Source organism: Centroberyx gerrardi, chromosome 3 (genome assembly GCF_048128805.1).
Source record: "Centroberyx gerrardi isolate f3 chromosome 3, fCenGer3.hap1.cur.20231027, whole genome shotgun sequence".
Classification (NCBI taxonomy): domain Eukaryota; kingdom Metazoa; phylum Chordata; class Actinopteri; order Beryciformes; family Berycidae; genus Centroberyx; species Centroberyx gerrardi.
Window position 1 is genome coordinate 30836780 of NC_135999.1, and position 72089 is coordinate 30908868.

The 72089-nt window shown below is 39.5% G+C and overlaps 3 protein-coding genes and 1 long non-coding RNA gene across 6 annotated transcripts in view; 1 reads left to right on the forward strand and 3 right to left on the reverse strand.

Moving 5' to 3' along the window:
- Positions 1–13781, reverse strand: part of LOC139915409 (nidogen-1-like) — a 43278-nt gene extending 29497 nt beyond the window's left edge. Inside the window, exon 1 of the mRNA XM_078282544.1 lies at positions 13554–13781. Coding sequence (XP_078138670.1) covers positions 13554–13781 — 228 coding nt within the window. The remainder of the gene's footprint in view (positions 1–13553) is intronic.
- Positions 13782–33777: 19996 nt separating this feature from the next.
- Positions 33778–46813, forward strand: LOC139916102 (organic cation/carnitine transporter 2-like). The gene is made up of 11 exons (XM_071904894.2): positions 33778–34049; positions 36686–36791; positions 38109–38212; positions 38672–38826; positions 39224–39395; positions 39664–39805; positions 41119–41216; positions 41419–41633; positions 42753–42935; positions 44715–44850; positions 46699–46813. Exons 1-11 carry the CDS (start codon positions 33778–33780, stop codon positions 46811–46813), a joined length of 1698 nt encoding a protein of 565 aa, XP_071760995.2.
- Positions 46814–55627: 8814 nt separating this feature from the next.
- On the reverse strand, positions 55628–56072 carry LOC144538521 (uncharacterized). The gene is made up of 2 exons (XR_013504312.1): positions 55841–56072; positions 55628–55795 (listed from the first exon to the last, which is right to left on the reverse strand). It is a non-coding gene; the product is annotated as an uncharacterized LOC144538521 (long non-coding RNA).
- A 1405-nt stretch (positions 56073–57477) lies between these two features.
- Positions 57478–72089, reverse strand: part of LOC139916059 (uncharacterized) — a 14736-nt gene continuing 124 nt past the window's right edge. The window contains exons 1-6 of one of the 3 annotated variants that reach the window (XR_013507553.1): positions 71791–72089; positions 64623–64922; positions 63555–63833; positions 63308–63456; positions 59293–59348; positions 57478–58449 (exon numbers count right to left, since the gene is read on the reverse strand). The exon at positions 71791–72089 is cut by the window's right edge and continues 124 nt beyond it. Coding sequence is in view for 1 of the 3 variants with exons in the window: in XM_071904850.2 (XP_071760951.2) it covers positions 58339–58449; positions 59293–59348; positions 63555–63833; positions 64623–64922; positions 71791–71830 (786 nt within the window). In the remaining 2 variants the exon portion in view is untranslated. The remainder of the gene's footprint in view (positions 58450–59292; positions 59349–63307; positions 63457–63554; positions 63834–64622; positions 64923–71790) is intronic. The other 2 variants (XR_013507552.1, XM_071904850.2) reach the window with 2 other exon arrangements.

Here is a 72089-nt window from a genome sequence, read left to right on the forward strand (position 1 = left end):
TGGAGCACTTTCCTGCATAAATTTGCATATTAATGATTGTCTTGAAACTTCTGTACATAGTATTCCCATGATGTCACATGCATTTCCTACCAATATGGCGCTTTACAATACACACAGCTCATTGGCTGTGTTTGTCATTTATTTGTTAATTAATGCATTAATTAGGTTGATTAATGACATCATTAGCATAACATGTTATGTTAAATATATCATGGTGAATATGCCACAACATTAGGCAGCTCAAGTGCCTCTTGTTTTATTTTTATAGAAAGCACTTTGCGCTGCTGGCTGGATAATTTTTTATAAAGTTTATTATTTTTATTATTTAAGCTATTTGGTCATTTTGAGGGGAGAGTGAGAAACTCTTCTTCTTCTTCTTCTTCTTCTTCTTCTTCTTCTTCTTCTTCTTCTTCTTCTTCTTCTTCTTCTTCTTCTTCTTCTTCTTCTTCTTCTTCTTCTTCTTCTTCTTCTTCTTCTTCTTCTTCTTCTTCTTCTTCTTCTTCTTAGAAGAATACGATGACAGAATTACGATGACGATGAAGAAGGAGAATTATAGTAGTCAGGAGGTTCTTCATGTTTTTATCCTGTGGACTGAAACTCAGCAGCCTGTCAGTGTTCGGCTGTTCTCCTCCCACAGCGCCGCTCGCTCCGTCAGCCTACAGGAATCCTATAGAATAACTTTCCATACAAATAACTCCAGTACAGAAGAATAGGATCTGTTTTAACCTCATGAACTCAAATCCGCCTCACACTGAATCTGCATGAACACCGCAGTTCATTCTGAGAACAACATGAACTGTGACCATCTGAGGCAGCGGAGCTATGTAGTCTGAAGGGCTCACAGTGTTCTTGTTTATCAGTCAGCTAGAAGAATCATCATGACTGTGAGAAGGATGGAACAGGTTCATTTCCAATATCTGTTTTGCGAAAAAAAGTCATTACCTGAAATTCATTGATCATCTCTAAAATACTGTCGCTGTCCATTGAAAACCTTGTAACTCCAGAAATGTCAACTTTTCAGAAACTAAGAAAAACAGGTGAAGTTTTCAGCTTGACCACCATGTTGTTTTGACTTTATCCAGTGGGGTTTGAAATGGTTTAAAAAAAACCAAGGAGTTTTCTCTCAACCCATAGAGGAACCATGTAATCCTTCAGCTGAAGTCAAAACATGAACATCATCACTTTGGAAAAGTCCTATTATTGTAAATGATCTACTATGCTTTTTTTTTTTTTTTACTATGCTTATTTATTGAACCAGGTAAGTGCCATTGAGATGAAAAATCTCTTTGTCAAGGGAGACTTGACGAAGGCGGCAGAAGCACAGAAATGACAGAAGAGCGCATAACCAAAATAAAGACACAATATAATAAATAGAACAAAATATAAAATACAATACAGCAAAAAGTGGTGAACAGAAAAGAGAGAGAGGAGGAAAGACAGAGAGGGAGAGAGAGTACCAAAAAGCCAAAAACTAGTACTAGTAATTGTAATTTGTTCTAAATTTGTGCTATTGATCATTTTGTAAGAGAAGGGTTTTGTTTTTGTTAGTTTTTTTCCCATGGTGGAATGAATGGAATCAAAGCCTGTTAACCTGCTGGCTGTCAGGTTCATCAGGTTCATCAGCCTCCACCCTCTGGCCTCAGCAAATGAATGCTAACAACAAGCTAATGTGATCTGATCTCATGAATCTGAATAGCTGAATGTGATGCAGACAGAGCGGCGTGTTGAGGCTCCGCCCACCTCACTGTCCCGTCTGTCTCTCTAAACCACAAACAAACAAACAAACAAACAAACAAACAAACAAACAAACAAACACACTCGGAGACTTCTGGCCCAGAGGTGCAGACAGACAGATGAGGCTCGAGAAGAATGAGAGCGTCCTGCAGCTGACTGGTCACAGGTTCAAGTACCACAGACAGACACCCATGGCCTTTTGGTGATTCTGGTACTATTTTATTCCTATTTTTTTTATTTTTTTTATTTTGCCTATAGCTTTAATTCATCGGTTGTTGTTGCCTTTGCTTCTCTTTGATTTTTACTATTGTAATCTATTGTATGTTCGTTTTACTATTGTATTCTGTTTTTTGATGAATACCTGGTTGCTCAGCTGAAATAGTCCCAAATATAAACCTGGCTACATCATATATTGACTTAATAATGTTTCAACATTGAAGAATCTACAGGCCAAATAATAACTTAGAACATAAACGCATTTGTATGTCGTCCCGATGAAGACACACAGATGTTAAAAATGACACTCCCTTTTAGTGTAGTGGATGCTAAAGTGTTAGCATGAAGCACCAGAGCTAATTTCCTACCGACGCCATGTTTTTACTGTCTGTGTTGTCGTCACCTAACAGCTGAGTTGACCAACGGGACAATCTACCAGAAACATGGCGTTTTCCTTCAAAGTGCCTCTTCAACAGTCTGGGTGCTGGTACTCATGTGTTGAAAACAAGGCAACAAAGATGACACTTAGGAAACCACAGGCTCTTCTTTGTTTAGTGACCCAGTGTTTGTGAAAATGACACCATTATCAACGTGGTAACAGCATTCAGGTGGCAGCAGGCTTTTTACCGTGTCCTGTGAGGGTCAAAAAAACTTAAAAAGAAAATATCTGATTCATGTTCATTCATGTACTTTTACATTTTAGCAATTCAGCTGATACTGATTTTACTGAACAAGTAGACTAACTAATTACTGCCTCCAGGGAGGAAGAAGTTAAGTAATGATGCCCAACATCACCAGCAAACCAGTAATAAGACGTACGCAAACTCAAGATGCTTTCTCTCACAAATGTTTAAGTAATAATTCGCATATAAATAAATGTCTGATTTGCTACTCATAACACAACAGTGATCCAGTTCATGAAGCTTCTCCACTGTCTGTTCTAAACAGCCGGTGTCTGGTAGCTCTTTCCTGGGAAAAATCCTCTGCCGCACAGGAAGTGATGCATTTTACGTTTCCGGTTTGTTTGGAATCAACAGAAGAAGAAGAACTGGGTAGTTAGCATGAGCAGCGATAGCCACCATGGCTGAACAGACAGAGAGAAGAGAAACTCAAACTGCATCAACAGGAAATCCAAGCCCCGCCCACACTGTTTGATTGACAGGTGATCTGTGGGAAGAACAGAGCAGAAACACCACAGACATGAGCGCTTAGCAGAGACTAAAAAAAGAAAAGAAAACGCGGATCTCAAGAATTAGCGCTTTAAAAATGCCAACATAAAAGATCTAACACCGTGAGGTTTCTGTCTTTGTTCTGAGTCGCTCTTCCATCACTCGGTCTGTGGAACAGAGTCATGACCTCCATCAGCCGTGTTGACCCACAGATCAGTCAGTGTGTTTCTTCACACTCGGGTCTTTGCATCGTTACTCAACAGCAGACGAGGCTCCAGGTGTCTTTGCTGAAGGATTAAGGGACTGAGTTTCCCAATACACATCCAGAACGCCTCGCATATTTAAATATTTAATGATCAACTGAGGATCCTGAGGCTGCTCAGTTTAGACTCAGAGAAACAAACTGACCTTCTGACTGTCCTGCTTACACACAAAGGGGCAGGTGCTACAAGTTTTTCTTCCTCCTGCTCCTTTTCTGTCATGGTACATACACACTCACTGGCCAAAATAACTGGAACACCAGTTTTCCATAAACCATAAAAGAGCCGTCACATGTTTGTTAAGCAAAACCTGCAGCCTGCTCTTAATCTGATTATCTACACTGTTTTGTGACTTTCAATTTATGTGCAACTTTTGGATTATGGCTCAGTTTTTTTTTAATGAGCATGGCAATTAATCATAATTGACTGGGAATCATATTACTATCAAATAATAATTTACAGTGAACTGTTCTGGACAAATGGGAAAATGTTTTTGAACAAAAGAATCAAGAGTGTGATCCCTCGTCTTCATCTCTTCGCCTCGTCGCCTGGTGTGAAGCTTCCTGACGGGACTCCAGACTTTAAATACTCTGAACTGTCCTTATTGAGTGAGATTTGAACAGTCTGGTAGTCTGAACGTGGTTTAAATTAGTCTAATCTGGCAGGTAACTATCATTTAGAGTCGTATTATATTCTAAACATTGAGTTGGCTGATAAAATAGTGAATTGGCTGGTGAATTTTGCCATGTACCACAGACAAAAAGTTAATTCCTGTCCTGCTTGGTATCAGGTTTGAGTTGGTACTGAAGTTTGGCTCAGGCCATGAAAGCTCTGGCAGCCTGATGCATGAACTGAATATCTTACAGGCCTGACTCCTCTACCATGTCACCATGTGTTCTCTCCTGTCAGTCCAACAGAGAGGAAAAACATCTGCTAAGGGGTAATACCCATTTTTTCTCCTTTTGTAAAGCAGTGTGTCTTCATACTGGAGCTTTATGCTGCAAAAATGTCCATCTGAACCAGTTACTTCATCTTCTAGTGAGTCTTAAAGTCTTATTTGACTAAAACTAGTGAAAACGTGTCAGTGGGGTGAGAGATGTTCCTGTATTTCCAATGCAAATCAAATTGTTTAAAAAAGATGCCTTGAATCAAGCGCAATGAACTCCCTCTTTTTAACATACTGTAACTTGTTTCAAGGAAAGTCTCAAAAACAGCAGATTGTTCTCTTGTTTTAAGAACAATAAAACAAAGACTGAATATAAGATTAAATGACTTGCAGTGTACAAGGACCGAGATAAACCTCAAGAACTACCTGGAAAAACTGAAAAATTCTGCGCGTAAGAAGAAAAAATCTCATTCCTTTCCCCCATTTTACATTGAAATTTTGGTCATTTTTATCCAACTACCTTAATCCACAGTGATTTAAATTGAGTGGAACAGCAGAATAAGCTTTGATTGTTAGATTGCCCACATTACAAGCAAAGAGTTCAAAGGTCAGAGCCTTGGCGCCTTGAAAACAGATGTAACGGATATTCCTGTGACCCTCGGACGATAACATACGACAGAGAAGAGCTCGGTAAAGAAATAGGAGCCGCGGAGGGAAGGCAGCTCACTGCTTGAATGCCTTTGTAAAGCCTGAAGGGTTTACAGGGAGACGGGCCTTCTGGGGGCTTTTGAGCACAGAGAATCCGGGGTTCGTCTGGTCCGACCCCCGGCTCCCTCCCTCTCTCCCCCCGCAGGACTTCCTCCGGAGAAATGCATGAATGACAATAGCATGTGGGTGAATGGCCGGGTCTCCCAGCAGGTATTTGACTTTAGAGAAATGCCTGCAGAGCTGAAGCCACTCCAGTCCCATCGGGGAGGACAGGGGGGCTTTTGTGCGACCGGGCGATGCTAATAGCTAACTACATTCCCAAACCTTTAAGGGTCTTTAAGTTAAAAGGTTAAATAGGAGCTGAAAGGGAGGGGCGGGTCCAGGCTCAGGTAGGAGCTTTGTTCCAGCAGTCTGTCGGCTGACAGGGATTATTAGCTGGGAAGTGTTCAGGTTTTTATCAGGGACAAACTGCATCTTAAACTTTTGAGGCGGCACAAATACATGCAAACATGTCTGCAATGCACATCAATAGAGAACATTGTTATGACAGTAATAATCCACAACATTTTCATATAAGTAAATGTCTGTTTTGCTTCTCACTATCACCATTTTTTTTAACACAACAGTGATCCAACCTCTATCCAGTTCATGAAAGCTTTTCCATTTGATTGTCAGCCATGAAAAGGCAACGACAAATTATTTACACCAAATACATTTCACATCAATTATTAGAACACAGAAAAACTAACCACAGAAAATGTGGATTTATCATTTTGCTCATAGAAACTGAATAGGGTTTCACACTTGTACCGCACTTTGTAGGCGTGGCCTTTCTGCAGCGTCATCGCCATTCTTATCATTGCATGCAATCCTGCAACCATGACAAAGACTACTGCATCCGAAACGAGTTGGTTTTTAATACTGAAGCTTTGTCAGTTGGCAGCTGAGCAGAACTAAAGTCTGTTGATGCTTTACTGTATCTTTAAATATTTGTCTGCATAAAAAAACTTCAAGTCAAGTTAAGAGATGAACTGGTAGTAATGCATTCAGGAGAGTTTACATACTATAAGTGAACGCAGTGATGTTACTGTGAGGCTCTTTGGATAGTGTTCTGCGTTCTGCTCCTGGTTACATCACACATGTCCGATGCTTGAGATCATCATTATCAGTGTGAGAATAGTAGAGGGAGGAAACGGAGAGAGAGACGCCATCTGGTTCTGGCAGACAGATGTCTCATGTCAGCGCTCACTAATGTCTATACTTTCCAGATGTACCAACTCTAATGGCATTCTGCAGGGACTCCGGCTCCCGCTGAGGATCCACTGGACTAGCTGGAGCCGAGCCAGCGGCTTTACAGTCCGCTCCAGTGTTTTCCAACTTGATGCCATTCTGCTGTGAATGTGCTGGGCGACGCCTCCAAGGATTACACAAGCGGAAGGAGGTTCAGACCGTCGCTGCCATTTGTAGCGCTGGACTTTTTCATGAGATAAGATGAAACTTCATTGATCCCCGGGGGGAAAGCAGTTGCTGCAGCAGCAGAAGTAATGATGAATGTAAAGGAAATAGAATAAAAGCACCAAAATAATGAAAAATAAACAAAAGCAATAAAATGGAACTTTAACAATTGTGGGGTTAGGTAAACCTTTTAACTCCAATTTTCAGGATTTTCATATTTTAACTTGAAGGATCACATGCTCCTCTATGGGTTGAGAAAATTCTACAGCCTTTCAGGCTTTCTTTTAAGGAAAAAACATACTGTTTCTCTGAAAATATGGTTCATTTGATGCCAACAAGGTTTCAATTCTGGTTCTTTTGGACTTGAGCGCAGCATTTGACAACATCGCTCACAATATTCTCATAGATCGTCTGGAGAACTGGGTCGGTCTCTCTGAATGTGTCTCAACTTGGAGATCAAGCATCAGAGAAACATGATCTAACTTCTGGTGTTACACAGGGAAGCTGTCTTGGTCCCCTGCTTTTCTCACTATACATGCTTCCATTAGGTGAAATCATCAGAGAACATGATGTCAGTTTCCATAGCTATGCTGATGATACACAACTATACATCTCTGTAGAGCCAAATCATGCAGATACCTTAAGCTCCCTCACTACTTGTCTGTTTGCCATCAATGATTGGACGAATACAAATTTCTTAAAACTAAATGAAGAAAAGATAGAAATTCTTTTGGTCAGCCCCAAAGACAAAAGGGAGGAACTCTTCACAAGACTTGAGAGCCTGAATCCCTGGATCAAACCAGATGTAACAAGCTTCTCACTAAAAGGGATATAACATATGAACAGATTCATATAACACCATGAAACTTTGTGGCCAATCAGCAGCCAGAAGAAGAGGCACACCATCCATTATTGGCCCAATCAAACAACATGGAGGCACTGGAGTGCTCATTTCCTGTTTAGACATATCCGCCCTGCCAATTTTTCCCAAACTTGGTCCAGTGGTAGAAGAGCAGCACTAATGGAAACTGACAGAGGTGTGACCAAGTCAACTTTGCTGGAGTCCCAAGTCAGTCTCAAGTCTTGAGGCACAAGTCACAAGTCAAGTCTCAAGTCTAAATGTAGAACAGCAAGTCAAGTCAGAACAAATCAAGAGTCCAGTATCAATTTAATATCTTAAAGAAAACTAAATATCTAGGACTTTTCAATGCAATATGGTTTTAATAGGATAAAAACTTGGTAAGAGCATCATGAGTTTGATTTCTATAATCAGTTTCAACTTCAATAAACTCAATCATTCCATACAAAACAAACAGAAAACAGAATTTAAATTCAGTCGTCTGCTGGAACAAATCTCATCACTTTCAATCTAAGTCATTTACACAAACACAAGATCTCAAGTCAAGACTTTAGAAACCTTTTCAAGTCATCAAAGTACAAGTCAGAGTCAAGTCCCAAGTCACCAGAACCCAAGTCAAGTCAAGTCAAGTCTCAAGTTAAAATTGAGAGTCATGTCTGACTCGAGTCCCAACCTCTGGAAACTGAACAGATATCGAGCTGATTTGCACAGGCAGATCTCATGTTCAGGTCCAGTCAGGAACATGTGAAACAAGTTGGTAATGTGGCATGGGATGAATTATTAACTTTTGGTGAAAATCTGACATGTGGAACTATCTGGCATATATTGAAATCTGCATAGCTTTGGTGGAGGAATGAGTTCTACTGAGGGACAGAGAGGTATACTACTGCATCACTGGACGAGACTAAACACAAGAGAAGCAAGAAGGGAGAGGCTGTATATACAGTGGGGTGATGGGAGGGGGGGGGGGGGGGGGGCTTTTTGCATCTGACGAAGAGCCAAAGAGCTACAGGTTGCAGAGCGTGGGGGGAATCCCATATATACAAAAGGCTTGTGGGAGTTTCTGGTTAGAAACGCACTGTGTAACCTCAGCTGCACTGAAACAAGGATGCGGATGTCAGTGTGATATATGTTTAACAAGACAAGACCACATCTGTAGGATCCACAACACGTCACATCTCTCCCCACGACACACGAGGAGACACTGCCGCCTTTGAGGAGGTTTGAAATATGGATCTAATCAGCCTTTTACTGTGGGAAAATGCAGAAACATGAAGCTCTGAACAGTTTTCTCGTCTTTTACAAGCTTACAGCCTGACAGAGAGACGGCGACCAAATCACAATTTCACCTTATTCAAAAAAACGGCTGCCAAGGCGCTCTGGAGCCAGGCACTGAACAGTTGTTATTCAGTCGCCATCTTTGTCCCTCAGCCTCACTGTGGTGTTTCTGCTCTGTTCTTCCCACAGATCACCTGTCAATCAAACAGTGTGGGCGGAGCTTGGATTTCCTGTTGATGCAGTTTGAGTTTCTCTTTTCTTTGTCTGTTCAGCCATGGTGGCTATCGCTGCTCATGCTAACTACCCAGTTCTTCTTCTTCTTCTGTTGATTCTGAACAAACTGGAAACGTAAAACGCATCACTTCCACAATATTCCCAGGAAAGAGCGACCAGACACCGGCTGTTTAGAACAGACAGTGGAGAAGATTTATGAACTGGATATAGGTTGGATCACTGCTGAGTTAGAGCAAACACTGATAAAGAGGAGCAAAATGGACATTTATTTATATGAAAATGTTGCGGATTATTACTTTAATATCTATAATAATGATATAAGATAACACACGCACATGCCCTGAACCAGTGAATGGGATAAGATCAGAGTTAAGAAGTTGTCCAAACATTCCTGGCTGGTAAATCATCTACCAGTCTGGTTATCTTTCTATCTGCAGAGTTCCCAGCAGCACTGGGAATACCAGAGAAGGGCTTTCCACATAATAATTGTTGGGGCGACCACAGCCCAACAGGATGTCACTGATTAGGGGGGGGGTTAGAGACACTTGAAAGAGGGGGCGGGGCTTTTATGGACTCCAGGCACACAGCGATCAATTAGAGCTTTACACCGCGGGAAAAACACAGAAACACTGTAGTGTTCACAGAGTGGGAATGTCTTCTTCTACTCTAGCTGACGAATTTTCAAATCCATCAGTGGACAAAAAAGTTAAAGATGCCCTGTGTATCATTTTAACATCAATAAATCATCACCACATTAATTTTGAGACATTAGTATAATTACAGTAAACAAACCAGCCCATCAGTGGTCAGCCTGTCAGCCTCTACCAGCCTCTACTCTGCATCCTCCATAGTTTCTCCACCTGGTGGATCTGGAGGGAAATCTGCTGGATCGCTTTACGGCACAAAACAGGAAGAGGTTCTGTTCTTCCAGAGCAAACGGAGCTAAAGCTGAAAGAGTTTCTGGCAGCAGATGGTGGAAGGAGGGAAAGGAAGATGGAGAAATCACTTCCAACATGTTGATCCTCTTCAGGGAGGGGGAGGGGGGGCAGGAAGCAACGGGGCTGATGGGAAATGTAGTCTTAATGTGGAGAAACACTAGAACTGACAATACTACTGGAGTGAGATAGAGGAGAAGAATCGTGATATATTGATATTTAAAATGCTACACAAAGCATCTTTAAGTTCCCTGTCCTGTATGTGAACACAACATGAAGCGAACAGTGTTTAACGGGTTTATCCTCGAAAAAACAAACTTGATTAAAATGTCTGCTCATAATTAAACAGGCTTTGTTGAAGTTTGGCCTGGAGCGCCTGAACTAATGTTAAACAGAGGCAGACTGCAGCTTCAGCTCCATGTTGTAAACTCAACTCTGTCAACATGAAGCAGTGAGCTGTGCGGTTGTTGGAAAACAAGAGAAGAAGAGACTGAAACAGAGGAAACACTCCAGCCTGAACCTGAAACATTTACTTGCATTATGGAAACGTTAAAATCTAAATAACTGAAGCCGGTCTGTCTGAGTGATTCATTGTCCTGCAAACTGAGAGTTTTTATGGACTGCAGCCAAGACTGAGAGGGAAACTCCTGTGAGAAACTGATGTGGTGAGTTAAAGATGACTGACTGTCGTCATTAAAGTTTACATACAACATGTCAGTGGAGTAACTGGAGAGTTCATTTCCAAAACGCTACATATCCATTTTGGGAGAAAAAAAATGAATGAACTTAATCATTCCGTCGCTCTAAAATCATAAAGATCCAGACAGTGAAGATACAATATTAAAACTCATGTCGCCTTTTATCCAGTGATGTAGTGGGAAATAAAAAGGAGGGGAAACTCTGACAAACAACCACCAATATTCACACAAAAATCAATTATATTTTGGAGAAAAAAAGCATTTTTACCTTATAATGTCATGTCTTTATAAAACTTACTATGAATTTATGTGATAAAAAATGTAAAGTAATAGGTTTACTCTCCACTACATCACAGCTTTGTTCTTTATAAAAAATGCTGTCATTTGTTTCATTTTATCCTGCCACCACAAAGTCAGAGGTCAGAGTCTGGAGCTGGTAGGGATTCAGTGTACTGCTCAAGGACACTTCAGCAGAGTGTGTGTGTGTGTGTGTGTGTGTGTGTGTGTGTGTGTGTCTTCCTCTCACACCTCCTGCGGACGCCAAGCGCTGAGAAACTGACATTTCTGTACCACTGCTTCTTATTTTTCACAACAGAGGAAGAGATCTTATTAGACAATATGCAGATTGTACAGACAGCAGAGGAGAAAGCTGCTAGTTTTACTTCTGTTACAAGAAGAAGAAGAAGTTTCCTTCCGTTCACATGGTTCCTGTATGTGGACTGAAGACGCACTGCATTCACGCTTTGTTTCACGCACGTTTTGTTACAGTGGGTCTGGTTTGACTCATCAGATCTTTTACACATCTGGAGTTTATTTACAGCTGTATTTGATGCGTTTCTGCACTATCCAACTACAGTGAGATCACCCAGGATGCAGTCTACTGCTGCTGTTATTTTTCACACTTCCATAATACTTTACATTCATACTTTTCATCCATACAATCTGCATAACATGTTCTAGTTTTGAAACTGTCTCTAGCGTTTAATAATAATTCTTACTTATATTCTGTTTTTTCTTTGCTGTATCCGATTACTGCTTGCTGCTGCAACGACCAGATCTAATCCTGACCTAATCTAAACTAATCTAAATTTGATCTAATCTAATATAATCTAATATAATCTAGTCTAATCTGATCAGAGCCACAGAGCTGCATATGATCTGATATGAGGTGAGAAATCCACTCAAACCTATTTAACTCAAAACAAATAACAAGCTGATTGACTGTCTTGGCTTTCACACCCAGCCTGCTGAGAGAAACCAACACAATGGGTCTGTGTGTGTGTGTGTGTGTGTGTGTGTGTGAGAGAGGGAGAGAGAGAGAGAGGCCTCGTCAGTTCTGTCTTTTGATCCCCTTAAACAAAAGCTACTGATTAGAGGCTTTCCAACTAATCCCACACACACACACACACACACACACACACAAGTTAAGAACTTGTTAACGAAGAGAGATAGAAGGGGAGAGAGAGAGAGAGAGAGAGAGAGACAAAGGGAACAAGAAAGAGGGAGAGTGGGAGAAAGAAGGGGGGATGAGAGAGAGACAGAGAGAGACACAGAGATACAGAGAGAGAGAGAGAGAGGAAGACAGAGAGAGAGAGAGAAAGACACAGAGATACAGAGAGAGAGAGGAAGACAGAGAGAGAGACAGAGAGAGAGAGAGAGACACAGAGAGAGAGAGGAAGACAGAGAGAGAGAGAGAGTGAGAGACAGAGAGAGAGAGAAAGAGACAGAAAGAGAGAGAGAGAAGCTCAGCAGATGTTTCACCTGAGCATCAAACCAGATTCAGCCTGTGTAGACGCTCCAATCTGGATTATCAGATGTCACATGATGCTTGGAATGCATTCTGTGTGTGTGTGTGTGTGTGTGTGTGTGTGTGTGTGTGTGTGTGTGTCCGCTGATGAAAGGCTCATCTGTGTTTGGGTTTAATTGAGTCACATACCAGCCGCTCGATGTGTTCAGCAGATAGAGAATCAGCACTTTCCTTTGGTGTAAATTGAACTGATTTGAGCGACAGGTTGACTGGCTTGACTGTCACTCAACAAGTGACATTAAAAAATAATCCAGCAGATTTTAACCAAATTTACCTGAAAATGAGCTATTATCATGAAGTGATGTGTATGATGCACAGGAAAGTAACCAGAACTGGAACCAAAACCAAACTCACACCCAGCAGAACCACACAGAGCTATTATTTCTTTAAGTTAAAAACAAATTCTAAGCTTATAAAGATTATGAGCAGATGATCAGAACATCTTTTAAAGTAGTGTGTGCAAAGAGAGAGAGAGAGAGAGAGAGAGAGGTAAAGGCAAAGTGCTCAAAGTTTGCATTGAAATGGAAAGAATGTCAAAGAAAATATGTAGACTGAACTGATAGGAAGATCAATCCAATTCAGATTTTAAAAAGCAGTTTATCTGCAGGTGAATACAGCAAAGAGGCAGAGGAGCGGAAACCAAACTACTCAGTTTACCATGATGTGTTCTGCCTGATGTGAAACTTTAACACCTAAACTCAGTAAATAGATTCAAACTGATGGAAAGAGAGAGAGAGAGAGAGAGAGAGAGAGAGAGAGAGAGAGAGAGAGAGAGAGAGAGAGAGGGGGAGGGAAAGTTCTCAAAGTTTGCAATTAAATGGCAAAGAAAATATTCACATGTAGAATGAACAGACAGACAGACAGGAAGATTGATCCAATTAAAAAACTAAAAGGCGGTTTATTTGCAGGTGATGCAGTGCAGGGTAAACACACAGTTTGCCACCTTTTTATCTTGATATGAAACTTTAAGACATAAATGCAAATCATCCATCACAGTGAACAGTTTCAGACTGATGGAAGTTAGATGAGGAATTGGACTTTAAAAGGGAAAAATCAGACTGTCTCATCTGCTTCTACTGTTTCTTATAAAGTTATTTTTGCTGCATGTTTGTTAAGCACTTTGTAGCTTCTGTTTTGGAAAGTTCTGTATAAATAAAGTTTATTATATTGTTTCTGCTGAGGTCAGAGTTCACCCTCCTGTTCATTTTCCTCTGCATCTCTGCCTGCATGTGAATATGTTGCATTTCTTCTTCTGTGCTTTAAAAGCCCGTCATGCTGTAGCCTATTAGAGTAAAGTAGTTTGATTAAACTCACATAAACTTTTTCAAAGGAATCGTCGAAGAAGAAGAGCGCTCCGTCCAGCGGCAGCTCGGCTGTGGAGTCTGATCCCGGATCCAGCGCCCGGTCTCCGGCTTCCTCTCCGAACTGGAACAGGTCGCTCAGCTCCACACTGCGGACCGGCAGCGTTACCGAGCAGACGGTCACCCAGCAGAACCAAACCCGGAACCAGACCCGGACCCAGCTCCCGGCCTCAGGACGCATCTTCCCGCCCAGTCAGCAGTATTCCCAGTCAGGTAAGAGAGATGCTGCCGTGCGGCGCGCTGCAGCGGACTGACCGACTGGATGAATGGGAGAGCGGAGCAGACCTGTGTCAAGTTACTCAGGGTGATAACAACAATACGACGTCCGGTCATGGTTTTCAAAATAAAAGCCTCACCGGAAAGCGGCATTTGAGGTTATCCAACAGGTTTTGGAAGAGTTTCATAAACCCAAAGGTAAAAGACATTTCCTCATCATCAAATCAAATAAAACAGAAGACAAAGCACAAAGCATGGAATAAAATAAACAAGGGACTGGAGGAAATCAATAAAGAAACACATTCTGTATTTCTGTCAGTTCAGTTCAGATGCTGTTTTTTACATCGTAGTTTCATGGTTGTTTTTTTCTCTGTTTGAGTCCTCAAATATTATTTTTTAGCCTCAAATTTAGTTTTCATCAGGAAATACTACAAACTGTTTAACAACAACACAACACTGCTTCTGGCTTGTTTAGAAAGTGTGGATTTAGGAAAAGTCATTGAGAGAGTTTGAAAAGCTGAGATGACCCAACAACCCAAACTGTAGAATAGAATAGATCTGATTGAAACACAATACAACCCAACAGAACCTTGTTGTCCACACATGGAAACGTGTTTTAGTTTCACTCAGGCAGACTGTCAGCGCCATCCAGTGGACACACAGTGAGGTAGCACCTCTACCTCCTCCCTTCCTTTCCTGCTCTACCTCCTCCTCTCCTTTCCTCCTCTACCTCCTCCCTTCCTTTCCTCCTCTACCTCCTCCCTCCCTTTCCTCCTCTACCTCCTCCTCTCCTTTCCTCCTCTACCTCCTCTCCTTTCCTCCTCTACCTCCTCCCTTCTTTTCCTCCTCTACCTCCTCCTCTCCTTTCCTCCTCTACCTCCTCCCTTCCTTTCCTCCTCTACCTCCTCCTCTCCTCCTCTACCTTCTCCTCCCCCTCCTATCCTTTCCTCCTCCTCTCCTCCTCATTTCCTTTCCTCCACTACCTCCTTCTTTCCTTTCCTCCACTTCCTCCACTACCTCCACCTTTCCTTCCCTCCTCTCCTCCTCTACCTCCTCCTTTCCTTTCCTCCACTACCTCCTCCTTTCCTTTCCTCCTCTACCTCCTCCTTTCCTCCTCTACCTCTTCCTTTCCTCTCCTCCTCTACCCCCACTACCTCCTCCTTTCCTTTCCTCCTCTACCTCCTCCTCTCCTTTCCTCCCCTACCTCCTCCTTTCCTTTCCTCTTCTACCTCCTCCCTCCCTTCTCCTCCTCTACCTCCTCCTTTCCTCCTCTACCTCCTCCTTTCCTTTCCTCCACTACTTCCTCCTTTCCTTTCCTCCTCTCCTCCTCTACCTCCTCCTTTCCTTTCCTCCACTACCTCCTCCTTTCCTTTCCTCCTCTACCTCCTCCTTTTCTCCACTACCACCTCCTTTCCTTTCCTCCACTACCTCCTCCTTTCCTTTCCTCCTCGACCTCCACCCTTCCTCTTCTACATCCTCCTTTCCTTCTCTACCTCCTCCCTTCTTTCTCTACCTCCTCCTTTCCTTTCCTCCACTACCTCCTCCTTTCCTCTCCTCCACTACCTCCTCCCTCCCTTTCCTTCTCTACCTCAGTGTTTTACTTTCTAACGTTTTGCCTTTAGTTAGATTAACTGTTTTTACCTTTTACTTTTTTTTTCTCCTGTACCTGATGGTATTACATTAATGCATAATTGTCTAGCTTGGTTATTTGTTAATAACAGATTACTCTATTCATTACTTGTATTTATCAGAAATATCTCTGTTACAAAAACTCTGTTTATTTTGTATAAGAATTTATCTCTCAGTTTAGATAGACATGACTACTCTACCAGACATGCTATAGGAGGAAATTGTACATTACCGAAAGCAAGGACAAATGCAATCAAACGAACGGTCATGTACCGAGCTATGCATGAATGGAATTTACTCCCTAGACATATCACACAAGAAAACAGTAAAATTCGATTTAAAATTTTAGTAAAACAGCATCTTTTGACTAGAGATGTTGAAAAGATGTAGAAACAGAAAAAGTTTTGAATAAAATACAAATATGAGTTTGATTGTGTTGATGTGTCTTGTGGCTGTGGAAGGTCTGAGTTTGTGGACCGGGAAACTGGAGTGAAACGGACTAATTTCATGTATTTTGATTATTGTATTGAATAGTGTGAAATGGACCGTATTATGATTTGAAATGTGTTGGGACACTGGAGTGAAACGGACTAATTTCATATATTCTGATTATTGAATTGTCAGGAGCTTGTCTTGTCTGTGTGTGTGTTCTAGTCTTTGTCCTGTTTATTTTGTAATGTTATGTGTTATGATGTAAGTGTAATGGTTGCATTGTCACGATGTAAAGTCTGTTTTGTGGACCCCAGGAAGAATAGCTGCTGCAATGCTGTAGCTAATGTTGATCTTAATAAACTAAACTAAACATCAACTTGCTGTTATGCGTCTAGGGCTTGTTTATTGTGTAGAGTGAGTTTTAGGTAGTATGCGCTGTTTTTTGTACTGTGAATTAATTTGAGTGGTTATGATGATTGTATTCTTTTTTTTACTGTGACATCAACCTGCCAAGGGACAACAGATGAAAATTAGCCTGATGGCTAAATCTGGCATATTTAGATTTGGTTTGAAATGTTCATTAATATGCACCGTCCCTAATGAAAAATAAATAAACAAACACATTTGTAAATAATACCCCTGTCAAGTTCTTCTTGAAGAGCAATCTGGGACCAGGAAGGAGCCCTATCACCCTCAAAAAGACTTCCAGCAAACTTCATTTGTGCCTCTAAATAGTACATTCAAAATTCCTAAATGGTGGCACAGCGTTTAATGCTGCATTCAAATGCTAAAATTATTCCACTAGTCATTCCACCATAGAGGAGCCAGGAGAGAGAAGAAAAAAAACACCACCAAAATTGTTATGTGGATTTTCTGTAACGGCAGCCTTTTGCTCTCTCCTCTCCAGTGCCATCATCTGCCAACAGCTGAACCAATGGTTAAACTTGGAGAGCAGACAAAGGGAATCATTAGGAGAAAGAGCTTATATATATAAATAGCTTAATATATTTCATTTTCTGCTCTGGGGGAAAAAATCCTTTTACAGCACTGCCGAAAACCCTCAGCCTCTGTCCTGCCTGACAAATCCTGATATCTATTAGAAACCTACAGACACTGTTAGCTTAACAGTCTATGTGTGTTTGTGAATGTGTGCGTGTGCGTGCATGTATATGTTTGCATGTAGTGCATGTTTCATTGCATGCATGTACAGTATGTGTTGTATGTAGATGTAAATGCATATGTGTGTGCATGCATACATGTATCAGCATGTGAATATGTATGTGTTCATGCATGTTGAAATGTGTGTGCATGTGCGCATGTGTGTGTGCGGGCAGGTATCTCTCTGTTAAGACCTTGACAGTGACATTGAAACACTTAACACACTTTTAATGGAGTGTGTGTTTGTTGAAGATGGCTCCAGATTTGCCACCGAAGCTGTGCGCTGACCGCGGGACTGAAAAACCAAAAAATCTAAAAATGTAAAAAAAAAAAAAAATGTGGAAAAGCACATTGGAAATATTTGGAGCGGGGAGCACTGAACATTCGGCATTGCGTAGTTCATTCTGGCAGGAGACAAGGCGGAGTGAGAGGCGTGTGCATGTGATTGGGATGTCTAAAGGAAAGGTGCGCAGGACCTGGCGTGCGCACGGTTTTATACATCTGAACATTTCTGTGCATACGCACTTTTCATGTTTTGTGTGTATGCAGACTTTTATACATGAGGCACCTGATCAGCTATAAATAAATAAATAAATGTGCACAGAAATTATTAAATAAAATCTGACATACATTAATGGGAACATCCAGGTGGCTCAATGGTCTAAAGCACATAGCATGTAAACGCAGTTCGAATCCAGGCCAAGACCTTTGTTGCATGTCACCCCCCCACTCTCCCAATCTTTCCTGTCTCTTTGAACTTTGTAATAAGTATTTGTAATAATAAATAAATAAGGAAATAACCAGAGCACCCGGAGGAAACCCACGTGAACACGGGGAGAACATGGGGAGTGGAGACTCAAACCCACGACAGATGTCTTTACCTTTCATCATCTTCCAGATTCAATTGCTCCTTATTAAGATTGCACTGATGCAATACATTTTCAATACAGTTACAGAATTTTATTATATACATATTCATCATGCCCTTCGTTCAGCAGGTTTGAAATCCACATTTAGCACTTTCCGAAATGGTTGCATACAAAGACATAGAAAATCAATAAATACAGTAATATGCATCGTTCATTTATGTGAAAAGGTCTAGAACATTTCATATGTAGGATATATGTTTAAACGATCTATGTGACAGCATACAAAGATTAACACTGTGCACAACAGACAAATACACCACTATTTACAGATATTAGTTTGACAAATGAAGAAACTGGTGCTGTATGGCTTCTGTTGGTTGGAATCGCCTCTAGAGACGAGGGTGGGATCGACTTAGTTCAGATGAAACTTTAATGATCCCTGTGGGGAAATGAGGTTGTCATACAGAAGAATAAGAGAGACAATGAGACATAGAGACAGAGTCAGACAGATATGTAGACAGGGACAGACCTTGGAGTTGCGGAGCAGTGCTCTAGTCATCATCAACGGTCTCTCCTCCACAGAGAAGTTCTCTCCGTTCTCCATCACCTCCGCCTGTAGCTTCCCTTCCAGCCTGGAGATCTGAGGAGAAACACAATACTATTAGCACTACTACTACTTATATTAATACTAGTGCTACTACTACTACTACTACAACTACTACTACTACTACTACTACAATAAAAATAGTATTATTAGTTTGTAATGTAAATGTACTCTGTAGCTTCTGTACAATGGAGGAAGAAATGATATGACACCTATTTTGTAACTGTATTTACTGTGATCTGTTCTGGACAAAGGGGAAAATGTTTGAATAACAGAATGGGATAGTATGTGATGCCCCATCTTTGCCCCGCTGGCTGGTGTGAACAGCTGCCAGACAGCAGAGCAAACATTTAGCCTACTGTTTAGTGTTTACTGTACTGCCCCCGTCAGGAAGAATTCAGTTTTGCAGTCTAACCTTGGTTTAGAGGAGTTTAGGGTAGCAGAATGAGTATCCGCTTTAAATCACTTCTGAAAACCTTTATTTTTTTATGTGATATAATCCCATTATTTTTAGTATTGTTTTAACCTGCAAATATTTTTTATCTTGTAATTCTCAAAATCTGTAAGCTATTTCAAAAAAGTGCTACACAAAATTATGTTATTATTATTACTTATTATTACTACACAAATATTACTACTACTAATAATATTAATTCCACTACTCTTACAACTAACACTACTACTGTTAATAATACTAGCCTACTACTGTTACTACAAGGGTTAAGGTAAGGATTACCAACAATTCCACCATCACTATGACAACCGCTACTATTACTACTAGTACTACTACTACTACTACTACTACTACAACACTTCTACTACTCCTACTTAGCGGTGGGTGCCATGGACAAAAAATATATCATGATATGTTCAGATACTATCGTGATACATGATTGTATATATGTTATGTATATTACACAAGCAAAAGAATAACAAAGGCAATGAGTAACGGTTGAACTATGTTTTCAGATCTAAATTAATTAATTCTTGTTTAAAAAGATAAACAAGCACTGCACAGTTCCATTTTTTTAGGCTAAGTGGTAAAGTTAAAGGACTACTCTGACTCCCCATTGGGCCAAAGTCCAATATGGGACTGGATTGGTACCAAAATCATCTCTGTGTCTCTAGTAGATAGCTCTGTCTGGTGCACATGCATAATTCAACAAAAAGAATGGATTTTTTGCTCTTTTCCTGCTTTCACTTACTGTTTTACGTCACTGTAGATCGTTTTCCAGTGCTTTTATCACATTATAAGATAGCTGGTGGAAGCGACGTTCTTTGGTTTGCACATTGGCTTGACTGGGATGTGACAGAAGGCAGGTCCTAACATAACTGCAGAGAATGTTAGCTATTGGTTAAAAATATATATATTGTAGGGGAAAATGTAGAAATTGGACACATAATAACCTGTAAGGTAAATAACATGTCCACTGTCTCATCTCAGCTCTTTTGGTGTTCCCGAATGCAAGCAGCAGAGTTGTGGACTCGAGTCACATGACTTGGACTCGAGTCAGACTCGAGTCACAAATTTGATGACTTTAGACTCGACTTGACAAAATCAAAAAAGACTTGCAACTCGATTTGGACTTTAACACCAATGACTCGTGACTTCACTTGGACTTGAGCCTTTTGACTTGAAAAGACTTGATACCTTCCCCCAAACCCAAAGATTAAAAAGTATGTTATTTAAAAAGTGTGCCAGGAATCAATTCATTTCCCTTCATTTCCTGAATCAACTAACGTTAACGCTATTCATTCCCAGCAAGTCGGCACTTCATTTCCCAGATCCGCTTTGTTTGAACCAATCTGACAGCATGGCATCCAATCAAGTTACAGGAGAGAACCATGAAGCGGTAATGTTATGTTACTGAGCGCCAGTTGGAAAAAATGATACCAAAGATAATTTTGTTTGTGTACAAAAACTACGCGGTGGTCAACCAAAAACGAACTGCAGTATGCAGAACGTGCGGGTCGAAAATTACAGACGGAGATGCTCCACTCTGCCTGAGCAATAACCATCTCCATCCTGAAGCCTCACAAACTCTGAAAACAGAAAGGGGAATAATGAGCTGCACTTGCAGGCTGCATTACAGTTTCATTCACACATCCTGTAAATCTTTATTTATCCTACAGTAAAACCATCCATGTCAACATTCTCTTGCCAGAAAAGGCTGGATGAGCTTTGCAGTGTTAGAAAGGCCAAGACCAAAGGGCACGAACCAGAGAGTGACATTTTCATGCAACTTGTCTATTCTGACAGAAAGGTGTAGAGGGAAACGTGACTATGAGGATTTTGGGGTAAATATTTGATTTGATGTGGTGACTCGATTTGGGCCTATATGGGAAAATCACACTGAGAAAAATGCTCTGGGTTAAATGTCATGAAAAGACGACATCACACCAAAACATGACAGGCGTTTTTTCCATGTTACCTGAGCAGGTCACCTCCAGGCTCGATGTTGAAACATTTTTACTCTGTACGTCTCTTCTACGTGAACTGCAATCCCTCAGGGTCGACTCTTTGCCGCCACAGTTGAGTTTAACCTCCCGCGCTGGTTGATGGGTAGAATTGCTGGACTCGTGTGTTATGGAAACTACAGAGCCGCAGTCCAGCTGTCTGCACACCACTTTTGCATACTGAAGCTTGGGCATAGCGTCGACCCCTAGATACTTGGTATTGACCGTTCTCCACTCCCCCTGGTGCTTCATCTCCAGCCTGCCGGAGCAGCGGCTGCCTCCTTCCACCAGCCTCACATCATCAGACTCTGGGACAGGACAGGGATGGCAGACAGTGAAGCTCCGATTTAGTTACAAAAACACTGAATTAAAGCAAGCACTGAGCAGTATGCTGTAGAAAGAGGTGGCTGAATCTGAATTATGAAAACTGAATTTGAATTGGGACAACTACAAAGTCAATTTTAAAAAAATCATTCAATTCAATTTATTCAGTATTTTTTTTTCTTTTTTTTATTCAACGGTGCAATATGAGCAGCACAAATTCAGATTTCTGCAATTCAAATACATTCTGCTGCCACTGATCTCTTTTCATAGAGTAAGGTCAAGAAGTTTTCCCTCATTTCAGTCAGTTTTCCCTCATTATATGATAATATACCAGGAATCATATACAAATTGAAAATACAATCACCTCAGTAAGATCTACAAATTTGCTCATTAATTGGTGGTATGATATATTTACTTTCTTTCAAATGGCTTCTTGATGTGATATTTACTTTTAAATGTCTATTATAATGACATTGTACTTCTGAGTTGCAAATAAATCAAACGCAAATCTGAGCATGTGCTTTAACAAGACATCCTAATGTGAACTGTCTGTCAAATCTCACAGTATCATCCTGCTTGTTCTGTCCATTGCATCATATATGAGTTTACATTTTAACTAGGAGGTCATTGACAATCCATGAAGCTGCAAAGTACAAAGTACCATCAAACTAACTGATTAAATACATTGACTGCATCAAGGGAAGACAATTTTCTGAGTATGCTAGCCTGTGGCTAGTATTTTTTATCTGGACTAGCTCTAGAAAGAATTTGAACCAAAAATATCCCCTCCAAAGTCTGGTCAATCCTTGACTACATTGTTAAAAATTGCCACTGCACGTGTTGAAATCTTTTAGCAGACTCCCATGACCTAAATGGCCTCTGTGTCTTCTTCCTGCTGGTGTTTTAAAGGGTATGGGTGGACTGTGAGAATAGGTGAATCCAAGGATGAAGATGGTGGATCCAAGTGCATTAAACAAAGACATGACAGTCATAAGATCAGCAGCTATGACAGCAAGAGAGCTCAGTCTGACAGATTGTCTTGTCAGTGTCCAACAGACTGGTGTTGACATGGTGAACTTCTCACCAACCCCACTTGTCCTAAATGGCTTACCTGCCTCTACATGCCATGTTTTTGAAGATGGACCCTGTCTGAACCAAATCTGAATCAGAGTGGCTGACTGGTGGAGGGGTCAAATGTCCACACAGATATGTGCAGCCACAGCAGGATATATCCGCCTACTACCATCACTTTCATCGCTCTAGCTGCTGGCTGCCTACAGTGAAACTACAGGTGGACCAAGCCATGCAGATAACATGAACAAGACAGTATTTGTCCATTTTCATATTGCATTCTGAAATATAGAAATAGACATATCATCAGCACTTTGTAACTATTTAGAAAGGTGCTACACAAATATAGTGTATTATATTATATAAAAATGAGTGCTTAAAATCCTTCATTACCTACAGATATCAAAATATGCTTTAAAATTCTGTTTATTCATTATGTTCATTTCTTTTATTTTATCTGGGAGCACAAGAGGAAAGTATATAGTAATTGTACTCGATTTTTTGTATTTGTGAAATACTTATTACCTCGACTTCAGTCATTTTAAGTATTTACTCCAACTTTTAATTGAGTAAACTTTGTTTTTAGGGTTAAAAGATGATAAAGTGAGACAAATAAAGTTATAAAGTCTGGACCTCACCTCCCATTACTGATACTAAAGCTGCACTATAGAGGAGTCATCCCCAAATCCTGGGCTGAGCATGACACATCATAAAGACCCCCTCAAAATGTGGAAGCCAATCCATTTGTTTTAGATGTATAGTCATACTTACTTACCGTCAGATTGTCCTGGATGTTTTGGTTGTGTTTTACGGCTGGACGTCTCTGTCATCAGCAGAGCAAAACACAGAAATAGCACAGACGGCCTGAAAATCAAAGTCTGCAGGTTTGAAAGCATTTTCATTTTGTTCTGGTTCCATGAAAACACAAACCTAAACCTACTCTTCAGTGTTGGTGCCTCACTCAGTAAACACAGCAGGAGGACTGTGTACTTTAGTAGCCTACAGTCTTTCATTCTCCAGCCTGCCTCACTGTCTCATCAACATGACTGATGTTCATATTGAATGTTTCTGTGGCATTTAAATTTTCTACTCGCTCAAGCCTGCACACATACATCAATATTCCTGTGTATATGTGGAAGTTTTTAATAAAGAGGGTATCCTTTACAACTGCTCTGAATTTCTTTCTGTATACCAACTTCCAATAATCCCCAGAGAATTTGTCATAGTGTTTGATGCTATTCCCTCTGGCATTATGTTTTTTTATTCAATTCTATTTTGCTGCCCTTGTCTTTACCATCTACTGATCCAGCTGACTCTGCAGCAGGGAAAATATGTTTTTCTTCTATCTGTAGTAATGGAAGGACATACTGGGAAGTGGGGACTGGGGTCGCAAGCATGTGACATCATCGATGGGGCAGGGGAAACACTTAATACAGACATATGCTTATAGACAAGGAAAAGGGCCCATTGCTTCTTCATGGGGTAACAATGTCAGGGTCGCCGTGTGGTTAGATTAACCGTCTTTCAATCAGAGGACCAGAGGTTTAAAGGATAAGGCTGGTGTTTTTTAATGCATTGCTTACCGTCAACAAATCCTATATATGAAAATAACAAAATCAGCAATGATTTTGTTTTGCCAACAAGTCTCATCCATGTAGCCGGTGCCCAATGCAGCCATGTCCCAGCAGCCATAGAACTCCATTGTATTAAAAAAAATGATTAAAAACACGTCACAGAGCCATGCCGTTGCTCTGGGCAACATATTTCATCATCTCGATGCACCGGGCCGGCCGATTTTTTCATCAAACAACTTAATAAGCCGGCTGTAAACACGTTTGCGATCTCAGGAAAGTAGTTCCGTAGCACAGAAAATAGTCCCCGGCGTAATGAAGAATTTGTTCCCATTTGAATTTGATTTGGTAATAACTACAACAGTCTGACTTTTCGTGGTAACAGTTAGCGATTTTTAAAACTGAAACTATGTCTTTGTGAGCTGTATTTAAAGGTTTTTAGCTTACAATTGGAGCCAATGACTTCCGGGTTGACGGCTAAAAACGGTACGTGGGAAGTCAGAAAGTAACGAGGGTAGAGCAAACACATTGTTGATTTTATTATTTTCATAGGATTTGTTGACGGTAAGTAATGCATTAAAAAACACCAGCCTTATCCTTTAAGCCCCTGCGTTGCCAAGCATCCATCCTGCTAAAGTGTCCTTGAGCAAGACATTGAATCCCTACCTGCCCAAGGAAGTATCATTCTATTAGGTTTCAGTGTTTCATTATCTCAGAAAATCTACCAAAAATCAATTTTAAGCCCTCTCTGGACATTCTTGATTTTCTAACTGTAGTGGCTAAGTCAATGAATGAATATTTTGTTCAGCAATTCTCTGTTACAACGACATTGTGCTACCACAGCGCTTTGGCATTAACAGGTGAAGTTTTAAAAGTCAACGTAGTTTCAGTCACTACAATCATGTATGCACCCCCCCCCTCCCCCCTCCACCTAGAAACCACTAGTACTCTTGTTACGTCAGGACTCCAGGAATTTTATCCTGGCTGGAATGAACATGTCAGTGGCTTTTTCTGACAACCCCGGTAAAAATTCTGCCTGAAATGACCTAGTGTATTTTGAGTTAACACTGACTTTCACAGCTGGCATCTCTATTACAAGATCCATATAACCAGTGGTGGAGTCGAGCAGCATCTCTCTTTACAATGATATGGAGCCACCTTAAGAGAGTTTTGCCTGCTTTGCTGTACTGTGGGTGACGTGTGGTGTGTCCCTGGATTACCATGGTCCCTCAGTAAATTATTTTACCGCCTGGATATCTGACTGAAATTACAGATACATTACATAGTACTAATTCCATATGGGGAAGGCTTTAAACAGTTTTGAAACTTAAATGTGAAATCCTAAAAATGTACCTTAAATTATCCAGTAAATCTATCCCTTCCCTGCCTAAACAGAGGAATTATAAACAACTCAAACCAGTTTGTTTAATTATCAAGAGTGGTGCACTCCCTCTCAGCTGGACATTAGGATGTGTGTCGTGGGTTTCATCAAAAAACCTTTCCAGCATAGGCAGTCTCAGGTTTATCCTGCAGTACTGGGTCTCTGCATTAGAAGTATATTATAAAAGTTATTGAATAAATCATGTTAAATTGGAGATAATTCATCTAAAATAGTTGTTACCCATCTTGACAGTTAATAAAAAAAAAATTTTTCAAGGTAGTAGATTTTATTCCCTCATAAAAACCCTACATTAGTCTACATGTACAGTATATATATTTAATGAGGCAAATCGACAGTTACGGGACACAACTTTTTACCTCCCCTTAAAAATCAATCCTATAATGACATTAACACAGGAACTTAAGGATATGCTCTTTAAGGCCAAAGATGAGAATTTGATTTCTGAACAAGAGTTTAAATTCCTCTTTAAACCAAACCCTCGCATGGCGTCTTTTTATCTTTTGCCTAAAGTACATAAGAACATGACTGATCCACCAGGAAGACCTGTTATTTCGGGCAATGAAACCCTCACAAGCCTACTTCTAAATATGTGGACTTCTTTATCAAGCCCTTGCTCCCGTCTCTCCCCGCCTATGTACAGGACACGACTGATGTTCTCTCCAAAATCAAGGAACACAATTATATTGGTCCTAAGTCTTTACTTGACCCCCCTACTGATTTCCTTGCAGACCTTACTGAATGGACTTTGAATAATAAAGTTTTTCTGTTTCAGGACAAACTATTCAAACAGATGAAAGGCTACGCTATGGGGGCTTGTTTTAGTCCGTCTTATGCGGGCTTGTTTATGGGCAAATGGGAGGAGGATTTTGTGTTCCATTCTTGCAATGTATTTAAAGATAATATAATTTGCTGGGCACGTTATATAGATGACATCATTATGTGGTGGAATGGTACTGAAGATGATTTGTTGTCTTTTCATAGTTACCTTAACAACGCTAACACTAATGTGAAGCTTTCTTTGGAATATAATAAATACAAAATTCATTTTCTAGATCTTGAAATCAGCAAAGATGGTAATGGTTATCTTCATACCTCGATCTTTAGAAAGAACGCATGTAAAAATACCATACTCCATGCTAAGAGTTTTCATCCAGATACATTGATTAAGAACATTCCCTTTGGCCAATTTCAAAGGCTGCGCAGAATTTGCGATAATGATAGTGACTTTAAGGAAAAGAGTGGTGAGATGTATAGTCGCTTCAGGGAACGTGGGTATTCTCCCAGTGTTCTAGATACAGCTCTCTCTAAGGCTAGCTCTCCGCCATTCCCTTTTAACTAGGAAGCCCATGACTGTAAAAAGTGATCAAGTTTTTTTCTCTACCCGTTATACCGAGGCTTACACTATATGTAACATAATCAAAACGAATTGGGGTCTCATCCAGTGTGATGAGACCTTACGTGAGGTTTTTCTAGATCCCCCAGTATTTTCTTGTAGGAGGGCTCCTACCCTCGGTGATAGACTGGTGCACAGTCACCTATCTGGCAAGGAACAAGTCACATGGCTACCCAGAGTGCCCAATGGTACCTATAAGTGTGGCCATTGTAAACAATGTGACATAGTCGTCAAATCAAAAGGGTTTACTCACCCAGTAACACAAAAGTTATATACCACTAGGCATTTAATTAACTGTAAGACTAAATATGTTATCTACTTACTTTCCTGTTCTTTGTGTGACGCTTTTTATGTGGGACGCACTAAACGACGTCTACAGGACCGATTGGCTGAACATAAATATGCTGTCAAAACTGGTAATTGTGATTATGCTATTGCTAAACATTTTAAGGACATTCACAATGGTGACTGTCTTTTTTACAGCTATCAGTATAGATAATATCCCTTTAACCTCTAGAAGAGGGAATAGACAGAGAACACTCAACCAAAAAGAGAGCCGCTGGATCCATAAACTCCAGGCTATGGTGTTTCCTGGTCTGAATGACTCTATTGACATGGTTTCTTTTCTATAGACTTATCTGATTTATATACTGTGTGTGTATGTGTTGACATGACATGTATGTTTGTTCATAGATAAATGTATACACTGACCTCTGGTGGTGATAGGTCAATATTGATGGCCTTACCTGGTAATTGCCTTACTACCTCACCAGCTGACTGTTATTAGACTAATGTCAACCTATGTTATATATGGTATGTGAGGTGAACTGCTTTCATTGCTATGCCCTGACGAAGGCCGTGTGTGGCCGAAACATGTTGGCTTGATTTTATCTGTTCGACTATGAACTAGCCTTTGATTAAAGCTTTTTAATCATATGAAGAGTGCCTTCGATTCGCCTTTTTTTGACAATACATATATATATATATTGGAGACAGACACATATTTTAAGTGGTGTCACAGACATAAAAAACTTGGCCTACCTCAGTGATTTTATGATTGTGACAACCAATATTTGGGCTACTGGGCCGTTGTTCAATAGGCCTATACTACTGTAGTTGATTAATGACTAGAATTATTACTTAAATGTTACTAAACCATGACTAAAACTAAACTGAAACATTTTTAGTATAAAATTATATTGTTGCCAAGGTTTAGTGGAAACTCACTAGTGGGCTCACGTCCAGCTCAGCCTTTGGTCCTCTGTAGGCCACACCTACATAGGCTGCACATCCTTGGACGGAAGCGGCCCCTGAAACACCATGCACCCCTCCAATATTGAGAAAACACACTGCTACAACCAAAAACCAAAACAAACAAGATGGTGGAACAACTTGATACTGTATTTTTTCCTTCTCTTCTGCTAAGTTCTCATTGGCTATTGCCAGTCTCCTTTCAGATTTAAGTGGTTTATCAGCTCACACTACAGGGGGATGTCAAGACTTTTCCCAGGTTCCAGTCACAAGAATCTAACATGTTGAAATAATGATGGTCCTGACTGGATTAGGAGGTGAGAGATTCAAGTCAACTAAATCTGGATGACCATCCCAAACTAGTGCTGACTCACTCTGATCTTGAAAATCAGCTGTGGTGGCTAAATCATAACTATGAAGGCAAGGGCAGATATTTCATTTCACTGTTGGGGGGGACAATAAACAGAAACATTTCTCAAGAGCAATTCCTGAAGGGGACACCAAAGGTGCCGCCAAAAGTACTGTTGTATTAAATGTATATAGAGGTCCATTATGAAACATTTCCATAAGCACTTCATTCCTTTCTTATGAAGATTTTATCAAATTGCCTTTGATATTACTGGGGTCTTTCTACTTGGCGTTTCGGTGCACTGAAAAATGATCGGATGTCTGTTTTTCTTTTCTCTGCCATTTTAACTGACCTGGCTGGCTGACAAATAGACACACACACACACACACACACACACACACACACACACACACAGTATGCAGGTTATTTACAGTAGTAGGTGAGATGCAACACCCATTAACTGAACTAAAGCTAATATATGCCTAATTAAATTTAGTTTTCCCGAAAAAGCAGATCTCTAATGTTTTGCTGTCAATGTGTAAAAGTCCAGAACGCTATGAAGCCTGCCAGAAACTTACTTAATATTTTAACATAATGTTTGTTGTAATTATGTCTTTTTTATGAATTAAGTCTTCATTTATTTCCAAAATTATAAACAAAATTACATAGTGGCAGCCATTTTACATGCAGTAAGAAAAAAAGAATATACTTAGAACCTAATTACGTAGGGTAAGTTAATCTTAAATATTATATTATAGAAATATTACTGTTACCATCTACAAAAGATAATTTTGGTATAAAAACCCGCATTTTAATTTAACCAAGTATCCTGTATCATAAATACATGTCTGGCATTTGTAACAAACCAAACCGCTTGAAAATCGGTCGAAAATTCAGTGAGTTATGAGGATTTTAATTGTGGACAGACCTCCTGCCTCCATAGACATACATGCATTAGGAGACGCGGCTGCCCCGTACCAACACGCTGACACACAAGATTCAACCGCGAGGTAATGGAGTGAACAAAATGTAGTCTGGTTACAATTGTGAATGTGTTTTATTCTATTGAGTGGTAGAAGTAAAGAAAAATGTCTGACACATCCTTTGTTTTAAGTTAACCTTTGCGAAGCAGCTACTTACTGGAGGTCTGCCGCCACTGACACACTTCCAGATATCCTCCACACACACTCGTACCGAGGGCTAATGTGTGTGTGGGGGTTCGGGGAGGCAGGTAGGCAGTGGACCAAACCACTGTGAGGCATATGAGAAGGGGGGGGGCCGCAATCTTTAGAAACTTAAAAACGCATTGTTTTGTGTCTATAATTAGCACAAGTGCTTTCAATGCATATTATTTAAAATGATATAGTTATGTTTACAATGATATATTGAGGGGGACAACTCTCTGTTTTTCCCAGGAAGGGGGGGTCCCCGTAATTTCCGCCCATGTATGAAGGGCTGGGTTTCGTTACCTGACTCCGTTTTGGAACCGGTTCCAAATTAGCAAAATACCCAGATTTGTTAATCAAATTCCTCGCCCCCTCGATGATGTCATACACTTGCGTCCCCAGTCTCCACTTCCCCGTGTGTCCTTCCATTACTACAGATAGATGAAAAACATATCATTAACATTGTACAGGAGGTTGTGAGCCATTAATGAACATGAGTTTAGGTTAGGGTCATTGGCACCATATTGCTGAGAAGGAGCTAACATGGCTCAAAATTGCAATGGCTGAACTGAAAAATGGTTGGAGAGAGTAGCCTTGACCAGCCTAGGATTCCTGAATTCATCCAACAAGTTTTTCCACTCTATCTCCTGCTAATAGGTGAGGAAGACTAAAACATAATGGCTTAAGTGCTTTATTCTATACTTCCTTCTATCAGTTTGGTAGTTTGACCTATGCAAATGGTGGAACAAGTGTGGGATTCATCCAGTTTGAGGTTTTGTAAGACTAGTTTATCAGAAAAAACAGGAACGTGGGTGCACCACTGATAATTAAACAAACTGGTTTGAGTTGTTTATAATTCCTCTGTTTATGCAGGGAAGGGGTAGATTTACTGGATAATTTAAGGTATTTTGGCATTTCACTTTTATGAAAACATATTCATATGAAAACTAAAGCCCTCCCCATATGGAATTCGTATTATGTAATGTATCTGTAATTTCAGTCAGACATCCAGGTGGTAAAATAATTTACTGGGGTACCATGGTAATCCAGGGACACACCACACGTCACCCACAGCACAGCAAAGCAGGCAAAACTCCTTGGTGGATGCTTGTATGACTTCTATCATACTTCCCTTCTGCAGGGCTCTGGGGCTCTGCTCTTCATTAAGTTTCTGTTCTGGTTTTAGTATTTTTGGTAAGGGTGGAATTGTTTTTAAAGGTATAAAGACAGAAGTTCACAATAGGTATTTTCTATATCTTTGCAACAGGTATTGTGTCACATAAACAATAAGTAATTCCTTTTCAATTCATCAATACATCTTCAACCAACTTAAATTTTTATTTAAGTTAGTTTTCCAATTAGTTGTATTTTTTTTTCACAAAGCTTAGTTTTTATTTTTATTTCAGTTTATATCAGTGTTTTTTTACACCTAGTTCTCATCTTAGTTTTAGTTTATTATAATAACCTTGGCCTGCACAGTAAAGACAGGTTCAGGCTTTCTGCTGGTGCTGAAACAGCAACAAAACCCATGGCCATGGCCTGGTTGACTGAGCACTGTGAAACAATCTGTTTTTATTTCCTGAAACTTGTAACAGCTATAAAATAATCTCTAGACCTAACCACTAAATGCTAATCTCTGTTTTGTCTATGGCCTGCAAAAACCTCATTCCTCCACACTGGTAGAAAATGTTTCTTGACCCATGGGACCAAGCCCCATTGACTTATTTGTCTTCCATTACTGGTGGGACAATAAAATAGAGAAACTAGATGGCACCTTAATGTCACACCAGAGGGGCACTTGAGGGGCTGAAATACCTGTCTGGTGTGACCTTAGGGGGACTGGTTTTTCTACTGTAGGGGCACCCTAGTAGAACATGAGACCCTCACTTTATTCATCTGAAGGGACATTCTAATGGGACACTTCCATACTTCATTTTTGCCCTAAGATCACAAGGAAACGTGTGTTTTTTCTACCATAGGGCCCTAACAGCTTGGTTGATGCACTGACTCGCTGTTTACCACGTTGGTCTGTGTGTCAGCCAGGCAGCACCCAAGACTGACTCTTGCTTAAAGTGTGTTTGCGTGTGTGTATTTTTGAGCGTTTGCATGCATGTGTGTGTGTGTGCATGTATTGTCTGTTTACATGTATGCGTTCGTAGTAAGTGTAGGTTGATGAGGTGGTGCCCTTTTTAAAGTATCTTAATAATTGTTTTCATTTAACAGACCTCTAGGCCTGTGTCATTCTATTCAATCAATTTTGATTTGAAATTATGTCGGTGTTAGGGCAGACTTTAATGAAGGATTTTTTACTTGTTGAGTTGATATAAAATGATTTTGCATATTCAAAAAGAGACAGTGGTTTAGATTAGATAAATTGGCTATAGACATAAACAGACTTAAAATTAATGCAGCAGTCAAGAAAGGCCATGTGCCACCTACTGGCCTAGATAAAATCCATCCTGCAACATCCAGGCAACATCTATATACAATGAAACTGCTGTGCTGTCTTTGCCTCAACACTGTAATAAAGAAAACAAATAATTCAGTATTTTCCACCTAGCTCTGTGTTATTTTCTCTAGCTCCTTGCTGTGTCTCTGGCCATCTGTTGTCCTTCAGCCACATGAGTGACAACCCAACCCTACACTGCTTAGTGTTAGCTAATTGTGCGTCTTGTGTATTTTCCTGGATCCCATCATGAGAATGTGATACTTTGTTTGCCCCTGTAGGGAAATCTCTTGCCCACCCTTCCTCCCCCCTCCACAGCAAGGGGCAGAGTCGCCTACAGAACAGAAACCCTGGAGATGGTAGAGATTCAATGTCTTGCTCAAGGTGTTTGAAACCTGTTCCTCTGGTTGAAGGACGGTCTCTGTAGCTGGGGGTGGTCCAGGGTAGGCAATATCTGTATCCAAACATGAAACCTGATTGTGGATGACTCATGCCTCTGCTACCTCTGCTAACTAATCTTCACAAGCCACCAGTATACTACAAGCAAACATGTTCATTCTAAACATGACATTAATCTGAGTGGTTGCCTTTAAATATGTGTTTTTAATTTATATTTATGCCAGCTTATGTGATTTACCTCCTGCTCTGCTGGGGTGAGGAAGCGGTTTTGAAGCCATGAAAATAATCAATCAATGAAAAAGAAGGAAAAGCCTAGTGAAAAGTGCAATCTTTGTACTTTCACATATGATGATCAAATCCCATTAGGATGTATGGACGAGGCCTGAGATAAAGCTTCCTAGCGAATAATAATTTGAAAACATCTTCTAAGAGTTCTGGTGGGCAGGACTGGTCCAAATCAGGTCTGATTGTTAACCATAGTATTCAAACATTCATTCATTGTCTTTACCTGTTTAAATCCTATTCAGAGTCACAGGGGGCTGGAGCCCATCCCAGCATGCATTGGGCAGAAGGCAGGGAAACACCCTGAACAGGTTGCCAGTCCATCACAGGACTAACACTGATAGACAGACACTCATACTATCATACGTATGGGCAAATAGAGAACATTTCAATTCCATATCATTTGTGGGAAGACAAAAAGGAAGCAGAGGCATAGGCTAATGCTTGTTGGTTTTTTTACTGTCTTAGCTCTTTTAGCTCATTTCTGCTCATAATTTTTCTTTTTTGTCTTTCCAGTACAATTCCTGTGGCGCCTGAAGTATTGTTGCATGTGGTTTTGAGGCGGGGCCACATTGTGGGGGAGGTCTATCTGACATTCAGGAATACTAGGTGAAAAGCATGACTCAATCACTTTATCTGTAATGGTGAGGAGGCGGCTGCACTGAACCTATCCTCTCCTTTCTCCCACCTCCCAACCTGTCCTGTGGATTATCAAGTTATAGACAGCCTTCTGGTTTACATATGTGCCTGCCTGTCAGTATACTGTCAGAAGAGGAAGCCTCCAATCTTTCAACCTGGTAATTTTTGCCCTGACTGGAGTCGGACCTGGAGAATTGACACATGCTGCTTCTACTTAGGAATGCTTAGAAACAATCTTCTACAGATGGATATGATGATACAGTAGTCCTTCTACTGGGGAAAATAGTGTCCTTGCTGCATCTCTGCTAAAAGGAATAGAGACAAATCCTATCTACTTCAGCTGGGGAGAGTAGAATCTGAGCCACTGCTGCAGAGCAGCTACATACAGTACATCTCTCATGTGCACGTATTTGCCTGCAAACCCGTGTTTGTGTGTGTGTACCTGTACGTGCTTACATCTGTGTGTGTGAGTGTGTATGTGTGTGTGTGGTTCTTCTGGCTTGTAGTGTGTGTTTTACGATGCTGGAGTACGAGGAAGCCTTGTCCTTCCTGGGGGAGTGGGGCAGCTTCCAGAGGTCCATCTTCATCCTGCTCAGCCTCAGCTCCATACCCAATGGCTACGTGGGCATGGCCATGGTCTTCCTGGCCGACATACCGTCACACCGCTGCCGGTTACCCCCCCTCAACTCGTCCTCCTCCAACTCATCATCTCCCTCCTTCAGTCTGGAGCTGAACCACTCCATCCCTCTGGAGTCGGTGAAAGGGGAGGTGATTCTCAGTCGCTGTTCCAGGTATAAGAGAAAAAATCCTGCAATTGATTGAATTGAAAGTGAATTGAGCACAGTCCTGTTTTCAGCTACAAGTATTTAAGGGGGGGGGGGTGTATCTTGTTCACAGTAAAAGAAAAAAAAAAGAAAATTGTACTATTTGTTGTTTTGTCAAAGTTGTAAACCTATTTAGAAAAAATGAGTCAGAACACGGTTGGATTGTGATGTAAAAATTCAGCACATTCCATACAAGGCAAATTCAATTTGCTCCACATAAAGAACAAAAAATACAGAATTTGTCTAGTAAAATGACATTGAAAAAGAAAAACAAATTAGGTAAGAGGTGACAGTGGGAGCACATCTCAGAGCATATGGAAGTTTATTCCAGTAATTGGGAGCATATTACTAAAAGCAGCTTCACCAGATTTTGTTTTCACCCTGGGAACAACTAACCCTAACTAACTCCCAGATAACCTAAGACGTCCGGGTGGCTTGTATCCTGAAAGCAGGTCAGAGATGTATGTTGGAGCTAAACCATTTAGTGCTTTATAGACGAGCAGCAGAATTTTGGCACACCAAGCAAGCCAATGCAGTGATCTAAGAACTGGTGTAAAGTGTTCTGTTTTCAGTCTTAGTCAGAACTGGCAGCAGCACTCATTGAATAAGCTGTAACCATCCCAGAGTTTTTTTGGGGAGACCAGAGAAAAATTGCAGTGTCTAACCTACTGGTAATGAAAGTGTGTATGAGCCTATCTAAGTCAGGTTTTGATAAGACCCCTTATTTTGGCAATATTTTTAAGATGATAAAAAGCTCATTGTGTAATGCTATTGATATGGTTGTGAAAATTAAGATCAGACTCCACAATAACACCAAGACTCCTAGCTTGGTCTTTGAGAGACAAGGAATCAAGGTGAGCCTGAATGTTCTGCCTCTTTTCTTTAGCACCAAAGAAAATTACCTCAGTTTTATTTAGCTGAAGAAAGTTTTAGCACATCAAGTTATTCATTTCCTCAATGCACTGAATCAGTGAATCTACAGGACCAAAGTCACTAGGAGAAAGATGTATGTAGAGCTGGGTGTCATCTGCATAATTGTGGTAACAAATGTTATTTTTCAGTATGATATGACCTATAGAAACGATGTCAGTAATTGGGGGAACGGGGAGACTGGTAAGAGTGGAGCCATACAGGCCTCTTGGCTGATATGACGGTGTCAGGGACAGAGAGATTCTCAGGCCTTGTATGTAAGGATATGCTCCTTTATTTATTTATTTTTTTTTACAAAAGCTATTATTGCGTCTATCTCCTCCACTTTTCTCTTCAGTAAGTCAGAGGTCGTCCTGAGGGAGACGAGGTAGAAGACTGCAGCGTATGCGGCATATTATCACAATCCTGGTAGTTTTGATTTCTCTCAAGGTTGTTGCCATTTCCAATGGAGTTTTTTATGTTCCTGTTGTGGGCATGTTTGCTAGGTAGAGAAACAGAGGAGGGGGAAATGTATGGGTGGCAAATTATGTATTTTAAATTCGCAGTGAGGATCTTAAGTCCCAGGTCTGTTTGGGTGCATGCCGTCAGGTCTGAAAAAGGCTCGGCATTCCCAGAAAATGTTGAAATTGTCAATAAAATTGGCACTTGCCAATGATAGCCATGTGTTTAAGGCTAATAGTCAGCTGAAACGGACAATTCCACGGCCGAATGTGGGAATAGGACTCAATATGTTGCTTTGAATAGCTTTTTAATAGCCTCTCTCTATTCCAGGTGGAGATCCATATGGAGAGAGTGTGGTAGCAACACTAGCCAGTTAGTTAGTTATCTATTTACACTATCCAAAGAGACAGAAGTGTGCATAGATGAGTGTTTGGCACTATTTATTTTTGGTTTTTACAAATCTATCCATGTACTGTTGCTGTTGAGCAAAAACCTTGTATGGCCAATGTAACCTTGTATGTCAGCTTTTCAGGAGTCAGCTTTACTTCCACATTTACGACCAGGGTGCTCCTGGTCTTGTCAAATGGCCTCATACTCCTTGTCCGTTATATGACCGTGCAGATCAATCATCACATCTAATGACTCCCAGTGGAGTCATTACAGGTCCACCACCATGTTTACCAGCTGGCAACAGACATTGTGGATTAAAGGCTTCCTTTGGCTTTCTCCAAACATAAACCTGTCTGGATGGAAGAAAAGGCTGAAAGACTAGAAACTAGATTCAGACTGATATCTGACTAGATTACTTTTTTTCCCCAGTTCTCAAAGCTCCAGGTTTTGTGCTCCTTACTCCAGGTTATGCATCTTTGATACCAGTGGTTTCTGGCCATGCCATGAATGCCAGCTTTATGAAGCTCAGTACAGTTTTAGTTGAGACTGTGTCACAGAGGTGTTGGTTCAGTTCTGTGGTCATTTTTGAGTCTGTAGTTTTGTGGGGTTTAGCAACTATCCCATTGCAGTAAGTGTCCGTCTATCCCTGTCGGTGAGCTGCCACTGTTTGTCTGTGTTTGGGATATGTTGTAATGACTTTCCAGACCAATCCACCTGGAATTCAAACACCAACTGTTCCTCTGTGTAACTGTGTTAGTTGCTTCCTTTTGCTCTGAAAACACATATGAAAGTAGTGATTGTCAGAGCTCTTGTGTTATATGTATAAAATGTCTGTGTTCCAGGTACAGACAGTCTGCGGACGGGTCCTTCTATACTAATGAGACGGAGGGATGCATTGATGGTTGGGTGTTCAGCTCTGAGAGATACTCCTCCACCATCGTTACGGAGGTAAGAACAACACACATAGACACACACAACTCATACATACAACTTTAAAACAGCGCTTTTCAAGGATATACAGTGTTTGATTATCTGCATTTAAAGAGATAATTAGGTTTAGTGTTTGTATTTTGGTTAACAACCAGGCCTGGTTTGGGCCAGCCCTGCCCAATATATATCTGGCAAACTTTTTCAAATTTGCTTAGATTTTACCTGTGTTGAAATATGTTTTTATACTCCCTTATATCAGTTGCCTTCAATGCATGTTATTGGAGTTTAGGAGTGTAGGGAAAACTCTGCTTGAGAAGTCTGGAGCACAGTGTGAATACCCGTGTCACTTATGGCCGGTATTTGATTCCAGTTGCTGTGGTTGTCCTTCCATCTCTACATGTGAAAATACAGAGGGGGAAATTTCAAGTGCATTTTCTCCTTCTTAATGCCACTTCATTTCAAAGTGTAATTTACAGTCAAAGGAACTGGACAGAAAAGCCTTACTGAAAAGTGCAGCCTCTGTGCTTTCACGTACTGTATAGTCAAAATCTATTTCACTGGTTCATTTGTGAATATGACACTCTCAATTCTACTATCAGCACCTGAAGTGGATGTCAGGGCTGTTTTTCTGGTGGGTCCCTACATGACGACAGTAGAAGTATGTCTCCCATATTGAGACATACCACCACCCCGGCCACAACACCCTTACTTTCCACCGTGCTACTTCAGTGTGACACTCCTTCCTGTTTATAGTCATGTGTCCTTTACGGAACCGTTTCGTGCTGGGAAAACAGAAATTTAACACTTTAAGTGCCACCAACACATAATTTGCTGTTAACAAGTCCTGTTCATTTCATGTTTTTCTGTGAGATCACGTTGGGGAATTGCATTAACCCTAACTACATAGCTTTTACCCTCTTGAAATTAACTGTTAAGCCACTTGAGGTCACTATTGTTGTCTGTATTAGTTATACTTGTATGTACTAGATAACATATCTATTTGTTGATGTTTGGTGATGTAAAATTAGCTAGGTTTATCCTCTTTATCTCTCTATTATTAACTTCAACACTGTCCAACAATGTATTGGTTAGAGGTCCCTTTATGCTGTTCTAGTTAAGACATATACCTCCAGTCTCCATGATACAACTAAACAGACACAGCTTGATTGTCAAACTAATGAGTTTCAACGTAATGTTTGGTGTCGACCAATCAGCTGCTATTTTGTAATCGACTCAGCCTACATTTCATCCTCATCTGTATGTCTTTTTCTTTGTGTTTGTGTGTGTGTGTGTGTGTGTGTGTGTGTGTGTGTGTGTGTGTGTGTGTGCATGTAGTGGTCTTTGGTGTGTGAGGACAGCTGGAAAGCTCCATTCGCTGTTACCATTTTCTTCTTTGGAGTTCTCCTTGGATCTTTCGTGTCTGGAATCATCTCTGATCGGTACACACACACACACACACACACACACACACACACACACACACACACACACACACACAGCTGACAGCTGTCTCATCTACAACTTTGCCTGTTTTCTGCCATCATCTGTTTAGCTGTCTGGTCATAGGCTATGACAAGTCCTGCACACAAATCAGTTTTTGTCAAGGTCAAGCTGCTGTCCATACATTTACTGACTGTCAGACAAGAGAAATCTGGGTGGGAATATTCTGTTAAGGCAGTAAGCTTTCTGCACGCCGCCTGTTCAATCCAAACGATTGTCCCGTCTTACTGAAATTATTACAAAACCTACTGTCGTTCATCCTGGTGATCCTGCAGAGAGGGGGAGGCTAAATCTAGTCAGTGCCAACGAACATTCATCCATCTCTCTCTCTCTCTCTCTCTCTCTCCCTCTCTCTTTCTCTCCATTTCTCTCACCATTTCATGTCTCTCTATCTTTAGTTTTGGGCGGCGTATTATCTTCTTCATGACCATGGCAGTCCAGACGGTGTTCAGCCTCCTTCAGGCTCTTGTCAACAGCTGGGAAATGTTCTGTGTGCTCTACTTCATAGTGGGAATGGGACAGATCTCCAACTTCTGCTGTGCCTTTGTACTGGGTATGATCAATAGATGGATGGATGGATAGATAAATTGATAGATAGACTCAGAGAGAGATGGATATTCTTCTGTGTTGTTACATTTCCTTAGTGTAACTGTTGCCAAACTTTATCTTCCAAAAAGCAATTAACAAAATAGAGTTCAATTCATGTGGGTTTTTGAAGACTGTCACTGATGGACTGAAGCTGCCCGTAGATTATATTTCAAGTTTCATGTTTAAATTTGGTCATTTTCATGCAAAAAAAAAAAATCCACAAACTTAGTAGTCATTGTTTATTTACTGTCTCTTGGCAGGATGGAAAAGCCTCTAAAACATTATATATTGCAATATATTTTGCAAAACCAATATACTGTTCTAACCCTAGTTCTAATATGATCTGTTTTCTCTACGTCTAGGGTCGGAGTTGTTGACAAAGAAGGCGCGGATCAGCTTTGCTGCTATTGGAATATCTTTCAGCTACGCTCTGGGTTACACCATACTGCCTCTGTTCGCTTTCTACATCAGGAGCTGGAGATGGCTGCTAGTGGCTCTGTCTCTGCCTGGTCTACTGTATATACCTCTGTGGTGGTAAGAGACAGTAGAATAGAATCAAAGTTCTGTCTCCATCTGGGCTACTGTTCCTACGTCTATGGGACATAGAGGGCAAATATTTGGTGATTTTTATGATCTCCGCCCACAGATTTGGACAGGGTGTTGGTTTTAAAAAGTATTATACAAATTTTACTTATTATTATGATTATTGTTGTTGTTGTTGTTATTATTATGAAGTTATCAATCAGTGGAAATCAGTGGCCAGCCTATTTATTGATTGATGTGTCCCGTGACCAATCATTAGGTACCTCCCAGAGTCTCCTCGCTGGCTATTGTCTCAGGGCCGCATAGAGGAGGCAGAGCTGATAATCAGAGCGGCAGCTAAGAAGAACGGGGTCACGCCCCCTGAGGTCATCTTCAAACAGGAAAAAGCCACTTCACTCAAGGTGCACACACACACACACACACACACACATTACTGCTGCCTTAAGTGCTCCTGATGAGCTCCTTCCAACTTCAGAAGTTGTAAATATGACTTCCACAGTGCATTCTCGTGGGTTTGTCTGTGATGATCCCGCCCCCTTTCTGTCTAATGTGAAAATGAATAGGGGTGTAAAATTCTGTTAATTCCTTAATCTATGGCCAATGCAAATATTCACTATTGTTGCTTTTGAGGGTTCCTCTATTATGCATTTGTTTATTTTGCTAAATCTTAGCTTGTGCCCCATGGTTGTTTTCCAAAAATTCAGTAACATGTTGGAATATGTAATAACTTCATCATACGTCATTTCTACTTATAATATTTCACCCATTTTAAGAGCATGTGATACAAATTTTTTTGCCATTTCGCCAAAACATGGAACTGGATAGAATCCAAAATGACGACAACACTTGAGAGGACTACAGTGAGATAATCTTACGGGTTACAAAAAACCCCAAAAGGATACAAAAGTTGATGAATTGAAATGTCAAAATCAAACTTAAACGCATTTTATAAAACTTCATATCCATCATATGGATTGGGTTTCAAAAATTATTTTCTATTTATTTTTCCCAAATTTAGCTTGTGAAATGAAACGTCGAGAATAAAATCACATGTCATTTGTTCATTATCTGATTTGTGATTTTAATTTGGATATGGACTGAACGGAGGATACATGGATTAGTGACGTACCTACAAACTGCTGTTTTCTTTTAGAAATCAAGTGGCACAAAGTTAATTTTTGTTGCAGTGGCAGCATGAGGAGAAAATGTGCATCAGGCATCTAATTGATGTTTTGATTAATTTAATAGCCCAAAGTTGTATAATCCATCACTTTAACCACCAGTTGTTGACACATCTTTCCATGCTCTCTGCTGCTGAAACATCTCATCTCAGCAACTCAGAGATCATAGAAAACGTACCCTGTCTTATTTATCTCTTTGTTGGGTTGCTCATGTGTGTTGAACTTGTAATTCTGATACTTCTGACAGCACTTGAAGGCAGCATTAGTAGGCATGACAGGCAGCATATATCCATCCTCTAGTTTGGATACTGCACTTATCACACAGTGACATTTTGGACAAGGTTTGAAGCCATTAGAGGGATACCTCACAAATTTGAATTTCAGTTATTTTTCTTCACCGGGTATTTGTCACAATGTCAAAGTATACCTTTAAGGTTCTGTTCTGTTCTGTTTGTGTTCTTACTGAGTAGGTAGAGAATGGCATTTTCTGTGTGTGCGTGTGTGTGTGTGTGTGTGCGTGTGTGCGTGTTTAGGAGAGTGGTCCTGCAGATAGCCAACATGTGTACACCTGGCTGGACCTGTACCGAACTAGCAACATCAGAAAACTCACCATCATCAAGATCTGTATCTGGTATATACAGTATATATACACACACACACACACACACACACACACACACACACACACACACACACGCACACACACACACATAGACACACACTTGAAATGCTTGAAACTACACTGTTGATGCCCCTTTTATCAGCCAGAATAACCTATCTATCTATCTATCTATCTATCTATCTATCTATCTATCTATCTATCTATTATTTAGGATTGCGATCTCCATGACATATCATGGACTGGCTCTGAACACGCCAAACATGGACGGAGACCCGTACATCAACTGTCTGGTTTCTGGGGCAACTGAGTTCCTTGCTTACAGCTCTATGTGGCTTGCGATTCACTACCTCCCTCGGCGTTTACCGGTCCCCATCACCCTGCTGCTAACTGGAGTCCTACTGTTTCTCATCAAACTCATACCTGATGGTACTGTACACACACACACACACACACGCACACACACACACACACGCACAACCCCCTGCCCCTTGTTTCACCTACAACATACTCTTAACATGCTGGAATGTGATCACAGAAATTTATACATACATTTTGGTCATCAACTTTATCATGTATTAGGAATACAGCAAGTTTTTGCTAGATTGGCCCGTTGGTCAACTTAGCCTTTAAGTGATGAGAAGACAGACACCAAAATCATCCATGCACTCCCCATAGATTGTTGGCTTCGGCTAATAGCCTATCCTGCCTTAATAATTGGTCTGCAATCTTCATGGACAAAAAAGGAGGCTAGTTAGGCTCTTAGACTTAATCAGGGGACTGTGATATCAACTGAGGGCAAACTTTCGTGGCGGGAATGGTGCGGCAGGGCTGAGTTTACACTTGATTTGAAGCAAACATCAGCCTACAATAGTAACTCCCAGTAAGTTTTAGCCTACTTCTAAATATTTTGTAGCCTATTTATTTTGACAATCAGCCTAAAGATGAAAATTTGTCAAAATACAAAATAGACTACAAAATAGAATGTTTGTTGACTTAAGAGTACAGTGGATGAAAAAACAATTCAATCAATGCAGAACCTTTTTCATTCATATGCTACAGATAATTTAGAAAATGCAAAGACACACACACACACACACACACAGGAAAAAAATCGTTATCAGCGTATCGGCCGATATGGCAGAATATTGGCAATAGGTATTGGCTCCAAAAATCCAGAATGGTACATCCCTATTTTCTACCATTTCTCATCTGGGAATACTTTCACCAAGAGAAAGTCAACTTTTCTACCACTTTAACCCAGTTCAGTATGAGAGGACACTGACTGATTACGAAGAAAACAAATTTGAGGATGTCAGTGAGATGTGGTTTTAGGGAACTCTCACTTCAATCTGATATTTTGAAGGGGCGATGACAAAAGTAACATTTTTTTTAGATTGGTAACTGTAATATTAATACTAAAATTGAAATAGTACTTTTTCACTATGAGAAAAGGGATAATATTACTGTAATGCATTTTCATTCATCAAGGCTCATGATAGCCATCCGCTTGACAGTTATATCATCTTCTCTTTTCTTTTCTTCCAGATCTGTCCATTGTAACCCTAACTCTGGTGATGATGGGGAAGATGGCGGTGACGGGTGCATTTGGTTTCGTCTACCTCTACGCCACAGAGCTCTTCCCCACTGTAGTGAGAAACATGGCAATAGGCTCCTTATCCATGGCCTCCCGCATTGGCAGCACTGCCGCTCCATACATCGCTTTCATAGGTGAGGTTTGCGTGTGTGTGTGTGTGTGTGTGTGTGTGTTCCTCTACCTCTATCCTTTTGTTGATTGAATGTCCTCACAGGGATAGAGAGATGAACACATCTTGTTGGTCCTTGTTTCTACAAGGGGCTACTTAAATGTTAGGATTTGGATTGGTAGCTCAATCTAGTTGTAACTAAAATATTCAGCAACAAAAATATCTTTTGTCACATATAGATTAGCCACCTCAGACATCAAGATACACATTGTAATACTAACGCTAGGCTAGCGAGCCTCACTCAATATGCGGTGAGAGAGCACCGTTTCGTTACCATTGGGCAAACATAATAAATTCCAAACCTAATATGCAAAAAAACTGCTTTGCTAGCTCAGTCTAGTTGTAACTAAAATATTCATCAGCAAAAATGTTCTTTTTGTGACATAGGTATAGCTTTGCAACTGTGGTGGCTAATCTAATACGGCTAATATAAGTGCCGTTTGACTGACTGATGGACGGACAGACCTGAATTTCGCTCCTGATGAACATATATGATGCCGTTGGAAAAATAACTTGCCTCCTTACACAAGTTTATTCTAGTTTCATTATTCAGTGTACATTATGACAATTTCACCTCTTCTGTATACATACATGCTCTTTTCAACCTTTAAGTCTCCTTTGTGTAGACTTTATGAAACTATTCAAGATGCTGGCAATACGCTTGGAAGCAGTCCTTCCATACAACTGGTTTCTTGATGGGAGGCTCATTTTTAACATTAGAACTATTTGTGGCGTAATTTACACTAAGTGGTAAGTGGTAGGATCTTTACATGCAGAGAAGGCATTGGAGAAGGACTTGAATTTGCTGCTCTCAGAAAATTTGGTTTTGGGGATGCCTTCAGTCCAACTCCTATACACAACCCCATTAGCCTCTGTGTGTAATAATGACATGCACTCTATTTCACCCTGTCACATGGGACATGACAAGGTTGTCCCTTGTCTCCTTTATTATTTGCCATAGCAATAGAGCATCTATCAGTGGCAGTTACAACCTCCCCTCTTTTCAAGTTATTAGCCATAGAGGATTGGAACACTGATTGGCTGATGATTTATTGTTATACGTCAGTAACCCTGTTATTAATATACCACATATTCATAATATTAACTCAATATACAGAAATGTGAATGCCATCCCATTAACCTTGCACCATTACAACTATGTCAGACTTACCTTTTGGAGATGCAATTGCAGATAACACTGACAGAGTTGAAGGACCTAAAAGGAGTGTAGCAGTGGGGCAAAAATGAATGAATTCAATTAATTTAAATTGCATTATTTGTAGCATTTACTAATTCTTAGTAAATGGTTAAAAGACAAAATAATCATTTGATAGTTAACAATCAAATAAGAGCTTATTAAATTCACTGTTTATGAAAGATATTAAGAAGTGTTACAAGTGTTACTTAACCAAAGATTTGGGTTCTGGGTTTACTCTTTAAAATGTGATTGCATCTAAGATGCATTGAAGATCCAATCACCCAAAACCATCTCCGGAATGAGACACATTTGGAGACATTAACAAAATGTAAATGCAATGAGTCTCCAAGTGATATAAACAAAACTGGAAAATTGGAAATATAAATAAATCAATCAAGCATAAGATGCAATGAGTCTCCAAGTGGCACACACAAAAATGTCATGCCAGGCATAAAAGAGGCCAACCAACTCAACCTCGCTGCCTCACTCTGTGTTTTGCTTTTTGTGCATTACTGTAGGTAGATAATTCTTTCTCTCTGGTTGCAGGTACATACAACAAGTTCATCCCCTACATCCTGATGGGTGGAGTCACTATTGTAGCGGGGCTCCTCAGCCTATTGCTACCAGAAACCAAAGACCAGGAGCTCCCTGATCTCATTCCCCAAGTCAAACCACTTGTCGGGTAGGTTTCAGTAATTTAGTTGAGAATGTATGCTAGCATATTCAGCATTTCCACCTCTCGCTGGGTATTTAATTTATTTTATTTATGACTGTTTTAGTGTCCCATGATGGTCTAAATGCTCTTTCAGAGGCTTTTCCACCCTGACAAGAATACATTTAAGGGCAAAACTGAATCCTTGTAGTTTTTTGAATATTTATATACTACTGCTACCAGTAATAATAATAATAATAATAATAATAATAATAATAATAATAATAATAATAATAATAATAATAATAATAATTTATTTGTAGAACACTTATCACCAGAATTAGAAACCGCTTTACAAGATCAATAAATAGTATGAGAAAGAAATACAAATGTGAACAATAAAAAGGGAAACATAGAGACCATTGTTCAAGTAAGAGCAAGCCTTAAAAAGTGCATTTTTAGCAGGTGATAGTAATACATTAACAGGTGATTATAACCACATGACAGCCACAGCCAATGAGCTGTCTATATTGTAAAGCACCATACTGGTAGGAAATGTATGTGAGATCATGGGGATACTATGAATAGAAGATCAGGCAAGAGCAGATTTGGATTTAGTGTTTAGTGTTTTTAAGGGACAATGAGTTATCAGGTGGTTCCAGAGTGGCTCCATCAGCCTCTTAGTCCTCAGCTTTGACTGTGAAACAACCAAAAAGAGCGCTGAGCAAGCATCTCATAGGGGGTTAAAAGCTCAGACGTATAGCTATGTTGAAATGAAGTCAGTCTAAAGGCAGTTTTTTCTGTTGTGGACCATCTGTTTTCTCTGCATGTTAGGTTCCACTGCTTCTATGCACAAAAGTCATTGAGTAAGCGCTGTTTTCCCTGTACTACCCCCAGAAGTACAAACTGACCATCTTGCAGTGTCCGCAGACAAAAACAAATGCTGTAAACAGGGATGGAACTTAACAACAAACAAACAAAAACAGCAAAAAACAGTTATTTAGTTGCCATCTTAATACTATTTCCATTAGAATCTAGTGACACTAGTAAAGATTATTATGTACTGGCCGGGTAGGAAAGTTGCTTGCCACAGGCTAGCAGGTTATCAGGCTACCATTTCCATCTCCATCTCAAAGGATTGCACTTCAAGCCCCAATCCAGAATTTATCGAGCCACATTAAATTCTGTTAGTTTCATAGATAGTGAAAAAGGACATTGTAATAAATTATCATGCAAGTTTACTGCAGTGTGCGGGATTCTACTCCTTTTTCAGCATGTATACCTTTTTGGTTTTTGTCCTACGCAACTGTCACCCAAAGATCTTTAGGTGTGCAAAAATGTCTTTTTTCTTGAGTTTCATAGATAGACAATTAGAGTTTGTATGTACAATACATATGCTTTTTATAACTTTCATAAATGCCGGTAACTCAATATACTGGTTTGCTTGACTTCATTTACAGAAAAATAAATGTGAACAAAAAATTAAAGCTTTTACAGCTTCAAAGATACATGTATAATACGTATCAAATTATCACATACTGTCAGTTCTAAAATCAACTCAGTTGAAGGGGGGGTATGGGGACTGAAGACATTTCTTCAATCCAATTTACCAAAGGTAAAAACAAAAGCCAGTGGTGAGGAGACACTATTTCAACTGGGGTTGCTAACAATGGATTGTGGCTTTGATAAGACCAATCTCTGACTTCCCGTTTAGCCTCTGCCTGTTTTTTGTATTAGATGCAAAGCTTTGTATCGATAAAAATCAATATTGAGTAGTTTGAAAGTCTAGTTATTTGATTTTTTTTTTTTTCATCCCTCTGTATCCCTCTGTTGTATGTAACTATGTTCTATGTAACTGTCTGTCTGTCTGTCTGTCAGGCTTTCCAGGCTTTTGAAGAGACGCACTGATCCAGCTGGGTGCCAGGAAGATGAGATGGAGAACATTCCTGCTTTAACTGAACCAAACCAGACCAGATCTGTAGAAGAGCTGTAGATCTCCAGTAACAGACCTGCTATGGAGATCAGAGATGAGATGATACAAGATATGATTTGATGAGATGACATGACATGACACATCTTGGATGTGTCCATAAGCATGAAACAAGGTTGAGAGTTAAAAATGAACTATAGTGTGTCAAGATTCAGCAAATGAGTTTGAATATGCTCAGAAACAAATTATTAAACAAATTATTACATGCAGCACAAAGTTTCTGTTACTGCAAGGCCTCAATGGACTTGTATTGTCCAATCATTATTTAGGTGAAAAACAGACTATGGACTGGACTGTGAAATATCTGGAAGAAAAGAATAAACAAAGAAAAGAAGAAACATAATGTTATTGTTGCAGCCATTCAAAGACATTCATACTTTCAGACACCTTTGACACTAATGAGGGTAAAGATCAAATATTGAGGAAAAATGGCAGCTGTTCAGGATGGATTGGAAGATGGGTGCGATAAAATCATTGAACTGATTATTAAAACTATCCAGGGACATTTTGACATGATTTAATAAATCTGATTGTTGTACTGTTGTGCTTAAAGTACATTCAATTGTTATGAAGTTGTCTTTAATGATCTTTTAAAGTTTTATTCTACATCACACATTCCACCAAAAAAATATAATGAATTAATTAAATACAATGTGATAAGATTGGGGACACCATGGCTTGACCTTGCAGCCAAAACAAAGATGTTTTGTCTGACAAATAAATGGATGGCATCACTAGTTTACATGGAATGAATTAAAGAATTCACTTTTGTCCCACCCTTTTGCCACTTTCTGTGTGGATTAAAAAATATATATATTTCAATAGGATCCATAAACATTTCAACACAAAACAACCATAAAGGGACACAATATGGGCACAGAAACTATTACAAGTGCATTGCATCGATCAAAAATGCCTACAGAGAAGCTGTAGTGAGGCTCTCAGTTGCCTCAAAATGTTGCTGAGCATTTTTTTTCAGCACTATATTTATAACGAAAACCAGATTGGAATTTTTCTGCTCATGTAATCAGTTAATTGTTTCTATACAACTTTCTCTAACCCTATCCCCTAAGGAGGAAAACTGACAATAGAACACCATGTGTAATAATAAAGACACTCAATGTAGACTTCTTATATTTCTTCTTCTATCTTCTACCTTTACGTATTTATTCCAAACAAAACGCTGTTGTAGTTTCCGTAAACATAAAACGCATCACTTCCTATGCAGCAGAGGATTTTTCCCTCTCATATGTGTTTAGAACAGCAAATGTAAAAGCTTTCATGAACTGGCCATAGGTTGAATCACTATTGTATGGTATCAATCGGCAATAGCAGCAAAAAATACATTTTTCTATATATATAAAGTATGTAAAAAAAAAACATACCGTGACACAAACATACTGTGATATGTATGATATGAAAATGAAAAAACAGAAATATATGCAATTAAATTATAAAAATTATAAAATCACAAAACAAGACGATGAAACAGATGAGAAAAATATGAGAATATGAAGAAAAACATGAATTTACAGCGTGAAATGTGTGTTGCATTCACATTATCAGGTCTACAGAAGGCTGATGGGCCAGGTGTTCTAGGCATCTACACACAACATTTATCAGATTTAGGAACGAATAAATAATTTCCCCGAATCTGTGATGGAGGAGAGCTAATGGAGAAAGGGGTAAGAGAAAAATCTGATTTTTACTGTCAGGTGATTTCATCATGGTAAAATGATTCTGGTATATCTAATGGAAGAAGATACAATTGAGGCTTTTTTATTTATTAGTTGAAGCTTTAAGGTACAACATTAACTGTGGGCCTGAGTTACTGTGTGAAGCAGTTTTGTCAAAATGGTGGTTGTGAGATAAAATGTGCCACCCTAATTTAATTAGATTCTATTAAAATGTAGTTAATTTAAACACATTTGTGAGCAAGTTGTGTTTCCTCATTTTAATAGAGCAGAGATCATTATGCCATGAAACTGAAAACACAAAACAAACGGGTTCAGACTCTGTGGAGGATCTAAAAAGAACGGAAGTGGAAGTCGATTCAGTCAGTGAGGGAACAGAAGATAGCCATGACACTATATTGGTGGATGATTGGTTCCTGAAAAGTTTACAATGACAAACATCAGTTACTGTTAGGAAGAGAAAGACTGTCTGCCCCCTAGTGGCTGGGGCAAGCTGTGTCAAAGGACCAGCTTGGGTCATTTTTTTTTCTTCTTTTTTTCCATTAATAAAAAAACAACTCAAGACGAAATAGCACCCAGTCATGCTCATAGTGGCTGCTTTAAATATAGTCAGCAGGATCAAGACAAGACAATAGCCAGTGAGTCCCTTTTTGATGAAGATTCTCTTATTGCAAAGGAGTTGCTGAATCTGTCCAAACATAAAAGAAGAATGCACCTGCATTTTAGTGGCACTAAGTAACTTCAAGTGGCAGAAAGAACCTTTATTGGGCCAACGCACAGATGATGTGCCGTCATGAATAAAATTTCACTGGATTTGATGATGTTGCTAATTGAACTGAAAAAGGATATGATGGAGATTGAACAAGCTATCGCAGAAAAACACTCAGCTCTCCAAAGAGTGATGAACAATGCTGATAAATTCGATGACCTTTTGAAGGCTAATCAAGAAAAGAAAATCAATATTTTCAACCATGACAAAAAGGCAAAGGAGGAAGGCAGTCTATCTCTGTAGGAGCCCTGACCCTTTGTTCCATCGTCTGACCAGCTCTCCTCTACCAGTGCTTCAGAAAAGTGGAAATTTCAACATACAAGTTCACATTTATTCTACAAGTTCTCACATCAAGTCTGCAAGCTCTCATGTGATTTGTATTTTTTTTTCTGTGGCTTCAAATTCAGAACAAAGGTGTGTGGATATTTTATGCGAGTGAAATTTTCAACATACAAGTTCCGATTTTTGTTCTACAAGTTCTCACATCGAGTCTACAAGCTCTCGGGTTTTGCAACGAAAAAACAAAACAAAAAAATCGCTTTGTTCATGGCTTTGTGAAGCGAAGATAATGCAACTTCCGCCTCATGGTTGTTAGCAAAATAACAAAGCAAAGAGACAGGAAGCAACAGGGTTTATGGGAAATGTAGTCTTAATTTTGACAAGTTAACTTTTTTATTAAGTATACAGTAGGTGACAAACTGGAAAGGTGGAAAAATAATGAATCAAAAGATGTATTTGTGATGAAGATAATCCATATATTGATATTGATATGATAAGGAACAGAAACCTTAACCCCCCCCCCCCACTTTTTTTTTTTTTGTCTCATATATCCTTTGTTAACTTCATCAACAATATGAATGACGAGGAGGAAGCAAGACAGACAGACAGACCAACAGATATACAGGCTGACAGGCAGGCAAGAGGGATCATAAACCTCATTAAGCAGACCAGTATAGGAGCTGTTGTGATGGATCCAGAAGAGATATATGTCAATATGGAGGAGAGACACCAGACCACAGCAATCTACCACACTATACTCCGAGGGCCACAGGAAACTGGTAAATCCACAATATCATTTTGATATAGCTTATGGTACGTCAGTCATGAAACCAATAGTAGCAGAAGTCAGAGATAAGGAATGACAAAGACACATGGAGCCACTCGGAAATACTGGCGAGTGTGTATTTAATACATGTCATCTTTGTATTGTTAAATAATAGGAGTATATAGAAGAGAAGAAGTAGAGACCGGCAAACCAAAACCTCTCCAAAGACAACACCACTAAAGAACACAAAAATGCTCGCACTGTTTTACATGAGATCTGGCGTTCTCAAATGTTTTCATATCACAACCCCCCAAAAAAGACTCACATTACTTCTGGGTCCCATTGATTGGATTTCATTCCAAAGACCCATATGGGAAGATATTTGTTGTTGTTGACTTAGTATTGCATTGTATCGTAGGCCTACTATGATAACAACAGTTGTTATTATACATTCTCTAAGTGGGAAAATTTCTAATGAATTACATGATAGTGAAATTAAACTATTCTATCATTTTCTCCCCCTGAGATCCCCTCAAGGGCCACAGGGGGGTTCCCAGAGCCCAGTTTGAGAACCACTGGAGTGTAAAACTGTGTAAAAGGTCAAATGCATAATTGCACTATGGCACCCATCACTAAAACACTGTTACCTCACTAAATAAACTTAGAAAGCATAGCAAGTTTCACGATCTGAGAACACATGAAATCCACTCAAAGCCCAGTGCATAACTTTGATAATATAATATCCGTTAGTAATAATATGCATTAAAATGTTTTTAGAAAAGTTTGAGGAATGTTTGATTTTGTCTTGATATTTGCACCAAATGCTGAATTGTACTCGCTTTCTTTGTCATTTTGAAGCACCTGCATTCTGTTTCTGTGAAATATTCAGATAAAATCAACCAAATCAATCAAAAATGAACTGAGACACTTTCCAAGCATATTTGACAGATGTTTGGCTCTTAAGAATGATAAAATACAAATGGAAAATCAGCTATATCTCTTATCGAGGAACTGAGAGTAGACGAGGCCTATCGAGTTGTCCTATTTTTTCTTTGGTGTGGTTGCAGGTCACACACACAGCAGCTGGTATATGGACAGATGCAACACAGACACCACAAAGCTCCTATAGAAGCAAACAGAGACGTCACGTGGAAGTAAACCCACAAGCCATTTTGAGCCCTGACCCATAACGGTAATATCATCCCTAATCATATGGCTCCATCTTGCACAGGCTAATTGAAGGCTCTATATTGTGACTATGTTCGTGGAAATGCATCGGGTTTAGTGTGTGTGTGCGTATGCATGTATTTTATGTTGTGTATCCTTTTGCAACATATCTTTGTAATTGCTCAGGATAGAGCCATGAAACAAAAACATTTTTGCCCCAGGATTCCAAGTTCTGGGACAAAAATGAGCTTACCCATTACTTTACCCCTGCTGGACTGAAGGAGACACTACAAATGAAGCCCTCAGAGAAACAACAATTTCAGTCCATTTTGAAACTCTTTTAACAGCCAATGTACTGTATGTGCCGTTGTATATCAATCCATTTTATTTGTGGGAATTTTGACTTGACATCTCACCTCTAAGTACGCAACATCACATTATCAGTTGGTCCATCAAAGTCCGCCGTCATGGATTTTGCAGTTTTCATTTTTTACTAATCTGCATCAAACTTGCAACCTAGAAATTTGAGAAAGGGTGTGGCTCCTCAATAAACTGGCCGAAACTCCAAAATATTTTTGGTGAAATTTGGTAAATTGACGAGTCAAGACATTTTTAAAGTGAACAATAGGGGGAAAATGTATCTTTGAACCAGGTTGATCTTATTTTGTCAAATTTGATACAAAAGCTGTAGGACCAAGTATCAGCTAGGCATGAATCATAACTGAGATTTTGAATTATTTGGCGCGTTTGGTTGTAAACTAATACCATTCTAATTTTAATGTAGGTTTGGACTATCATTATAAACCTTAGTATACACATCAGGACTTCTCATTTGAACATGCATACCAAATTTCATGCATTAATTACGTCTGCTGGATGTTTCACTCCTCTGACTTGTTGGATTGAAATAGATGTGAATCTAGATCAGTGTCTATTTAAAGGGGTAAAAAGCTGTTTGATTTTGAAATTACAGTCACAAAAGTCATTTTACACATCTGGAGGCACTGGTTGACAATGGTTCTAGGTAATGATAATAATATTCATATAATGTTCTCAGTAAAGTATTTGTGTAACGTTATATGGATTTTACACATAAAGTAGTCTAAGCAAAATGTAAATGAAAATGCAATTATAGTTTGTGTAATCCCATGGATTATGTTCAAAATTGTATGTAGGTAAAATGAAATTAATTTTGAGGTTGCATTCAAAATGTAACCTCATCAACACCTGCAGAAACTAAGCCTGCGACAACAGACGCTGCGGCCAGAGAAGAAACTGGAACCAGTCCACCGTACAAACTGGTGACAGTATGTCTGGGACTGCTGTGTTTCCTACTGTTGGCCACAGTCATAGGAGTCAGTGTACAGTGTGAGTACTCATGGTGTGAGCATGTGTGTGTGTGTGTGTGTGTGTGTGTGTGTGTGTGAGAGAGAGAGAGAGAGAGGGAGAGAGAGAGAGAGAGAGAGAGAGAGAGAGAGGTATGATAAGAGAAAAAGAGGAAATGAGAAAGGCAAACTGCATAGGCAAAATCAGTGGCATGTACCTGTTTTTGAATGAGTTATTGCCGTGTTGCCGTGTCCTCTGTCTTCCTGCCAGATGACAGAGACTATGATCAACTGTCCAGAGACCTGGCCAACCACACAGCAGAGAAACAACAACTGCTGGCCAGATACCAGAACCTGACTGAAGAGAGAGGCAAGTTGCAGAGCGCAATATCGGAGCTGAACAGAACCATAAAAGATGTCGGTGAGGACTCGTGTCATATGGATGGATTGAATATCAAATCATGTGGAAGAAATGCAACAATTTGAAAGTGTGACCGTTGAAAAGAGCAAAGTCTGGGCATAAAAAAAATCAAGTGCCTTTTTTCCTCTCTTGTCATTCTCTCATAAAGAAATATGGAGGAAGAAAGTTATTTTTCACACGTAATCTCTGTCATTTCATGAAAGATCACGTTGCACTAGTCACCTACAATTACTTAAAGGAATAAATGAACAAAAATGAAAATTCTGTCATCATCTACTCACCCTCATGCCAGTTGAAACGCAGGTGAAGTTTGTCCATATAACACACAGGGAGGTTGCCAGCACAACTCCATAGCAGCCTTCTCCAAAACAACTGAAGTCAGTGGGGACCAGTTCTTCAGTTCCAAAAAGATCTATATTTACACCATAATTTAGTGCAAAACTACAGCTGATTGATTTGCAACAAATAATGGTGTATAGGTCTTTCTATTCACAGTGTGATTGTTTGGCTGTTTTTGTTTTGGAACTCTAAAGAACTGGTCCCCATTGACTTCAGTTGTTTTGGAGAAGGCTGCTAAAAGTTGTGCTGGCAACCTCCCTGTGTGTTATATGGACTAACAAATTTCACCTGTGTTTCATTTGGCATGAGGGTGAGTAGATGATGACAGAATTTTCATTTTTGGGTGAACTATTCCTTTAACATACTGTATGCTAAAGTGTTAGCATTCACACTGGACTGAGCTATCTACCAGAGACAGAGTTGATTTTGGTACCAATCCTCTCATCACAAGCTCCATCACAAGCTCCCAACAACTCAGTGTAGTCTTTTAAGTGTGTGTTTTCTCAGGATCCTGCTCTGATGGTTGGATGAGGTTTGGCTGCAGTTGTTACTACGTGTCTACAACAAGCACCAGATGGAGGCACAGTAGACAGCATTGTAAAAGCAAAGGAGCAGACCTGGTGATCATCAACAGCAGAGAGGAAATGGTGAGTTAGTGTGTGTATACTGTATCCGTGTGTGCGTGTGTGTCTGTGCGTGTTTGAGTGTTTGAGTGTGAAGTGATAATGTGTTTTTTCTTTAGACATTTCTGAATAACCTCGGAGCTCAAGTGAAGTTCTGGATTGGTTTAACTGACTCAGCCAATCGAGGGGCCTGGAGGTGGACTGATGGAAGCCCGTCTAGAACCACGTAAGTGTTCAAGGAGAATTCCTGCTTTCATCCCTGAAAAAAGTCACATGTGAAAATACACATGTGGATTCAGACCACATGTGCTTTTTAGACATATGTTGGTTTGGCATGTGAAATTTACATGTCATATCTGGCAGGTGACTAAATGTGTAAACCATCATCTGTCCATAATTCATGTACTTTGAATTCACGTGTATTTTCATATGTGACTTGTTTGTAAGTAATGCAATTCCCACTTTTGGGACATAGAGTAGTGTAAGAAGCAGGTGAAAGTGGTGGTTTGATTCTCTGGTAATCATGACAAAATGTACCAACCGATATGAAATGAATGTGGGTCTCATAGGAGCAATGAGACATGTTTCAAATTTCGGGCAATGCCATCCTCATTTAAATTTAAATTAAATTAAAACATTGTTCATTTAAACTGATTTATGTTATTCGTCATTTACGTCTCTTAGCCCGTGACTCCCATACATGTAATATTAGTGGGGCTAAAATGTTATATGAACCAAAACAATGCAATACAGTTTCACCTGCCGATTGGACAACTGTTGAAACAGAACCGCCTGAATTTCACATGACAAATAGAATTATGATTTAATGCATTAAAAACAACTATTGTTGCAAATTTTCATTCTTTCTCTCTCCCTGGAATTGCACATTGCTTTCATATGTGCTGCTTTGTTCCTGTCAGGTACTGGCAACCTGGAGAGCCAAGACCTGTCTTCATGGGGACTCAGAGTTGCGCAGCTTTTAACAGTTTTCATGCTGGAATATTTGAGTTTGGGAAGTTTAATTCATGGAGTAATGAGTTCTGCGATGACTATATTGAATGAGTATGTGAAGGTGAAGCTAAAATGTGATTTTTTTAATATATATATTCCAGAGAAGGGACATTGTACATAACTTATAATAGATTGTGATCATATGGGGTATATGATGATGAGGAGGATGATGATGATGATGATGATGATGATGATGATGATGATGATGATGATGATGATTATGATGATGATGATGATGATGATGATGAAGAAATGGACTGATCCCCATGGGGAAATTGGGTCATTGCAGTAGCAAAAGTAGGTTTCAGCAGGGAAAAATGCAAATAAACTACAAGCACAGAAATAGAATATAAAAAAGCATTTAAAACAGTAGAAATAATATAAACAATAAAACAGTTATTCAATAAAATAGAATACAAACAATTGTGGGGATATACTGTATAAATGTATGCTGGTGACAATTTCAACACATCAAGTAGACTGTATGGGTGGGAGATACAGGGAAGAGTGTGGATTACTTACATGTATGGATTAAGTTTCTTACAGATGTTACTAGCACTCATAATTGCTTACTTAAATAAAGTATCTATGCTATTTTAGTATGCATAAACATGTGAATAGAGACTGTTGTGTAACCAGAAGGTCCCAGGTTTAATACCAGCTAGACAATGACTCATTCTAAATTGTCTTTCTTCATGTGTTTTTGCTGCCTGTTGTTATTTTTAGTGTTCATTCAGTCACTGTCTGGTATTCTCAGTGAGCAAATTGTTTTGTCTGTATGATCCGTTTTATCCTTCCCCATCAAGAGGTGAATTCCCCTTTGTAAGGAAGATTTTACTCTTCCATGATCTGCCAGTTGAAATAAAAAAAATAATGTCACTCAGCAACTCAGCAGTGGAGGTTTGATTAACTGTAATTATTTCTCCACATGCCACAGATGTAAGGATGTTTTTTTGTTTTTTGTTTTTTTAGTCTAGAGCACTTCAGTGATCTATGTATCAAATCCCCTGTTGGGTTTCTTCCTCACCTTCAGCGTCGCTCTTCTCCTTGAATTATATTTCAAGTCCGGATAGTTCATATGGCAACAAAACACATGACTACACTGTTTACAATGACATATTTCCTTTGTCAAGTAGATCGTTGATCAGATGTTCTGTAAATACAAACTGCCCAACATGAAAAATCATCACATTCTAGTGGTAATTATAACTAGCATAGGTGAGAATTTTTGGTAGGTCACAAATTGTGTTAGTGTGTTAATACAAGCACTACAAAATAGCAGCAAATCAACTTATGTTGGTGGTGGAAAGTATGAAAACTCACAATTATCAGCTATACTCACACTAATACAATCAACCACAACTTCCACTGACATGGACATCCGTCTAATAAGACTGTTGAATGCCTAATAACTCTTTTTGAGGTCCACAGACAATTACTCGTTCCTTATGGGATCCTTGACACCATACCATTATGTCCTTATGACGTCTACTGTCATCCGGAGTATTACAGAAGATATAAATTACCATAATCCTGCTGCATTTACAATATCTCTTAGTACATAATAATAGTAAAATAAAGATAATTCTTTAGAAAACAAAGAATTTCCTTTGTAATCATCTATAATCCATTCCAACTAATTTAATATACTCGACCACGAGCACAGTAGGTATGTTGCTGCCTTAAAGTGCCTTAAAGTGTCAGAAATATTGTGAGTTTGAGTGCACATCAACGATTCAACAAAGTGGTAAAGTGGGAAAAGTAGGAATTTTCTTTGATACCTGAATTGCCGAGATGTGACGATTAGGGGACAGAGAGCATGGAAATCGTGTCAGCAAGTAATGTTCAAAATGATGTTTGGCTTTCTATGCAAAAAATTTGCATTGTTCTATGTTTTTACTTTCCCTTTTTGTTTAACTTTTAATTGTTGCATTTTTGTTTTAAATTTGTTTTCAATTTCATGCTTGATGCACATTTTATCCTCTTCATTCTGCCACCACAGCACAAAATTGCTCTGTTCTGCTTCATTTCTAAAATAAAACACAAAAAAATTTTTGTCACAGGGTCCATTGTGTTATAATTTCCAAAGAAAAGCACGTAAATAGGCTACAAGTCATATTTACCACTTCCACACATGGAAGCAGGAGCTTATGAGAAGGACTTGAAGGCAGCATAAAATACAAAGCAACCTCACTGTAAATCAGAGCAAGAGCTCTGGTGTATCACTAGGTGGCATAAGGCACTATTGGAAATGGACAACACAGTGCAGCAGACCAGTTTGGCAGCTCTGGTCTCCTTGTTTATTTCATGGGCGTCTGGTTGACTCCATTTTACACGCCACATTCACAAGGGTGACGAGTTCCTTTCACAACACTCTTCTGTGTACAGTGCACAGAAACCTTTCTTAACCATGGTGTTACCATGGTTTTACTAGTGGACAGATGGCTTTATTTACAGTGAAGCCATCTGCTGCACCTGTCTGCAGGTACCGGATCATTAACAGCAGCTGATAACAGAGCGGACTTACACAGCAGATGACAAAATGTAAGCACAGGAGAAACCCTAAATATACAGCACGGGATATAAAATCCTGTAACATTTCACTGAAAAAAGAAAAATAATCCTTTCTGGTTTAAGTACAAAATGAATTAATTTTACAATGTCACAGTGTGTATAAGACAATATTGTAATAATAATCTAGAATAATTTATTTTTATAGCACTTTTCAAAAACAAAGTTTACAAGGCTGATAGGTTAAAATACTATGCTTCTTCCTCCGTAGGGCCAGCGATGGCCACTCCATGGCCTTATATAAGACAATGATGAGTTTGAAATGATAGACTATATCAAGTGGCCTTAAAGACAACTTTTTTTTGGTAATACATTTTTTATTGACATTTTGGTATAAAACAGGGATGTGGTCATAAATTAATTTGACACCCCCTACCCTCCCTCATCACCAGTTTAAAAAATCCAATTTGAGAAGTGATATAAAAGAGGCTAATGAGGGGGCTAAATGAGCTCCTCTGGTAAGCTGTTCCAAGGCCTTGGAGCCCTAATGGCAAAGGCCCGATCACCCTCACTTTTCAGCCTAGACTATGGAAAGAAATGTCATGTCATGTCAATGTTTTCTCTCAATCAACGTCTGTATCAGTCAGCGCCATTCGATGAACCTCCAGTTTGTCATAGACTGTCGTTAGATAGGAACGGTCTACAGCTGGCGATGAGTCTGGTAAATTTTCTCCCTGAAGGAAAAATAAAAACAGGAAGGGAGGAAAGGCATGAGTCAATAAACGGTAGGAGAAGAGAAGAGAGTTATTCTTACAGGAAACTCAGCCAGAGGGGTGAATATGAGATGTCTGTCTGCTATTGTGGCTCCATGAAAAAAACTCAAACTAGTTAGCTAGCTACGATAGAGGGCTTTTAGGTGACATAACACACTGTCTGGCAGCCATGGTGGAGCTCTGAGCTCTGAGCTCCGCTGACTGTGTTCCTAAATGTACAACTTGGCTAGTGTTAGTAGTTGTAGATTAACATATTGACATCAGTTGAATTGCTCAATGAGCCTGATGGCTAGTTAGCTAGCTAACAGTTTGTTCAGGTTAACTGAGCTGACTCTTCTCAAGCTACAACTCAGAGTGTTTTGGAGTAGAGACTAGGGCTAAAGACAAGACAGTTTACTGTGTTACAAATCTACAACAAATCTACATTATCAGGCTATTCAGTTTTACATATAACATACTGAGTGGATATGCAGCCACACTACAAAAATATTCAAGTACCTCTCATTTTCTAGCCTGGTTGTTGTATAGTTAGACATTAAATTACATATTATTTGCACGTAGCAAATTCTCCAGTAAACCTCAATGTTGGAACCAGACATGTTTGCTAAGAGACTTCTGACACAACTGCAAAGGCTCAACATCGTACAGGCCAGTAGGAATAATCTACTAGCCTACCAAGGTAGATAATCCCAGCAAACACTGTTAAAAACAGCTGTGGTTGGAGACATCATCATCACAATCATAATTATCATAATCATAATAATTAACTATTACCTAAAGTGTGTTTGTGTGCAGAATACCAACCTGTCCGTTTCTCTCATCAGCAGTATAGAGGACTTCCCTCTCTCTTGTGACTGAATCTAGAAAGATATAAGATGAAAAGCAGTAAATGTTGGTGGAGCAACTTACATTCACACACCGCTCCTGTTAGCACATGGCTAATGTTATGTTACATGTAGATTTGCTGTAGATTTGTGGCACAGTAAGCTGTCTTGTCTTTAGCTCTTGTGGGCATCTAATGGGTATTCCTCAAGGCTCAATCCTGGACCCGTTGATCTTCAGCCTTTATATTAATGACCTGCCTGAAAGATGTCCAGGGGCTGGTTGTCAGCTCTATGCAGACGATACAGACATATACGCAGCTGAGATATAATCATCATATATGAATGGAGTCAGAGTATGTAAGTGGCTTTACCAAAATAAGCTCACCTTGAACCTGAAAAAGACTCCATGTGCTTTTCCATCAAAAAAACACTACAATCAGAAAATCTTAGAGTAACAAGAAGAAAACTCAAACTTAAACTCAAATTTGACAAACATGTCAAAAAGATTTCAAAGACAGTAAAAAACAATTTAAATTGCTTCAAACTAATTAGACACCATATGCATCTTTGTATAACCAAGCCTTAAAAATAATGGATAAAAAAGCCATGAGATGGCATCACTGTCACATACTGAAGCAGTATAATTTGCTCAGTTTTTCATACCTCAAACTGGTTTTTAAATATTTACAAAACTAAGCACCAGATATTCTATGCAAGTTTATCAACAGGCAAAATAATAGTAGTATCACCAGGGGCGCAGCAAGTGGCAATTGTAAAATCGCACGGCATAAGACTTCCTTTGGGCAGTCAGCTTTTTAGCTGCGACCAGCAGCTCTATAGAGAGCCTAAGTCCCTCCCCTTCCGCTGTCCCCCATGGGACCTTATTTCGGAAAAAATATGTACGGTAGTCAACGGCGAGAGACAAATAATTGTTTGATCCCGTTTGAATTGTGCCATGAATTACACATATGATGTTTTGTCAATTTAAAAGATAATTTTGCAAGTCAAGAAAGTCGCAGTTTGTCGTAAAACTGTTGAAGTTATAGACTGTGAAAATACGTAATTAGAAAGACTACACACCCAAAAGTCGCATAAGTGACATCATAACTTTCTCTCTCCACAAGCTACCCAGAGCCGCTGAAGCTAAGTCCCTCTCAGATAGCAGGAGTATTACAACCTGGAAGGTAGACAGTAAGAACGGATTTAAACTGGTTTAGGATAGTTTTAGTACAGTGGGGGCTAACGTTAACACGATGCCTGTGTGTTTCCTATGTTTCCTTCCATGTTGGTGTTGGTGACGTATATTGTGCGAGATGAGAGATGTAGTTCACTGAGCGGTTTCACACAAAACTAAACGTTACTGTACTGTTTTACGACAAACTGCGACTTTCTTGACTTGCAAAATTATCTTTTAAATTGACAAAACATCATATGTGTAATTCATGGCACAATTCAAACGGGATCAAACAATTATTTCTCTCTCGCCGTTGACTACCGTACGAAATAAGGTCCCATGGGGGACAGCGGAAGGGGAGGGACTTAAGCTCTCTATAGCTCGGTCGGTCGGTTGGTTGGTTGGTCCACAAAAATTTCCCCATGCGTGTATGCATGCGCGTACGTGGTCGCAGCTACATCAGATTGTTACACTTTCCAGAGCGACTAAGGGTGACTGCACAACTCGTGTCTACCAGCACAGTTTAGCGTCATGAAACCCAAGCTGTGATCACCTCATATAACCACTTTGTGGTAGTTGCTTAGATACAACCTGAGTATTACCCGAGAAGCAAACATGAGGCGAGAGAAAGAGTGGTTGTGTGCGTTATATGTGTGTATGCATGTATATGTGTGTGTGTTTGTTTTGTGCGTGTGGTGTGTGAGTGTGTGTGTTTGGTTAGACCTTCTGCTTTTTCCAGCAAATACAAACACAAGAGTGCAACTTCCTTTTAATTAAGGAACTAACTGAAGTGTGAGACAATGTAGACCAAATAAAAGTTTAAAGCCGAGCTTTACAGCTTTCACTGCAGCTGAAAGCAGATCAGAAACTAGACGAGTGTTCACGACCTGACTAGTCGCCCTGTCTGCATGGCTTTCTGTCTGATGCAGCATGTCTACATGACTGACTGATTCTTCACCACTGTAAGATTACGAGATAACAATGAAAGAGTGAAAGCCACACATGTATTTCAGTTATTCTGCTGTTTAAAGTTATGATATTATTTTATCTCCACAGTTCTACTTAATGAAAATGATCAATGCTTCAAAAGCAATTGTGAAATGTAATTGTAATCCATAAAAAAGTAACATTGAAAAAAGTATCACAAGAGGATTACATATCATCCTTCAAATCCCCTTTATTTCTATAGCTTTATTCAACAAGGTTGGAGACGGTTGGAGAAAATGTGAAATAAAAAAAGATCTGTTACACACAATGCCTTATTGGCACCACTTCAAGTGTTACCAAAAGGCTATCAAATATATCTCAAACATTATGAGGTATTCAGTTAATGTTTACAGTTAGTGCTTTTCTCATCATAACGTATCAGATCAGAGTAGTGCAGTGTGCACAAGGTACACAACATCCAAAACTGGGATGAAAACATGGACAGATGTGAAGCCAAAATGACAATGACCCCCAGTCATTACTGCTACAGAGAGCTATCAGGGGGAAAAAATGTGTTCGGTGGTTTCCACCATGATAAGTGTCTTATTTCCTCTGTCCTGCAAAACAGGAAAGCCTGTGTTTACAGCAGCTTTTTGTAAGCTGTTTGAGATCATGTTGTTGAAGATGAAAAATTGATTGAGCCCTATAGAGAAGCAAGCAACCTCAGACAATGGGGCACCTTCAGAGACACCTTGGAAATAAGCACTTGTCCTTTGCATTGATATGTCCTGTCCTAAATCTTAATCAAAAGACTTTGGAGCCCATTGAAACTGCAGATAATTAAGCACTGTTTGGGAGCAACATCCTACCACCCTCTGCTTCTATCACCTCTGTCTATCACTCTGTGTCATTGTAAACTGTTGCTTGATTGCAGAGTAGCCTGGAACTCTCTATTGTTACTACAACTTAGTTTGCATACCAGTTGGCTACAACCATTTGGTCCACTGTATAAATTACTTCCCTGTTCCACTGTTCTGTGTGTAGCTTACCATCTCAGACCCACACTGTGTCTGTAAGCTAACCGTATACTAGTATACTATTAAACCACTCCACTCCAGCAAACTCCTAAAATGATTCTGAGTGATTTCCTCAACAATGTGAAACCAACTTATCTGTCAGTCCCTTTGCATTGGTATTGCTTAAATGGAAACCAAAACATGTGCATGTACATGCTGACATTTCTGAGTTACCAGCAAATTAGGATAGTGGTAGGGTAGTATTTGGGCGCATTTGGGTATTCAAAACCATAGTAAAATGTGGGAGGCATCTCGCCCCCGATCAAGCAGTGGGGCAGAACACACTGTGTGGGAAATGTCAAGTTCATTCTGTTCAAACACTATGAAATCATACACAATTAGCATTTTTATACTACACCAATACTACAGAGAGCATTCTTTGCTATGATCATGGTACAGTGGTGATGCAGCTACGTACAAGGTCCAGCCAAGTACCACTGGGATCACTGCCTCAACCAGAACAAAGAATACTCCCTGAAATACAACAGTTACCAGCATATTTGTACTGTCTGAAGTTTTCTCCATAGTAGAATACATATATGAAAATAAAAGCCATAGCAAGAAAGATCTCAAATTCATTTTTCATAAAGTATGACTAGCTGGATTTAATTCAATGTTAATGATCAGATGGCCAATCAAAACACTTGTCTGTAACTACCTTTTCTATCAATTTAAATTAAGGATTGGTCCTTGAAAACTATGGAGAGTAATTCCATTACACACCTAAGAGACAAATGTTGTACTCTAAATATATTAGTGGTGAAGATCTCTAATCAACCAGTGAAATAAGAACAATTATACAAGTAAATAATGAATACCTGCCTTGCGATTGTCTGTCCCTCTTTCGGCACTTATAAGTGCACTTATAAGTGGTTATAACGGCACTTATAAGTGGTTATAAGTGCCATTATTATCATCATTGGAATAGCTATGGGAATTAGGAGTTTCCAGCGCTGTCTGTTATTCTCTGTCAGAAAGATTTACAATGATCAGCAAAATACATTGAAACAAAAGCCTTTAGAAATATAATAATTTTAGAAAAAACAATGGTGGACTTTGCCTTACTTGTCTGATCTGTATTTTTATCCTCACTGCACAATGCGTTGACGTTGACTGGAAGTGTCTTTTCATCAGCAGGGTTGGCAGCCACACATCTATAAGAGGAGTTGAAGTCTTGCTTGTCTACAGTGAGAGGCAGAGAGGGACCAGTGCTGGTCTGGTTCAGTATCTTCTCTCCTTTGAACCAGTACAGCGTCGTCTCATGAGCCTTCTCCACAAAACACACCAAGGTGCAGCTGTCAGCGCTCACTCTTGATCTGTTCACACCAGGCGTTGGTGCAGGTTCTGGGGAGTACACAGAGCAGAGTTAGCCCACTTTGTGGCACTTTCTTTACCCTTCACATTGTTAGAAGAAGTACAGATTGTGTCCCATGGTGCGTTGTGGGGATGACATATGCAGTAGACCTGATAAACTATGAGTTTATTTGAATGAGATCTCAGCTCTCTGGCTCCATAATTGATCAGCTGATGTCTTTTCTAGAATATAGCAATATTACACTACTTGGCTAACTAGCTGTTATCAGCAACTGAACTGTTAGCAAACATAGCTTATAGCATACAATATACATACATAGAAGCACTGCTTATACCACATGATTTATTGCGAGTACATGTTCAAAAATAGAGATTTAGCTATATATACCACCATACATTACTGTATGACAGCTGTCCATGTAAACTAATAGATGAAGGACCCAGTCAGAAGTAAGTTCTCTTGTTATGTGACATCACTGACACCTATTTGCATATGCAATCTGATGGAGCTATTAAAAATGCAGATAAGGTGTAAAGATGTATAGCTTGAAAAAGTTGTTGAAGTTAATTTGTCACAATATTACTTTTACTTTTTTAATTAATTAGGTACTGCTCAATAAAAAAAAAACAGTTGATCAATGCAAAATTATTTTTTACCAAACCATGACAAAGTTTCATAGTGCCCAAATATAGAGGAGTGAAATGTCCTTTTATTCATTCACCCTGGCTGAGTTGATGCTTATAATGCAGCCACAGAAAAACAAAGATTTAAAGAAATTGTGTAGTCAGTCATAATCAGCAGAGGTAAATGTGACCTACCATACACTGTGAGTCGATATGATGTAGTACCTCCTCTTCTTTTAGAATCAATTGTATAAATCCCTGAGTCACCTGTTTGCAGTCTTGTGAATGTAAAGAGTCCAGTGTTGTTGTTCCAGAAAAGTCTGTACCTGAAACTTTCCTCCGTTATCCGGCTTATCCTGTCAGTCACTGAAGCAATAACCGTTCTTCCATATGAAAGAAATCCAAACTCCACAACAGGGTCAGGTAGAGTGATGGATCCTCCTTCAGTGCATGTCAGGTTCTTCTTTATTTCCTCAGTAGCAGCTGAGGTCATTACTGTAAAATAATGAGTGATACAACAGTCAATACAAGGTCAAAACCATTGATGAAAACGTGAAATCCAGAAGAGATCAGCATGACACCATTTAAGACAGATACTCCTCAATTTGATCATTTTCATGATATTCCTCTGCATTAGAGCAGTTCAGCCAAAGCCAGAAGCCACATAACCAAGAAAGACTACTGTGATGTTACTGAGATGTACAACCTGGAGCTGATCCATTAACAATGAATGGTAGAAACAACAGACTCTCATAGAAAGTTTGTTTGAGCTTGTGAAAATCCCCTGTGGTGGTTTTACTGTCTTGTTTTCATGCTGTTTCAGTATATTTTCAGTTGAGTTGTGCAGTTATTCATTGGTGGTGCATCACAGATTTGGGGGTGTGGCTAACTCCTCTCACTCATTTCTATAGGAACTAGTAGTGAATGTTCACTAATGGTAGCTATAGGGGCAGTAGTAAATGTAGTAGTAAGACCCTAAAAACTTGTCTTTTAAAAAAAAAAAAACTGGCATGAAATTTATCAAATTTAAAGATACTGATCATTGGCACAAAATATTAGCTATCAGCAGCTTTTATCCAAAAATACTGGTATTATATTGCCTTCAAAAATACATATTGGCCGAACCCTTGTTCTTCTTAATCTTAGATTGTTATACAGTATATGTAGTGATTTAACTTATTTTAGTTGATTTAATGTCATTATGGTCACAGAGACATAATGTGCCAACAACACTGAAGATGGAGGAGATGAGGATTGAATTCTGCTAGAATCTACAGGCTCATCTCCACTAACGCATCTCTGCCTGACTTACTGACAGCTGCTGTTGACTGACTCTGAACTAATATGGTCCAGTCCTACACCCTCATACCTTGCTTTTAAAATGTATGAAAATCTTCATTACAACTAATAATGAACTGGCTGCCCAAAAATTTGAGAGCCATTTTTGATTCTGGTCTGAATTATGAGAATGAAGATTTGTTCAGTCTTGTCTCCACCAGTTAAGACATTAAATTATTTCCATCCTGCTCTGACTTTTTCATCCCTTCATTTCTTCTCATACTGACTATCTTACCTAACTAGAACTAAGAATAAAGGTCATACAAGTCATATTTGAACTATCTCACATTGTTCTCCAGTCAAATTTATCTTAAGATTTTACTGATTATATTTAAAGCAATATATGGCTTTGCCCCAGCTTTTAATGTAGAGCTTTTAACTTAAGTCTCAATCCCAAATGGACTAAATTGATATTTTGTTGTCGACGATGTGCACAAAAAGACCCCATAATGACAATGTGAAAACATGTTTTCAGAAATTTCTGCTGGGTTATTGAATACAAAATACAGAAATATCTCTAACATCTGAGTAAATGCTTTGTAGAAGCACCTTTGTCAGCGATTAAGTTTTGGGTCATCTGTCTTAATCAGCTTGGCACATCTGGATTTGGGGTTTTTTCTCTCATTCTTCATTGCAGATTTGCTCAAATTCCATCATCCACCTCCAGGTGGATATCCTCCCACCACGTCAAGCTCAGTCTGGACAAAACAAAGCTTCTCTTTTTCCCTGCAAAATCCTGCCTGCTACAATATCTTTTCATCTTCACTGACAAAATCAAAGTAACACCGACCCAATCCGCCAAAAGCCTTGGTGTTATCTTTGACAACCAACTGTCCTACGAGGCCACATTGCAGCCGCTACTCGATCCTACAGATTTGCACTCTGTAACATTCGTCTGGTCAGACCCTTTCTCACCAGGGAGCCTTGTCATCCCCTGTAACTCCCTCTTTGCTGGCCTCCTATATCCACTCTTAGGGGCGAATTCACAAAGAATGGATTGCGGCCGCTAATAGCACCATGAATTGCGTATCATTTGCAACCGCTATTTGCTCCGTCTCAAGGACCGATTCACAAAAGATATTGCGCTAATGATATGCCAGTGCAAACACGCCCATAACCTGTTGCAACTGAGTGCAATTTGCCCCTGTTTTGCGTCTGATTGCAATTACCAATGTGGCAAAGTATAAACGTTGCCTTTGCGCGAAGAACACAGTAGACAGGACACTGGCAGAGAGAAAGAGAAAAATGCATTTTTTAGACCGCGAGCTGCAAGTCCTGACGGAGGAGGTGCAGAGGCATTCCTCAAAACTTCAGGCAAGAAATTTAACCGGGACTGCGAGAAACCATATTTGGGATTTGATATCCCAGTCTGTCAGTGCTGTTGGTGTTTCCAAACGCACCTTCAGACTGCAAAAGAAGATGGCATGATTTGAAGCGGAGAACAAAGGAGAATGTATGGGAGCTTTATTCATTTATTTTTCATGACACAATTGCATCCTGTCACTGCATCCTTTGTTTGTCATTGCATCTCACTGCATCCCAAAATAAACTAGAAGGGCACTCGGAGAGCGCAGACCTCCGCCAAGGCCAATCCAGTCTTCTATGATATGCAAATGTGCAAGCGCAACCAATATACGGATCCGCTCCAAAATTTAATGGGTTCTTCCTTGGCCCATGCTACACCCTTCCACGACGTTTCATTAAAATCGGGCCAGTAGTTTTTCCGTAATCCTGCTGACAGACAGACAAACACACACACAAACAAACGGCACCGAAAACATAACCTCCTTGGCGGAGGTAATACTGTAAATGAGTTTGAGCGGGGCTGTCCATGGTGCTGAATCTTTAGGCCAAAATAAAGCCCACTGTGCTGACTAGTGAGATAAGTGAAAATTAAATTGAGTTGTATTGATTGTTTGGTTGTACTGATTTATTTGATTTTGTTTGTGAAGCAATCTGTGTTAAAGTTCTATAGTAATAATAATAATAATAATTATGTCAAAATATTATTTACAGACTGTATTTACAGACAATTTTATTTTTTAGGTCACACAAAGGTGGAATTGTTGCAGAGACATTTGCAAGGTCAATTCAATTCAATTCTCAGTTAAATCAACAAGTGATAAAGTCTGGGCGTGACTCCCCTTATAAATGCGCTTCAGTTACCACCAACTCTCTGAAGACGCTAATAATTTCACTCTAACTGCCTGTGGCAATTAGCGCTGACCTTTGTGAATTGGACTCTTTTTGCATTGAGGCTCATTTGCATAGAAAGGGGGCAATTTTGCGCCAAATGTATGCATATTACCTAATTTAAATACGTGCAAATAGCACAGGAGCACCGAGACGCTATTTGCGTGGCAGCGCAGTTAGCGGGGCATTTCACCCTTTTGCGAGTGCTTTGTGAATTACACGGTTTCTTTTTGTCTTATTTGCACAGGTTTAGCGTCAGCAAAAGCCGCGCAATCCTTTTGTGAATTCGCCCCTTAGACCGTTAAAACTCATCCAAAATCCTATCCTCACTCCACTGGCTCCCAGTGGCTGCTCGCATCCAATTCAAAACACTGTTGTTAGCCTACAAGGCAGCCAAGGGCACAGCACCCCTCTACCTCCAGACCATGATTCAAGCTCTAGGAAGAGTCTGGCTAGTTCCATATTTTGTTCATTTCCTAAAGATGCCTACTGTGCTTTTGTGAACTTTAAACACTTTAGAAATTGTTTACCTTCTCCCAGTGACGGACTGGCCATCTGGCAAGATGGGCAAATGCCAGAAGGGCCGCCAGACTATGGGCCGCTTGGGCCACTCAGAATGGATTATTACATTGATCTAAAAAAGAAAAGAAAAAAAGAAAAACGAAATAATTTTGTCTTTGATGATTTTCATTGAAAATAACTTATTTCACGGCCCCAAACATTTTATATTGGCCCTCATATATTTGTACTTTTTAATAAATACACACGCATTTCCTCACGATCAACTCGTTGCAACATTAGCTAGTGGAAATGACAAGGGATGATGGGAGGTATTATACGATAGACAGAACACGGTAGAAAAATTACTCCAGGCTAAAAGAAAATCACAGTATTGTGTGCATTGTTGTCGGCATTCATCAGCGATTGTAGTGTGTGTCGGTTGCGTGTGTGTTCTGTGTTCCAAATTTCTGCATTAGTCTGTATGGTTTTATCTCAAGCTTTTTATGTTAACAATTGGGGTTGGTGTTGAGTTTGGAAATAGGGCCGTTGTGTCGCAAATGCCAGGGCCGTTTTTTTATCCCAGTCCGTCACTGCCTTCTACAGATCTCTGCTTCCCCACACTTCTGTCTCTGAATCTTATAGATAGCTCCTTGGACTTCATGGTAAAGTTTCTGCTCTGACATGCACTGGCATTTATGGGACTTTATATAGACAGATGTGTTTCCTTCGGAAATCATGTCCAATCAACCCAGGTGTCCACAGGTTGACTCCAATCAAGTTGTAGAGACATTTCAAGAACATATTAAGAAATTTGGATTCACTTTAACTCAATTTGAGTGTCACTAGGAAGGGATTGAATACTACTTAATGATCAATGATTAATGATCAATCAAATCATTTCAGCTTTGAATTTTTGATTAATTTATACAAAATTCTAAATTAAAAAATCACTTTCATCAAATCAACTTTTTGGTTATGTGTAGATGTGTGTAGATCAGGGCTGTACCAACCAAAACCCACCAACTCTGTATCATTTATAAGTAAAGGCTAAGGTCATTTGTCCCCAGAGCACACTTTCCCATGCTTTCCCATGTAGCTTTAGATTGGCTAGACAAGATAGAGAGTAAACATACAGTACCAGTTTAACAGAGCTTAGAGGCCTTCAGGCTTCATGAAAACTGAAGGAATTCATGGCAGACTAAGTCGCAATTCAGAGAGACAATAGTGGAGTTCATGACAGACGGATTTGCCATCCTTGTATGTGCCCTTGTATTACAGTCCTTGGAGTTGTTTAATTTCTGGAGGACATGTGACAAACCAAGGTCACACACACTACATCCGTTTCCTAAGTTACTTAGAAAACCACCATTTGTTTCACTTGCCGTGAAGACAGCTATAGTGACCAGAACGCAGATCATTTCCTGTTACAGACATGCACTTGCTTGTGAAAGGCTATTATAGTTTGGGATTTTTCAGTAGTTTTTATATAATTTTCTCATTTTTTTATTTCAATTTCAGTTTGAAATAATCATGCAGAGAGGCATGATGATGGACATGATGACCAAGACTGCACCAGGAGCCGTTGAGAGCATAACAACATCTAGATGAAAATCAACCTATTCTACTTTGCACTCTCTGGAGGCCTGGAGCAGTACGTTTTGCTTAATGCACCTGCTTTGGGCCCTTGTAGTGCGTTTTCACCCGTCAGCCACCGTACTATTTCACACTCCACAACACTTTCTGTATGGAGACTAGTGATGGGAATTACGGCTCTTTGAAGGGAACCGGATCTTGTGATCTTGTGATCTTGTGACTCCATTCGTGGAGAGTGTGTGTGTTTGTGTGGGAGGGGGGGGGGGTACTTTACGAGTGGCAGGCTTACAGTGCTAAATCTAATAATGCACGTACTACTCGCCCAATGTTTGGCACAGAGGACTGTAACATCCGTGTATTGGCAAATGACATGAATAACACGTGGAAATATATGATACTCTACCTACGTATCTTTTTTATTTTGTAGATTTTTATTTACGCTCCCTTCTTTTATGGTTTTCTACCCCCCATCCCTCCCACACAAACACACACACACACACACACACACACACACACACACACACACACACACAGGCTATCTCTTAAATGGAGGGACTACTGACATTTTACTTTTAGAAGGGTTACACTAATGCATACTGTATTCATATCAATATATTTTTATATTTTACAACATTGTGTTTATACATACCTATACTTATACACATATAAACGGCAGACATGTTTAGACATACCTACAGCATATTTATGTATACTTATGTATCTGCTTATATTTACTTATGTATGCTGCACATATTTAATATTTGCAGCATACATAAGTAAATATAAGCTGCACATATTTAATATTTACTGCATTGTACATCATTTGTTCACTCAATGTTTCACGTACAAAATCTCAGACACGACTTATCTGATTTTGACAAAAATGCATGTCATCACTGCATACCCAAGGGGAAACTACAATTACAGCTCAAAACAAGGGGACATATTTGATTGTTACTTGTTGTTTGTTACATGTTTACTGTTGCCTTGTGATGTCAGACCAGCATACAGCAACGAGAAAGAGATTGGTAAAGATGGAAAAGGTGAGTATGAGAACAGCAATAGTGCTCTGTTGTTCCACTCATTTAAATATAAGAAAATAAGGCACCACAGTCCCAGTCATTATCTACCTGCCACAGCAGTTGTTGAATATTCATATTATAGATAAAACATTTTCCTTGTAAAGAACAGAGGCTCTTTTTTGAAATATATGAAAATTACTTGCTCGAATTAATGCTCAATATATTAAACATTTCTTCTTCTAAGAGCTTCTATTAAAATATTGGATTATAATATTTGCAATATTAGCGTGAAATCTGTCTAAATCATTTTCATAGTCTTCTCTTAATCTATCAAATCTTTTCTTAGCAAGTTAGTCAAAATGAGATTGTAGTCCTAAAAAGGATTTGCTGAAATGACCCTAACTGTACAGATGGGTTTAAAAATGACATCTTATAAATTAAACATGGCATTTTTCAACACATCTGTGTTCAGTTGGGGACAAAACATTATTTCAATGCATCTTTTCTAGGCAAAACCTAGCCAAGACAAGAAGTCAGTCAACAAGTAAGTGCCATACTGTTATTAAATACTATAATAATACAACACACATTCATTTGAAAACAGCCTCTAAAACTATAGAAGAATTTAAAATAGAACATCATGCAACAACAGCACCCTCTGTAAGCCACAATCAAGCGAAGAAGCAATGACATCAGCTATGAAGTGAAAATGTTACCTATGAAAAAGATCACAATCTTCATCTCCTGTATCTCCATGGTCCATGGTCCAGAGTTTGGGACTTGTCAGGTACTGTATTTGTGCGGCTTGAGATCGACAATGAGGAAGTGTTTGTACAGCAAATATCAGGAAGCTCTTATCACTGATAGGGCAGGCTGGCTCCTATGACACAGTGATAAATGATGCAGTGACCCTCATTTTTTCATCAAAATGAATCCCATCAATCTCTCAAGATCAGAAATAGTTCCTCTCATGTTCACTTAGGGGAAATTGTGCAGAGGTGAGAAACTGGGGAAT

Coding starts and splice junctions, on each gene's coding strand:
- LOC139916102 (XM_071904894.2), top strand. CDS start 33,778: ATGCTGGAGTACGAGGAAGCCTTGTCCTTCCTGGGGGAGTGGGGCAGC. Junction 38,827..39,223: donor CTGCTGTGCCTTTGTACTGG/GTATGATCAATA, acceptor CTCTACGTCTAG/GGTCGGAGTTGTTGACAAAG. Junction 39,396..39,663: donor CTGTATATACCTCTGTGGTG/GTAAGAGACAGT, acceptor ACCAATCATTAG/GTACCTCCCAGAGTCTCCTC.